This window comes from Salvia miltiorrhiza, chromosome 7 (genome assembly GCF_028751815.1).
Source record: "Salvia miltiorrhiza cultivar Shanhuang (shh) chromosome 7, IMPLAD_Smil_shh, whole genome shotgun sequence".
NCBI lineage: Eukaryota > Viridiplantae > Streptophyta > Magnoliopsida > Lamiales > Lamiaceae > Salvia > Salvia miltiorrhiza.
The window spans coordinates 41084258-41156346 of record NC_080393.1 but is presented as its reverse complement, the minus strand read 5'-3'; the positions used below and the strand labels follow the sequence as shown (position 1 = coordinate 41156346).

The 72089-nt window shown below is 39.9% G+C and overlaps 1 protein-coding gene and 1 long non-coding RNA gene across 3 annotated transcripts; both read right to left on the bottom strand.

Moving 5' to 3' along the window:
* Positions 1–35236: 35236 nt before the first annotated feature.
* On the bottom strand, positions 35237–40058 carry LOC130992962 (uncharacterized). Of its 2 annotated transcripts, XR_009091524.1 has the most exons (4): positions 39681–40058; positions 38358–38506; positions 35631–35895; positions 35237–35523 (listed from the first exon to the last, which is right to left on the bottom strand). XR_009091524.1 is itself a non-coding variant. In XM_057917679.1 (3 exons), the coding sequence occupies exons 1-3, from the start codon at positions 39864–39866 to the stop codon at positions 35757–35759; spliced, it is 474 nt and encodes a 157-aa protein (XP_057773662.1). In that variant the 5' UTR covers positions 39867–40058; the 3' UTR covers positions 35237–35756. The 2 variants fall into 2 exon arrangements, 1 of the variants encoding a protein (XP_057773662.1); XM_057917679.1 differs by having other exon boundaries at positions 35237–35895.
* Positions 40059–50567: 10509 nt separating this feature from the next.
* Positions 50568–62676, bottom strand: LOC130992961 (uncharacterized). The gene is made up of 3 exons (XR_009091523.1): positions 62507–62676; positions 52541–53558; positions 50568–50977 (listed from the first exon to the last, which is right to left on the bottom strand). It is a non-coding gene; the product is annotated as an uncharacterized LOC130992961 (long non-coding RNA).
* Positions 62677–72089: the final 9413 nt, after the last annotated feature.

Sequence of the window (72089 nt, the reverse complement as noted above, 5' to 3'; positions counted from 1 at the left end):
ATACTCCCCAAGAACTTATTCTCTGGAACATTTTATCATCTTTTATCATATTCTGACTTTTCCTGAGAGCTGTGAGACACGGAGCAAGAGCAAGACTGAAGAATCTCGACTTCTCTACGGTTTTTCATTGTTTAATGTTCATTAGTTTTATTGAGATTGAGATTGTTAGTCATATGTCTATGTGTGGCTAAATCCCTTTTCCCAGGGTTTAGGGAGTAAACATGATTCAATTTTCTGACTGTTGATTTAATTAATTGAGATTTATATTCCTTTCTATGTTCTTGTTATAATTGCTTGCTTTATTGCTTGATCACCAATTTAGCATTATCATAGATTTTAATTTGAGATCGGGAGATGATAATTAATACCTGAACTAAGAACATAGAACACATTTATTTTAATTCTAAAGGGAATTAATAATTGTGAAGGCTTTAATCCTAGGAACTTTTGGGAGTTACATGTTAGAAGTGTGATCCGGGGACGGTAGCCTTGCATGTAATCAACGGTTTGTATGCCACGGGAGTGGGTATAGACTAGTTTTGAGATTGCCTTAGGAATCATCTTATTAATTGAATCAATCATGTTAGTTAGGAGAATCTGTTGAAACCTTTACCTTGGGAAATTCTCTTTCTTCTGTTACTTCGCATTTTCACAGCTTGATTTCTTTTCAGTGTTTTTTTATTTTAATTTTGAATTTGTTTTCCAAAAATCAAACCTTTACAATTCGGTTTTCCAGATAGAGTAAAGTAATTAAGAATAGGCATTGATAACAATTAGTCCCTGTGGATTCGACCTTGTCACTGCTATACACAATTGCACCCGTACACTTGCGGCGTGTTAAAAGAAATTAGCGAACAAGTTTTTGGCGCCGTTGCCGGGGACTGATTTTTATCAGTACTATCTATTGATTGTTTGAGACTAATCTGGATTTTTTTTCTGTTTATTTAAATTCTGTTCTTTATTTTTTTCATGTGGTCCTGATTTTTGGTTCTGAAGTTTGCTAGGTAGTTCTATGGCTACCGTAGAAGAAGTTCGTGCTCTCAAGGAGCAACTGCAGCGTTTGATTGAGGCGCAGGAAAACCGCGAGGTTCAGAAGCAGCCTCCGATCAATGAGGCGTTCACTCCGCAGTATCAGTACTACGAGCCTCCAAGAGTCAACGCGAATAATTTCGAGCTAAAGACTGGTTTGATCACGATGGTGCAGCAAAACCAGTATGGAGGTAAAGCCGTGGAGGACCCAAATGCGCATCTGGCGCAATTCTTGGAGTTGTGCAGCACTGTCAAGATGAACGGAGTCCCAGATGACATCATACGACTCCGCCTTTTCCCATTCTCACTCCGGGATAAGGCAAAGTCATGGTATCAAACTTTGCAGCTGGGAGCTAATCCGGTATGGGGGGATGTGGCGGATCTTTTCCTGCGGAAGTTCCATCCTCCCGGGCTCACATTGAAGTTAAAGATGGAGATTCTCCAATTCCAACAGTTCGATGGAGAGACGCTAGCAGAGACATGGGAGAGATACCAGGAGAAGTTGAGAAAGTGCCCGTCCCATGGCTTTGATGAGGGGACTCTGGTGGTCATGTTTTATAACGCTTGTGGGGAGCGCACCAGGATGTTCATGGATACAGCTGCAGGGGGCTCATTGCTCAAGAAGGGGAGTTCTGAAGCTATGGAGATCATCGAGAGTATGGCCACCACGAGCTATCAATGGCCATCCGAGAGAGTTCACTTGAAGAAAGTTGCTGCTACCTCCAGTTCGGACCCTATGGCGTTGATTTTGACTCAGCTGGCAGAGATGAACTCGAAGATCAATGTTATGACTGTTGGAAATTCTGAGCCAGCTGTAGAGATCCCGACAGGCGTAGAAGACGCCAACTACATCAATGGGAGAAACTATGGGAACTTTCAGCATGGGCAGCAGGGTGGTTACAATAGTGGACAGCAGTTGCATTATGGAGGGCGTCCACATCCCAATTTGGCTTATGGAAATCCGAATAACGCGCTTCAGGCTCCACCAGGCTTCTCTGTCACCAATGGAGTCATCAATGAAGAGAAGAAGCCAAATATAGAGGAGCTGATGATGAAGTTCATCTCCAGGGCAGATGAGAGGATGGAAAAGCTAGAGTCCAATGCCGTTGCTGTGGGGACCCAAATGAAGATGTTCGAGACCCAATTGGGTCAAATATCCACCGCCGTCAACAAACTCCAACAGTCGGGTAACCTCTTAAACAATGCCAAGGTGAACCCAAAGGAGCAGTGCATGGCCATTGGGTTAAAGAGTGAAGTCACCTCAGATTGCAGCCATGGATCTCGTGAGATGGAGAGACCAGAGCTATCGTGGAGAGTCTGGGAGGAAGGCCGACGACTTCCACCTCATCTGCGTCCTCCTGGGTGGATGCCGTTTCCCCAGCGTCATTTTAAGATGGTTGATCTGCCGAGCGGGACTACAAAGGAAGGGGCTATGAAGGCAAAAGAGGAGAGCGCACGGCTAATTGAGGAAAAAGCTGAGGAGGTCACTGTTGAGGTTTCTGGCAGAAAGAAGGATGAAAAGCAGACAGCTACTTCGCCAGCAACTGTGACTATACCTTTCCCTCAGCGCTATAAAAAAGAGAGGGTGCAGGAGCAGTTCTCCAAGTTCTTAGAGATCTTCAGGAAAGTGCAAATTAATATTCCGTTGGTGGAAGCATTGCAGGAGATGCCGCAATATGCTAGATTCCTGAAGGACATTATCTCGAGGAAGAAGAAGTTGGTGGAGTTTGAGACGGTGAATCTCAATGAAGAATGCAGCGCAATCTTGCAGAGGAAGCTGCCGGCGAAGGTCAAAGATCCGGGCAGCTTCACACTTTCCTGCATTATTGGAGGCCAGCATTTCGGAAGGTCACTCTGCGACCTGGGGGCGAGCATCAATCTCATGCCGTTATCTGTTTTCAAGCAGCTGGCGATTGGGGAGTTAAAGCCGACATCTATGAGGCTGCAGATGGCAGACAGGTCGGTCACTTATCCTCGTGGAGTTGTGGAGAACGTGCTAGTGAAGGTGGGGGATTTTATTTTCCCTGCCGATTTTGTGGTTTTAGACATTGAGGATGACAATAAAATCCCGCTGATTTTGGGGCGCCCGTTCCTGGCAACGGGAAGAGCTTTAATTGATGTGGAGAAAGGAGAGCTCACGCTGCGAGTTCATGATGAAAACCAAACCTTCTATGTCTACGAACCATGCCACATCCACAAAGATGAAGCGCCAAAGAAAGCAAAAGATCCGGGCAAGGTAAGTGTTGATGTTTTTAATACATTTGATGCGGATCCTTTTTCTTGGCAGGACCCAGGTGATCGGAAGTTTAAAGGAGGAGTGTTGGTTGAGAAGCATGAAGCAGGGAGCAGCTGTTCGCAGCACTGCTTGCATCAGCCACCTTGAAGAGGTTGTTTTTCTGTCGAGCTAACGACGTTAAAAATAGCGCTTATTGGGAGGCAACCCAATTTCTGGTTAGTTTGTTCCTTTTCGTTTGTTAGTTTGTTTGTTTTCGAGCCCCACAAATCCTTTTCAAACTTATTCTCCTTAGTGGTGAATAAGTTTGGGGGGATGTGTCTTTGTGGGTGCACTTTTCTTTTTGTTTTTCTTGTTTGTTTTGTCGTTGAGTTTTCTTAGTCTTGCTTTGGTGGTTTCTCTGCGATGATACCTTGAAGATGATGCGAGTTGTGTAGAGTCTTGTTGGATAACTGACTTATGATGATTTCTGTTTAAAACTTGTGAAAGTGCGTGCGTTTGTGTCGGTATTGTTGTGATTGAGCATGATTGATGAATGATAAGCATGGTCTCTTTTGATGTTGCAATCAATGAAATAAGCTGTGAGATTTGAGCCTTGACTGTCACCATGTTTACAGTCCTATTTCTTATTCTTGAGTGATTGTTCGAGCATGCATGTTTCTCACTAGAACTTGTCTTGGTTTCTCCCTCGAGGTCACATAGTGTGCTTAATAACTTTGAGATGATAGAAGGCCATCTTTGCTAGCCTATTTATCCCATATTTGTCCTATATCTTTATATGATCCTAGTTCGCCCCCTTTGAGCCTTATTTTCTATTTTATTTGGTTTAGCTGTGGGTGGGAGCTTGGAGATTGTTGTTATGGGGTAGTTGGTTTGTGGAGATGCGTGATAATGGTTTATGAACTTTGATCTTGATTGAAAATAATCCTAGTACCCTACAAGTCGTTGAAAAAAAAAAAAAAAGAAAAAAAAAAGTGAGAAAAGTGGAAAAAATGGGTACATAGGATACATTAGAAAGACATAATATCATGAGAAATAATTGTTGTGTTGTGGTGGAGTATATTTTGAAAAATTTGGTTTTGTGGAAGGTGGAGGATAGAATTGAGTAAGAATGTTATAAGGTTGGTGATGATGTTACTTTGATTCGCATCTTTTAGTCACTTAGCCAAATATATCATACCTTACCAAAGAGCCTACATTACAACCCTCAATAAAGACCTTTTTGATCTTGGTTATAGGAGCACACATTTAGTGGTGGAGAGGTGAGACGATTGACAAGCTTATGGATGAGTACTTGTTTAGTTTGAACTGAGCGTATACACGTCCTTTTTGAATTGATACACTTGAGAGTTGAGAGTTCATATATTCTTTATCTTTTTGGTGAGGATTGCAATTCATTGAGATCATAATTTGAAGTTTGTCATGAGTGTGATATCTTGATAATAGGAGATACAAATGCATGTTGATAATTTTGTTGACAAATCTGAAGCCAAAATGTTATCTACTTTTCTCTACGCTCTTGTTGATTCATTATTGGTTCATCTTTGTTTTGTCCGAGGACGGACAATAGTTCAAGTTTGGGGGGTTGATAAACATGCATTTTTACCTCTTGGTGTGTCATTTTTGATGCTTAGTTGTGAGGATTTTGTGTGTTTGATGGTCTATCTGAGCTTATATTCGTTTATGGTCAAGAACTTGTTACTTGCTTGTGTTTGAACGAATTTTCAGAAATAATGAAGCAGAATTTGGAAGAATTGGCTGAAATAAAAGTTATAGTTCGTCTCGATAGGAGTTTGTGAGCGCAAACGGATCATAAATCGGAGTTCGGATGAGGGAGAACGAGCCAAAACAAAATCGCTGCGCAAAGCTGTCAGGAGTTCTGTTTCGTCGCGCGGTCCAAGCGCGCGGCCGCGCGACGTGGCCGCGCGAGTCTCCGTATTTCCGCCCAAAATTCGTTTTTTTAGCCATTTTGGGTATTTTTAAGAGCTACAAGACCTAGGGCATATAAATACTCCCCAAGAACTTATTCTCTGGAACCTTTTATCATCTTTTATCATATTCTGACTTTTCCTGAGAGCTGTGAGACACGGAGCAAGAGCAAGACTGAAGAATCTCGACTTCTCTACGGTTTTTCATTGTTTAATGTTCATTAGTTTTATTGAGATTGTGATTGTTAGTCATATGTCTATGTGTGGCTAAATCCCTTTTCCCAGGGTTTAGGGAGTAAACATGATTCAATTTTCTGACTGTTGATTTAATTAATTGAGATTTATATTCCTTTCTATGTTCTTGTTATAATTGCTTGCTTTATTGCTTGATCACCAATTTAGCATTATCATAGATTTTAATTTGAGATCGGGAGATGATAATTAATACCTGAACTAAGAACATAGAACACATTTATTTTAATTCTAAAGGGAATTAATAATTGTGAAGGCTTTAATCCTAGGAACTTTTGGGAGTTACATGTTAGAAGTGTAATCCGGGGACGGTAGCCTTGCATGTAATCAACGGTTTGTATGCCACGGGAGTGGGTATAGACTAGTTTTGAGATTGCCTTAGGAATCATCTTATTAATTGAATCAATCATGTTAGTTAGGAGAATCTGTTGAAACCTTTACCTTGGGAAATTCTCTTTCTTCTGTTACTTCGCATTTTCACAGCTTGATTTCTTTTCAGTGTTTCTTTATTTTAATTTTGAATTTGTTTTCCAAAACTCAAACCTTTACAATTCGGTTTTCCAGATAGAGTAAAGTAATTAAGAATAGGCATTGATAACAATTAGTCCATGTGAATTCGACCTTGTCACTGCTATACACAATTGCACCCGTACACTTGCGGCGTGTTAAAAGAAATTAGCGAACATTGACTCTTCTCTTACATCTCAAACTCAAATCTCAAAGAAAACGTCTCAAAGAACGCATCGTTTCAATTCTCATCTCATTTTCATGCTCAAAAGTACTCAATTACTCATATATGACCTCATACATCACATAACTCATTACACATACATAGATTCTCTTATATCATGCAAACTAATCTCGAAGAAAAACTCACGTATCAACGTAGACTCTTAATTAAAGCATGACAAACGTTCACATAATGATCGTAAAGCAATTAAACCTCATTAAACCAATCATTGACCTCTCAACATATGAGAACTCAAAAACTTATATAAACTAAACTAAGTCAAAATTTTATATAACTAACAATTGACCTAATCAAACATAATTAGACACTAATACCATGCTCAATTACAATTATCCTAAGCCAATTCACTTAATTAAAACATAGGCATGAAAGTCCTAATTTTTATTAAACTAAACTTTTTGAAATTCCACAAACACACATGAAACTTTAATCCAATCATAGATCTATCAATTTTAACCATTTAATCTCACATATAAACCATCAATTAACAATTTGGGGCATAGATACACATATCCCTAATTTTATCAAACTAACTCACATCAAAGTCATCAATTAACATCATATCCTCAATCTACTCCATCAATCATCATCATCAACAAACATATCATAGATCTCATTTCTCACCCCAATTCAAGGAAAGAACAAGAAAAACTTTGAAGGGTAAAATCCCCATAATTTTCGAAAACTTTAAAAAAAAGGAAAGGGGTGTTCTCTTGCTTCAATCTTCTACATATGCTCACATATAACATCATAGAAGCTAGATCTATGAAAATAAAGATCACTTACTCAATGATAACACCAAAACACAAACTTTCTCTTTCTAACTCTAAACTAGACTTCCATGGATTTCCTTGAATTCTAGGAGATAGAAGGTGTTTAGGTTAGATTTAGAGGGTGATTTGAGTTTTTGGTATGAATCCATGAAGCTTTCGAGGTCTTCAACAATGATGTTAATGGAGGAAAGAGGGAGACGAGGGAGAAAGTGAGAGTGGTCGAAAATGGGGGAGTGAGGGAGTGAGAGAGATTTTGCAAGATTTGCTTTGATTTGGAGATCTTAGAGGATATTTGCAAATCTTAGAAAATATTTGGCATTAAATGCCTTGATTCCCTAATCTCTACACCCTCAAATCCACTTGGCAAATTTTTGGTATTTAGGCACATGCTCAAGGGAATAAAATAATAATGTGAGAGAGTGTAGTAAATGAATAATAACAATAATAATCATGGAAATGTTACTCATTAATAAAATGTCATAGCATAATTATTCATGTGACCAAATTAAAATAAATATGGCACTAATATTAGTGCACTCAATCAATTATAATATTCCTCATCATGGGAAAAAATAATTTGAAAATATTATGCTTGGAAAAATTTCTATAAACCGGCATCCTTCGATTTCTCGGTAAAAATAAATCGCACTTGCTTTGGAAACTTAATTAAAATTCCAAGCGCTAAAGTTCTCAATAAAGAATCATAATAACTCACTCATAAAGGCACACGTAACAAAAATCACATAATCAAACAGTCACGTAATTTCACATAACATCACATTAAAGCAATCGGTAAACACGGACAAACTAAACATCTTTTGGACCGACTCTTTTCATCAAGGGTTCTCACTCTTCCTTTCTCGACTCTATTTCCAACTCATTATTCCTATTCTCTTAATAGGACAGTCAATCTCTCTGATAACTCGGTATCCGGTAACTCTATTCCCGATAGTTGGAAATAAAATAAAATCTCAACTCAATTCAGTCAGCATCTCTAATTCAACTCATTTCTCAAATTTCATCACTCTAATTCGATCATTGGTTTGTCCGCTCATATCTCTATTTAAAAGACAATCTGTCTTATCTGGTCATAAAAAAAATCTCACATCTCGACATCTCAGTACTCTCTATAGTGTTAAGACACTATTTCTAAATAAGGAAAAGTACGGGGTGTTACGTGGTCAAACCAAAAGGTTTTACCTCCCAAGGAAAACACATAGATCGAGGTTATTATTCTTTGTTCCGGTCAGCCTGGAAATCTGAAATCGTATAATCCAAAAAGGAACTAAACTGTCTAACTGGTAAACTATCCTTATTCTCTAGTCAGGGACTTGAAAATATAATTTACCACAGTTCAGTGTCCTTAACTAGGACTATAAAGATATCTTACAACCATGCTAACTGCATAGCAAATATAAGATCTCGTACACAGCAATCCATACATGAAGCTATCTACTGCGGAAACGTAGAATACTGCCATCATTTCCTCAACCTTAATAGGCATCTTAAGACATAGTCTTTAGATAAAGGAATGCCATATCTAAAAGGTAGCAATCCTTTCTTGGTGGTATTCATACTAAAACGAGCATTCACAGTATCAATGTAAGACACTCGAGATAAGTCCAACATCATTTTCTAGTGATCCCTTGTAACCTTGATCACAAAGATGTATATTGTACCTCCTTAGTCTTTCATCTGAAACTGTTCGGATAACCATTACTTTATGTCTTGACAATAGCTCCATATTGTCGCCAATTAGGAGGATATTATCTACATAAAATGCAAGATAAACCACATCACCGATGACACGAGAGCGATTGACACGAGATGCTTCTCTCCCTCCCTCACGTAACCTTCAGGTTGTTGCACATGGATATCCTTACCTTTTCCAAGGTAATATATATGACATCCATTTGCCAGACCTCGATAGTTTAAGTGAGCTGCTATGGGTAAAATGATCCGAATATTCTGAGCATGGCACTGGCGAAAATATCATCATAACCTATACCCTTACACTGGGCATAACCTTTCGCCACCAGTCTAGCTTCGAAAGCTACGACCTTGCTCATTCGGGCCTGTCATTATCTTGTATACTCACTTACAACCTAAGGCTTTACTGCCTCCTGGTAGCAAGATTTTCTAGTATACACCCATATTCTTAATGGATTGCTCCATTGAGGCATGCCAGGAATCTACATTCTCGTCTCCCACTAATTCCAAGCAGATATCTGGGTCGATTCTCTTATATTCACTACCAGGGACTGAATCCAAAGATCTTTCCAAGAATATAAATCGATCGGGTTGTCCCACAACCCTCCCACTACAATGGATCTGTAGTGGTTGTCGCAGCCCGACATCTAGCCAGTGATAGCGTAGATCGGGTATCGATACGACTAATAAAATGATAGGGTAAAATAAGGGAAACTAGAAGACTCGTCAAACGGAAGCTACTAATAATTCAAGTTAAAGCAAATAAAATATCATCAAACTTAATAGAAATATTGTCGGCTTCATACATTCAAATGTATCAGAGTTCTAGTCAACGAAAACAAAGGGAGTATAGCTAAATATTTACAATGATTCATATTGTCCAGGGTAGCACAGCAAAACGATGATCAGACTATATGTATGAGGACATATAGCTGAGAGTGACAATCCTAATTAAGTTCAAAGGACATAGTCTTCAACTATTCACACTACCGTATAGGAGCAGAATACGGTATCCAGAAGTCGTCTAGAAACAACAGCCCTCCAACGGTCCCCCAATCTCTCTCCTTGCTCATCCTGCATATTTAGAAATACATGCAGGGCTGAGTATAAAATACTCAGTGGACATAAGCCGAAAATAAACAATCTCGCTCTTAGAGCTATAAATTTAACTTGCCATCTATTCTTTACACAGGGGTTTTACTCAAAAGAACCTGTGTAAGAAACTGATGAATTATAAGCATCATAAAGTAAAGAAGAATAGACTGCAGTCACAAATACTTAGCTTCTACAACTCATCATCATCATGGTACTGAGAAGTAGGCCTCCTTCTTCAGCACCGTAACCGGCCGACCTGACAGTCGGCTCACAGTCATTTCTGACCGGCCAACCCGGTATACAGCTCACGGTTACCTCCGTGTACACAATCCCGCCTTTGGCAGTACCCGAAATCGTTTCATCCGTAGAGGGTAACGTACAGGCTCGTCGACATCAAAACTCGGCAAGTTAATTAGTTTAAACATCAATTTATCTCAAATCATCTTAAAAACTTATAAACATCATTATAATCATCATTTAGAAAGTCAGTAATAGGGGTATTAGAAAGTAATGCCCACCTGGAAATCTTAGCTTCGGTCCTCGTACTTCGGAGCAATCCTACTTATGCCCTTGACTCGTGTCTTTAGATATCATCATTGGCATAGTCGATCAGACAAATCCTCACTAGGTTTACTATTCTTATCTAAGTAATAGTCTTCCTTTCTCATTGTTTCCTTGTAACAAATCACTCTTATAATAATACTTCCTAAATATTCATCGTTTCCATCACCAAAATTTTAAGTCTAATCTGTTCATTAAGGAACAACTCCTAAATACTCAAACCCAGATAACATCTAACAATCACATACTAAAGTTATGATGTTATATCATATTCTTTAATATATTCTCGATAATTCACATAATGCTTAATGACATCATTATGTGGTTAAATATCTCAAGAGAACCAAATTTGGTTAAGTAAATTAAACTCGGAAAAAGTGTTATATCTATATATATATATATAAACATATATATACCCCATTAGCATTTTTATGAATTAATATGGTGTATAGTTATTGTCATTAACACATGAAATTATAATAAATCAAAAGTAGGTGTACTGTGAAAGACCATACTTGACCTCATACCCTTCTGTTTTAACTTCGAGGAATAAACTGTTTTACCTCGGAACTCTCCTGGGTTTGGGACTCATACCGTTTGAAACCTCTTGAAGTCTAGTTTCATTAAAAAAAATAGGTTGCAAAACTCTACGTGGTTTAGGAGATATGACCATTTTCCTACAGTCTACCATATTCGACAGTTTTGTGCCACTGGAAGTTTCGATTTTTGAAAAATAGTATATCTTGTCAAAAAGACTTGATATTTTGTGGGTAGCTAGATAACATGTTCATCTTGTTTATATAAAAATTTGGAAACCATAAACTCAGGGAAAGCTACTAGAAAGGTGACTCTTGTATCTGTTTCTTCCAAACTTTCGGCAGAAAGTAGCAGCTGGAGATTCATAATTTAAAAGGATATCAAACGATGTTCAAATGACTTCAAATTTTACATGAACGTTCCTAACACTTATATATACTTACCATAAAAATTTCAACATTTTTGGGTATCAATAACCCTGTCGAATTACATCAAGTCAGTAGCTCTTTCTCTTTTTTCTTTTTTTTTGGCTAGTCATATTAACTCATCAATTAGTCCACCCTAAACATATAGCTAAACATACTCTATTTTTTGTCAAATCAATTCATCATAATCGTTATCAATCATCTCTAATCATCATTTTAATCCATCAACTATCATAACTACAATCTCATAGGCTCATCTTTATACTCAAATCCTCACTTTCTTCACGAACTTCAACTTTCCAACATCACACAACCTAACACCTTTAATATTACATATCTCAAAATTAATTCATGCTTTTCATTCAAAAGATAAATAAATAACATCTTAATAGCATGTATATACTCTCCACTTAAAGTTAGAAGATGACAAAATTTTAGAAGACTTCAACCTAGCTTCTGTTCTATGGATTTAAGAGTGTTTTCAGCTTGATTTAATCGGTGGTTATGGCATACAAGTAGCTTGTGAAGCTTTTTACTATCTCATCAATGGTGTTGGGTGAAGACAGTCGAGAGAGGAGAGAGAGAAGAGAGAGGAAAGAGAGAGGAAATGGACGTCTGTTATGAGGGATGAAAGAGAAAGTTGTTGTTTTATTTAACCTCATTTACTTAGCCATCAAGTATTGGATAAATAACACATGCTTAATTATCCACTTGCATAAAATATCTTATCCCTTTGCTTAGTTATCCACTTGCTTTGAGTCCCCTCTCTAAAGTCAGTTCTGCACACTAAACAATCTTAGTGGCCAGAACTGCTTCGGCTTTGGTTCCGCTCTGGAAACAGAGCAGAGAAATGAATTCTCTGTTAGCACAGAGGAATGAATTCTCGGGTCAGAGCAAAGGAATGATTTCTCTGTCAGAGCAGAGGAATGATTTCTCGGGTCAGAGCAGAGGAATGATTTCTCTGTCAGAGCAGAGGAATAATTTCTCAGTTCAGAGCAGAGGAATGATTTCTCTGTCAGAACAGAGGAATGAATTCTCAGGTCAGAGCAGAGGAATGATTTCTCTGTCAGAGCAGAGGAATGATTTCTCGGGTCAGAGCAGAGGAATGATTTCTCTGTCAGAGCAGAGGAATGATTTCTCTGTTCAGAGCAGATCAATCGGCGCCAGCTCTGTCCAAAGCAAAGACCGCTCAAAACATAACTCACTTGGCATAGCAGAGCTCGCATACAGAGCAGAGCTCAAAACCAGAGCAGAGCTCCCAGGTCAGAGCAGAGCTTAAAGCCAGAGCAGAGCAGAGCTTTCAACTCTGTCGTCAGAGCATAGCACAGCTCAACTTCAACTCTGCTTCCAGAGCAGAGCTCGGCTACGCCAGAGCTCGGCTACAAACTATCGAAAGAAAAGAAATTTTTAACTTCATCATTGTTCAACCAACATCTCTATGCATCCTTATTTCCTCAAAGTATTTCATTCACTAGTTCTTCATCGAAAATATAATAGCTCAAACTATTGGAATATCTCATCTCATCATAAACTTATTTTTATATCTCCGTACTCTTAAAAATAAAACCCAAAATATTTATAATGAGGAAAAATGCGGGGTGTTACATCCTACCCCCCTTAAAAAAAAATTCGTCCCGAAATTTACGTTATTTACCTTCGGGGAAAAGCTTGGGGTACTTCTCCTTCATCTTCTTCTCAAGTTCCCAAGTTGCTTCTTCTTGGTCATGGTGTCTCCATTGGATCTTCATCAAAGCAATTGATTTGTTTCGTAACTGCTGTATTTTTCTATCCAGAATAACTTCTGGCCTCTCCTCATAGCTCAAGTCCGGTTCCAGGGATACTTCTTCTTGGTGAATGACGTGTTTTGGATCGAACACGTACTTCCTCAGTTGAGATACATGAAAAACGTCGTGGACGTTTGCGAAGTGTGGTGGCAACGCAAGTCTGTAAGCAACGGGGCCTACTTTCTCTAGTATATCATACGGTCCTATGTATCTCGGTTTGAGCTTTCCTTTCACTCCGAATCGATGCACTCCTCGAGACGGGGAAACTTTCAGAAAAACTTTATTTCCCACATCGAAATGAATCTCTGTTCTTCTGGTATCTGCGTAGGACTTTTGACGATCTTGGGCCTCCTTGATTCTCTGAGGAATCTGTCGCACGGTAGAAATCATTTCTTCTACCGCTTCAGGTCCAAGTACCTTTCTCTCTCCTACCTCATCCCAATAGAGCGGAGATCTACACTTCTTCCCATACAAGGCTTCATATGGAGCCATGTTAATAGTTGACTGGAAGCTATTATTATAAGCAAACTCAATTAAGGGCAAAACTTGTTCCCATTGGGTTCCTTTGTCTAGCACAACAGTTCGGATCATATCTTCCAGAACTTGTATAGTCCTTTCAGATTGTCTGTCTGTCTGAGGATAAAAAGCTGTACTAAAGTTCAATTTAGTACCCAACTCCTTCTGCATGCTTATCCAAAACCGTGAGGTAAATTTGGAATCTCTGTCGGGTGTAATCGTCATCGGTACTCCATGCAGTCGTACTATCTCTCGAACATAGATCTGAGCTAGCTTGTCAGATCCATAAGTAATTGAAATAGGTATAAAATGGGCACTCTTCGTCAATCTATCAACAACTACCCAAATGGCTGTGTTACCTCTTTTCGACTTCGGCAATCTAGTGACAAAGTCCATAGCTATGTGATCCCACTTCCACTCGGGAATCTCTAACGGGTGTAGTTTGCCATAGGGTCGTTGGTGTAGTGCTTTTACTTGTTGACATACCAAACATCTTTCTACGAAAGCTGCTATTTCTCTCTTCATTCCTTCCCACCAAAACCTAGTTTTCAGATCTTGGTACATCTTCGTGCTTCCTGGGTGTGCGGTGTAGGGAGTGTCATGAGCTTCACTCAAAATTTCATTCTTTAACTCATCTTTATCAGGCACACACAGTCTTCTTTCGTATAAGATGGCATTGTCTGCCGCTTCTTGATAACTTTCCATTTTCTCAGTTCGAATCTTCATACGCAATTTCTCCATTTTCTCATCTTCTCGGTGTGCCGCGATAATCCTTGATCGCAAATCAGGTGCAATACTCAATGTGGCCATAACAATCTCTGTCGTTTGTGGTGGTAATATAACTTCTATTTTCATCCTCTCAAATTCTTTGATCAAGTCCTTTTCTTGGGTAAGGAGAAATCCCAATTCTACTTGATTATTTCTACTCAAAGCGTCAGCTACAACATTAGCCCTTCCAGGGTGATAATTGATTCCACAATCATAATCTTTTACTAACTCGAGCCATCTTCTCTGTCGCATATTGAGATCCTTTTGCTTGAAGAAATATTTGAGACTCTTGTGATCGGTGTATATCTCGCACCGTACTCCATAAAGATGGTGTCTCCATATCTTCAATGCGTGTACCACTGCTGCTAATTCTAAATCATGCGTCGGGTAATTCATCTTGTGTGGTCTAAGTTGTCGTGATGCATAAGCTATCACTTTTCCGTCTTGCATAAGTACATATCCTAGACCATTCTTTGACGCATCCGTGTAGACAGCATACTCTTTATCTGCCTTTGGAACATCTAGCACTGGGGCAGTGGTGAGTCTCTTCTTCAATTCCTGGAAACTTCGCTCACATGCGTCAGTCCACTCATACTTGACATCCTTCTTTAGCAGGTGCGTTATTGGCTTAGCAATTTTTGAAAAGCCCTCAATGAACCTTCGGTAATAACCTGCTAACCCTAGAAAACTGCGTATTTCATGCGGCGTAGTTGGTGATCTCCATTCTTGTACAGCCTGTACTTTTGCTGGATCTACCTCAATTCCTCTTGCAGAAACGATATGGCCCAGAAAATTGACTTCCTTAAGCCAGAACTCGCATTTGCTAAACTTGGCGTAAAGTTTCTCACCTCGCAATTTCTCTAACACGATCCTTAGATGTTCTTCATGTTCCTGTTTACTTCTCGAGTAAATCAAGATATCATCGATGAAGACTACCACTAACTTATCTAAGTATTCGTGGAAAACTCGGTTCATGAGGTCCATGAATACAGCAGGGGCATTCGTTAGTCCAAAAGGCATCACTATAAACTCATAGTGTCCATATCTTGTACGAAATGGCGTTTTCAGAATATCCTCTGACCGTATTTTCAATTGATGGTATCCCGATCTTAAATCAATCTTCGAAAAAGTATTCGCTCCTTGTAGTTGGTCGAACAGGTCATCTATCCGGGGTAACGGATACTTGTTCTTCAGCGTCACCTTATTCAACTCACGATAATCGATGCATAACCTCAAGCTGCCATCTTTCTTCTTGACAAAAAGAACTGGTGCTCCCCACGGGGAAACACTGGGTCGAATGAAACCCATGTCCAACAATTCTTGCAGTTGCAGCTTCAACTCCTGTAACTCTGCCGGTGCCATTCTATAAGGTGCTTTTGATATCGGCGCGGCTCCGTGCTCAAGGTCGATCGTAAACTCGAGTTGTCGATCGGGTGGTAATCCTGGCAAAGCTTCAGGAAAAACATCTTGGTACTCCCGCACGACTGACACGTCGTCTATGTTTGCCTTGGATTCCTCATTTTGATTTAAGTGTACAACATAAGCAGTTGTATCATTCCTCTCCAAAAGCTTTTTGGCTCGTAGCGCTGAGATGATTGGCGTCTTTTTCCATTTTCTCTCAATGCCAATAAAAGAAGTAGACTCTTGGCCGGGAGGTTGAAATGATATTCGTCTCTCCTTGCATTGTATCGTCGCATGGTTTTCCTCTAACCAATTCATTCCCAATATGATGTCCAAATGCCACATAGGCATTACCCTCAGGTTTCTAGCCTTAAGCTTAATTGATCCTAACTTAAATTCTAAGTTAGGACACACATGTGAAACCGTAGTAGTTCTGCCTATGGGAGTGGTTACCCTTAGATGTTGTGGAGCAGGTTCTATGTTCAGTTCTAACGTATCCACACACGGAATGGAGATAAAAGAATGCGAGGCTCCAGTATCGAACAATATTACTATGGGTACTCCTTTTAACGCACCCATACCTGCTAAATTTCCTTGATTCCCATTCCTCGCTTTCTGATCAATGGCAAACACTCTCTGGTGATGTCTCTGATTCGCCTGCGGGGCTAGAGGTCGTCTTCCCGACTGATGTGGTCGGTAAGCTTGTTGTTGGTGTTGTGGCGGCGGTAATGGTAGATGTCATTCCATAGCCCTAAGCTGTGGCTGGAACTGTTTTGGTCGCCCTCCGCCTCCACTTTGCTGACGATTGGGACATTGATTCGAATAATGTCCAGCCTTTCCACAGGTATAGCAGTTGTTCGTTCCGATCTTGCATTCTCCCAGATGTAGCTTGTTACATTTCGGACAAGGTGGTATCCCTCGAGGTCCGTGTGGTGTTCCCGGAGGTCCAGCATAAGGTCGCTTATCTCTGTTTTGAAATTGTGGTGGTGCATTCTGATACTGCCATGGCTTTTTAAATTCTTGACTTCGGTCTTCCCATTTCCTTTTTCCTTTCTGTCCCTGTCCTGAAAAAGGTTGATTTCCCCTTTGAGGGTTCGGGTTCGACTGAGGCACAGGAATTTGACTCGTCTTTTCTGGCTGCATTGCCAGTTCCATATTCAGTGCTCGATTTAAGGCTTCAGCATATGACAGCGCACTCTGACTTGCCAAGACAACTCGTATCTCTTGTTTTAGTCCAGAGCAAAACAGCTCTGACATCTTCTCGTCCGTATCTACTCGATATGGTGCATATCGAGCCAAATCACAAAACAGACGATCGTACTCAGCTACTGTTTTGTTTCCCTGCCTCAGATTTACAAATTCCGTCTCCTTCTTCTTTTGATAACTTCGCGGTACATATTTTTCACACAGCGCTATCTTAAATTGCTCCCAAGTTAGAGCAGCCATCTGTTCTGGGGTCATAGTTTTCTGTTTCGCTTCCCACCAAAAATCTGCTGACCCCTTAAGCTGATACGACATACACATAAGACGCTCGAGATCATCACATCGCAGAAATCTAAAGATTCGCTCCATGCTTCTTATCCATTCTTCAGTTTCAGCAGGATCTCCAGACCCATTGAAGGTACGTGGATTTTGCCTCAAAAAGAGTTCTTCTATTCTTCTTTCTGGCTGTGGAGGGGGTGGTGGTGGCGTAGGTTCTCTTTGTTCCTCCTCTTCCTCTTCTTGATTTCTATATCTCCTTCTCGGCGGCATTCTTAAAAAAGAAAAACATACGTCAGCTCTTAAAACTAGTTCTTATAAATCACCAATCTTAGGGTTCTTACTCAACATCATACTACCTCTATAACATTCCATCTCTTAGTTAAAATCTTTATTCGTATTTAACATCATAATATGGAAGCATAAAACAAAACTCTTATTTATAAAAGACCCTCGGGTCATCATCATATATATATAGGAAAATTGCCTCTTACGAGGACTTTTACAAAATGGGATATATACAGCAAACAGTCCCCTAATACATACTATGACGCTCTATCAAAACGGTCGTCATACGTACTGGGCATCTATATATGTCAGATACTGATATACACACTATACTATGCATCTCTATCTATATACATCTATCTACATATAAGCATCAAAATCCCAGCATCATATGTAGCTACTCTCACTCAGATCCATCCAGTCCCACCGAAGTCGTCTCCTGATACTCTACTCTCTGCATCATCTACTGTCATATCCTCACTGGGCTCGGTCCCCTCATCCTCACTAGGCTCGGTCTCCTCACTATCATCATCATCCTCTGTCTCATCTTCAACATCTGTGTCTGCCATCGGGCCGCAAACAGGTGGCTCTGGAATAGGCTCCCATACATCGACTCCATCAGCAGTGGTCCGACGCCGTAGTGGTCGGGTCTGTCCATGCCCAACTGTCATCTCTGGTGTATCCTCGTCTGGGTCTTCATCATCACTATCAATCGGAATCGGACGAGACGGTCCCTCCTGTGCATCTCGGGATGGCGGGTATAGAATAGGATGCATATAAAGCTGAAACTCAAGTGTGCCGGGCTCAGGTAGAGGAGCAACCCTCGGGTAAGGATCAAAAGGCACATACTCAGTCCAAGGCATCGTAGATGGAATAGGTGGTATAATCTCTGAAGGAGGCAATGATAATGGCTCTGTCGCTGGGGCCGGCTCCCAGGGAGGCAGATCAGCACTGGGAAAGGGTATCAGTGTCAAGTAATGAAATGGATCAAAATCCATATATGGCGATCCAGTCTATAGAATGCCCGACTCCGGAACAGCAGAATCCGGGACAACGGGCTCAAAAGCAACGGCCTCATCAGGCACGAATGGCTCCGGAACATACGGAACCTCATCAGCAGGGGGTGCGGGTATAATCGGAAAAGGATCTGTTGGAGGAGGGGGTGCATCATATGGTGGTGGTGGGGGATCATCAAATACAAAGTAGCGGTGACTAATCATCGCTACAAAACCCCTAAAATCTGCACGCTCGAATCGTCCAAACTCATCCCTAACGACATACTGCGGCACCAGCGAAGCCGCCCAATCCTGCCATTCAGGTGGTAACTGTGGAATCAAAAGGGTGATAGCTGTTACTTCATCAATCCCATATGAGATAGTCTCTAGCCATCGTCTATGGTAGTGTGCTAAAAACTCACCAAGCGTGTCACCCTCCTGCGGCCTAATATCTCTGAACCATCAACGCATCATCTCTTCTAAATGTCGCTGTATCCTGAAATAAAATTCTAACTTCTATCACATCAAGGATAAAGAACTTACTTGATATATCTCAAACAATGACATACTCAATCTCGTTTGGTACGGTGGTGCATGGCTATTCTAGCCTCAATATTTCTCCATTTATTCCAAAACCACTGGCTCACATCATATTCCATCACCTCAAGCAGTTCCATCCATCAAAACATTACATATCTCGTTAGTACATCAAAATCACTATTCAACATAAACACAGTACAAAAGTAAAAACTCTTACCTCGTTGAGCCGGAGGAGATGGGGCGCTGAGGTGTTGTTTCCGACTTACTCTCAATCTTACTTTCACTCTAGCCTAAGGATTCAAGGTAGGCTAGACTCATTCTCAAGGTAGGATTTAGTCTCATGAGTAAATGAGATCAAAAGATTTACTCAACTCAAGGATAGTTGAAATCAATCATTTGGCTTAATCGTGGAATTTTAACTCAATTAAGGAGTTTGAACTTAATCAAGAATGAAACTCAGAGCAGACGACCGGCTCTGATACCGCTCTGTCGCAGCCCGACATCTAGCCAGTGATAGCGTAGATCGGGTATCGATACGACTAATAAAATGATAGGGTAAAACAAGGGAAACTAGAAGACTCGTCAAACGGAAGCTACTAATAATTCAAGTTAAAGCAAATAAAATATCATCAAACTTAATAGAAACATTGTCGGCTTCATACATTCAAATGTATCAGAGTTCTAGTCAACGAAAACAAAGGGATTATAGCTAAATATTTACAATGATTCATATTGTCCAGGGTAGCACAGCAAAACGATGATCAGACTATATGTATGAGGACATATAGCTGAGAGTGACAATCCTAATTAAGTTCAAAGGACATAGTCTTCAACTATTCACACTACCGTATAGGAGCAGAATACGGTATCCAGAAGTCGTCTAGAAACAACAGCCCTCCAACGGTCCCCCAATCTCTCTCCTTGCTCATCCTGCACATTTAGAAATACATGCAGGGCTGAGTATAAAATACTCAGTGGACATAAGCCGAAAATAAACAATCTCGCTCTTAGAACTATAAATTTAACTTGCCATCTATTCTTTACACAAGGGTTTTACTCAAAAGAACCTGTGTAAGAAACTGATGAATTATAAGCATCATAAAGTAAAGAAGAATAGACTGCAGTCACAAATACTTAGCATGTAGTACCGCTTCTACAACTCATCATCATCATGGTACTGAGAAGTAGGCCTCCTTCTTCAGCACCGTAACCGGCCGACCTGACAGTCGGCTCACAGTCATTTCTGATCGGCCAACCCGGTATACAGCTCACGGTTACCTCCGTGTACACAATCCCGCCTTTGGCAGGACCCGAAATCGTTTCATCCGTAGAGGGTAACGTACAGGCTCGTCGACATCAAAACTCGGCAAGTTAATTAGTTTAAACATCAATTTATCTCAAATCATCTTAAAAACTTATAAACATCATTATAATCATCATTTAGAAAGTCAGTAATAGGGGTATTAGAAAGTAATGCCCACCTGGAAATCTTAGCTTCGGTCCTCGTACTTCGGAGCAATCCTACTTATGCCCTTGACTCGTGTCTTTAGATATCATCATTGGCATAGTCGATCAGACAAATGCTCACTAGGTTTACTATTCTTATCTAAGTACTAGTCTTCCTTTCTCATTGTTTCCTTGTAACAAATCACTCTTATAATAATACTTCCTAAATATTCATCGTTTCCATCACCAAAATTTTAAGTCTAATCTGTTCATTAAGGAACAACTCCTAAATACTCAAACCCAGATAACATCTAACAATCACATACTAAAGTTATGATGTTATATCATATTCTTTAATATATTCTCGATAATTCACATAATGCTTAATGACATCATTATGTGGTTAAATATCTCAAGAGAACCAAATTTGGTTAAGTAAATTAAACTCGGAAAAAGTGTTATATCTATATATATATATATATAAACATATATATACCCCATTAGCATTTTTATGAATTAATATGGTGTATAGTTATTGTCATTAACACATGAAATTATAATAAATCATCTCTAATCATCATTTTAATCCATCAACTATCATAACTACAATCTCATAGGCTCATCTTTATACTCAAATCCTCACTTTCTTCACGAACTTCAACTTTCCAACATCACACAACCTAACACCTTTAATATTACATATCTCAAAATTAATTCATGCTTTTCATTCAAAAGACAAATAAATAACATCTTAATTGCATGTATATACTCTCCACTGAAAGTTAGAAGATGACAAAATTTTAGAAGACTTCCTACCCTAAATAATTTTCGAAAATTTTAAAGAAAAGATAAGGTGATGTTTTCATGCTTTGATCCTCCATTTACATGCTCATAAAGCTTAGATATAAGTAGATTCATGTGTTTAGAGAAAAGTATAATTCCACCTTCTTGATTCCTAGCTTGAACCTTCAACCTAGCTTTTGTTCTATGGATTTAAGAGTGTTTTCAACTTGATTTAATCGGTGGTTATGGCATACAAGTAGCTTGTGAAGCTTTTTACTATCTCATCAATGGTGTTGGGTGAAGACAGTCGAGAGAGGAGAGAGAGAAGAGAGAGGAAAGAGACGTCTGTTATGAGGGATGAAAGAGAAAGGTGTTGTTTTATTTAACCCCATTTACTTAGCCATCAAGTATTGGATAAATAACACATGCTTAATTATCCACTTGCATAAAATATCTTATCCCTTTGCTTAGTGACTCAACCCAAAACACCTAAGGGATTGACTCGCAATCGTACGAGGTCGTCCTAGTGTAATAAGCTAACCCAAGTCGTCTCTCAAGGAAGGCTAAGCAGGGCTCTGATCATGCTACGCACAGAAAACGGGAAATAAACCTAAACACTCTAATCGGGTAATTGGGTCTGGCACTCTCTCTTTAATCTAGGCGTAATTTAATAAAGCTTGTAGAATTATCTAGTGCAGAATCAACGGAAAGCATATAAATCTATCTAGGCGGGATGAAAAGGAAGCAGACTAAGAACGCAGGAAACTAGTAAACCTAGGGTTCTAACTAGCGATCTAGAAAGCAATAGTAAATCAACAATCATAAACACTAATTATCTAGGCGAGATAAACGAACAAGCAATTCATCAATTGAGATCGAAGCAACATTAATCTATGCAGAGGAAATAAACTACCATTCAATTCTAAAGAAAACATAAACAGAGTTCTTACAGCGAGAACGATCCGGAAATCCAATCCAACGTAATGCAAATCGACATTAGCTTTAATCTAACGAATCAAAGATGTTTAAGATGTTTCTAACTATTCTAAACTAAGGGAAAACAAGGGAAAAACGTCTAGGAGGCTGCTGGGGTCCGAGATGCTAAATAAAACCCTAAAAATCGGATTTTATAAGGTGAAACGTAACTGCCGGATTTCGCCAGGGACGGCGGCCGCCGTGGGACGGCGGCGCCGTCCCCCCCTTTCGGCCTTTTCTTGAATTGTGGGACGTTGGCTGGTAAAAGGCTGGCGGCGCCCGCCGTGAGACGGCGGCGCCGTGGACGGCGGCCGCCGTGGGGCGGCGCCGCCGTGGGAGCCTTTCGCTGATCTTCTCTTCAAGCAATGCACGGCCCGCGCCGTGGGGCCGCGGCCGCCGTCTCTACGGCGGCCGCCGCCTGGCGGCGGCGGCCGTGAGCCTGACTCCAATTATTGCTCGAAATGATGCCAAACCGCTCATCAACTCCCGAATCCTGCACACGACAGTAGAACACCCAAAAGGTCATCGAGCACGTGAAAAATAGAGCACAAAGGTACGAAGCGAGCTCGAATGCGCAGCAGGAAAACTCACAAAATCATCACAAAATAGGGCTAAACAACCCCCCCACACTTAATTCCTTGCTTGTCCTCAAGCAACAATCATAACATCGACAGAAAATTCACAAACGATTCTTCTCACCAAGCAAAGCACCAACCAATCCAAGTCTTTCAAGATATCAATGTCCCCAATCAAGTGTTCAAAGTTAAGGTTTAAAGATGCAACAACAAGGTGATACCACTCAATCCGATCAGACCCAATTCTCCGCTAGGGGTGAATTTCCTAATGCAATTTCCTTTACAATCATATCTCATTCCTTTTTCACATTCGTTCATTTTTCACATTTCACTTCTGTTTTTTGTTGGGGTCAAGTTATTTTCGCTCTTAATAGATGGGCCATAATTCACGAGATTGAACTTTTGGAGGTGATCCAAAATATTCTCGTGTGGTTTCCCATGCTCATAATGAAACCATTAGAGGAGCAGAGACCCAGAGCTATCAGAACTCAACAACCAACCAAACAATTCAGCACAGAGAAAGATATTAGGAAATTGCACTGAAAACACTCCCCCTAGCATCTACCGGACAAATCACGTCAAGAGTTGCTCAGCAGGGTGTTGCATCAAAACCTTAAGCTAATTACACCATGTTGGGAACAAATCAATCATGACAGACAAGGACAACAAACAACACAAACACAATCCAGAATCGCCAATGAATCACTATCAACATGCGATGCACTTAAAAACAAGCAAGAAGACAAGATAAGGGGACCATTCGCCCCAACACAAGAAAGCCCAGGAATACAACAAGAAAACACCCACAGGATTTTCAAATACCAACAAACACCCCCCCCCCACTTAAAATCCGGCACTGTCCTCAGTGCAAACAAAAAGAGGGGTGAAAGAGGAACTTCCCTAAATACTGATCCAGTGGTGAGTTTGTAGTGTCCCACGATGTGTGCCTGTCTCTATCCACACAAACTATCATACCCAAGCACCAACCTACACAAACACAAAAAACGATAGAAACACAACTCAAACAAAGCAAGAGAAAAACAAGAGCAAAGAATAAAGCAAGAAAAACATGGGTTGCCTCCCATGCAGCGCTAGTTTTAAAGTCGCCAGCCCGACTCAGATGGGTCCTTAACCAAAACCCCATTGGAGCTCCATCTGCCTTAGCATCTTTGTACACATATCTCTTTCGATCGCAGCTGCAGGCCCTCCAGGTGAGCGTTCAACGCTCATATCATAAGATGATCTCCTGTCCACACATTCTTGGGGACCGAGTGGAACTACCTCATCAAACTTCCCTTCCAGTGGCAGGGCAAGCAGAAAGCCCTGCTCTACATCCTCATCCTCTTGCAGCTTATCGATAAACTCCTGCTCAATGTCAGCCCCATCCTGCAGGTTAGCAAGGGATTCCTCCTCGATCTCGTGCTCCTTCTGCAACTGATTAAGGAATTCCTGCACAATATAATCCTCATCCAAAGCATCAAATGTTTCAACATAAGAGCAGATTTGAATTAAGGAAGTGGGGGTAGTGGGTTTTTTATCAAAGACAGAGAAAGTTACCGCTCTACCCGCCCCTACCATATTGACAGTTCCCGTACCCACATCGATGCGAGTACGGGTGGTAGCCATAAAGGGTCGGCCAAGTAGCACGAGATGCCCATTCTCGCCTCTAATCCCTTTTCCCACATCAAGGACGACAAAATCAACCAAGACTCTAATCCCCCTCACAACAACCTCAACATCCTCAACCAGGCCCCGTGGGCTACTAATAGAGCCGTCAGCTAGCTCTATCTTCATATTTGTGCATTTCAGCCTTTTATTACCCAATTTTTCAAAAATGTCAAACGGCATCAAATTGACTGCCGCGCCCAAATCAAGCATCCCAAACACCTCTTCAACCCCACCTAAGCTAATATCAAAAATGAAGCTACCTGGATCTCCTTGCTTGGGTGGCGGTTGGTCTAGTGCAACTGTGACGGGTGGCAGTGGCTCACTGGGGCATTGGGTAGCCTTGATTGCTTGCATGGCTTTGCTTCTCCATTTCCCCGTGGTTATTGGGGCATTCTCATTGATTACCGCCACAGCATGAGCTTGATGCGGCTGTTGGTCCTGGTTTGGGAACTTCCCAGTTGGCTGCTCTTGCTGCAGCTGATTCAGGGCTCCTGTAAGTTGCCCAACTGTAGTCTCGAGGCGCTTGATGGTAGCACTCTGAGCCTCCATCGCCTGTTTGCTAGCTTGCATCTGATCTTCAAATAAGGGGCCTGGAGGTTGGTGCTGCTGAGGTGGGTAGAACTGCTGTTGTTGCTGATATGGGTATTGCTGTGGAGGTCGGAGGAACTGATTGCCTTGGTTTGATCCCGACCCTTGGCCAGGACCTTGGTTTCTCCATCCCGAATTCTGCTCATTTCTCCACCCCGAGTTGGAGTTTTGTTGCCCTTGATTCAAGTTGGTTCTCTGCTCAAATTGAGGCCTCCCCGGATAGCCTTGAGCAGCATAGACCTCTGCTCCTCCTTCAGGTGTGCATTCCCCCATGCGATGGCACGCGTTGGTTCCATGACCAAAATCGCCACATATGCCACATCCTTCTGCTGGTGGCGCGTGAACTGGTGGAGCCTTCACCTGGTTCATCGTGAGGTGTTGTACTTGCCTCATCAGGTCCGCTACTTGCTTCTGAAGCTCATTGTTGGGAGCTACTGCATTGACCTCAACCCTCCTTCCTCTAACTGATTTCTGTTGAGAACTCGCTGCAAGTGTGTTGAAAATCTCCTTGAGCTCATCAGCTGTCTTCCGGGCAATGTTGCCCCCTGCTGTACTGTCCACCATAAACTGTGCCGTCTGAATCAATCCGTCATAGAAGAACTGCATCAACATGACGGGTGCTAACTGGTGCTGTGGGCACTGGCGGAGGAGTTCTTGAAATCTCTCCCAAGCCTCGTGGAGAGGCTCGTCAGCTCCTTGCATGAAGTTCATTATTTGGCTCCTAATCTCTTGAGTCTTGTGATTAGGATAGTACTTGAGCATGAACTTCTCACATGCCTCTCCCCATGTGGTGATGGAGTTCGGCGGCAAGGACAATAGCCACATTCTCGCTCGGTCCTTGAGTGCATAAGGTAAGCACTTGAGCCTCAACTGATCCTCGGTGAGCTCCAGTAGTGGGAAGGTCTGCACTTGAGTGCAGAAGTCACGGATGAACTGTAAGGCGTCCTCACTCGGCATCCCATAAAAGAACGGCAGCAGGTTTGAATCGTTGGGCTTCAGATTGTAATTCCAGACCGCAGTGGGAAGCACTATCGCTGAGGTGCTAGTGTTCCCAATAACCGGCCTAGAGAAATCTCCCATATATTGAACATTTTGCTCCGCCATGACTTCTTGATCAAGATTGGGCCGAGCTTCTTCTTCTTCTTCCGGATGCACTAGATGTGTACCCTCAACAGCTTCCAGTGTGGGGTTGGAAGCGATTCTCACTTCACGGTCTTCCTCTCGAGACTGTGATTCCACAAGGTTTCTCGAACTGGACTCGGACTCCTTCTCCAGGCTTCAAAGAACCTCACAAGGTCGATGAATGTTGTCAAAGTAGGGCGCTAGCTTTCTCTTCAAGCTGCGGCGACCTTGCATACACAACACTAGCAAACCAAATCAAACGCACCGGAGGGAGAAAATAACCGAGTCAAAAGAAATAAACAAAAGAAAACACGGAAAACAATGCAACACAATCAAATGCCTAAAGCCTTCCCCGGCAACGGCGCCAAAATTTGACTCAACCCAAAACACCTAAGGAATTGACTTGCAATCGTACGAGGTCGTCCTAGTGTAATAAGCTAACCCAAGTCGTCTCTCAAGGAAGGCTAAGCAGGGCTCTGATCATGCTACGCACAGAAAACGGGAAATAAACCTAAACACTCTAATCGGGTAATTGGGTCTGGTACTCTCTCTTTAATCTAGGCGTAATTTAATAAAGCTTGTAGAATTATCTAATGCAGAATCAACGGAAAGCATATAAATCTATCTAGGCGGGATGAAAAGGAAGCAGACTAAGAACGCAGGAAACTAGTAAACCTAGGGTTCTAACTAGCGATCTAGAAAGCAATAGTAAATCAACAATCATAAACACTAATTATCTAGGCGAGATAAACGAACAAGCAATTCATCAATTGAGATCGAAGCAACATTAATCTATGCAGAGGAAATAAACTACCATTCAATTCTAAAGAAAACATAAACAGAGTTCTTACAGCGAGAACGATCCGGAAATCCAATCCAACGTAATGCAAATCGACATTAGCTTTAATCTAACGAATCAAAGATGTTTAAGATGTTTCTAACTATTCTAAACTAAGGGAAAACAAGGGAAAAACGTCTAGGAGGCTGCTGGGGTCCGAGATGCTAAATAAAACCCTAAAAATCGGATTTTATAAGGTGAAACGTAACTGCCGGATTTCGCCAGGGACGGCGGCCGCCGTGGGACGGCGGCGCCGTCCCCCCCTTTCGGCCTTTTCTTGAATTGTGGGACGTTGGCTGGTAAAAGGCTGGCGGCGCCCGCCGTGAGACGGCGGCGCCGTGGACGGCGGCCGCCGTGGGGCGGCGCCGCCGTGGAAGCCTTTCGCTGATCTTCTCTTCAAGCAATGCACGGCCCGCGCCGTGGGGCCGCGGCCGCCGTCTCTACGGCGCCGCCGTCTCACGGCGGGCGCCGCCATCCTGACTCCAATTATTGCTCGAAATGATGCCAAACCGCTCATCAACTCCCGAATCCTGCACACGACAGTAGAACACCCAAAAGGTCATCGAGCACGTGAAAAATAGAGCACAAAGGTACGAAGCGAGCTCGAATGCGCAGCAGGAAAACTCACAAAATCATCACAAAATAGGGCTAAACACTTAGTTATCCACTTGCTTTGACTCCCCTCTCTAAAGTCAGTTCTGACACACTAAACAATCTTGGTGGCCAGAACTGCTTCGGCTTTGGTTCCGCTCTGGAAACAGAGCAGAGAAATGAATTCTCTGTTAGCACAGAGGAATGAATTCTCGGGTCAAAGCAGAGGAATGATTTCTCTGTCAGAGCAGAGGAAGGATTTCTCGGGTCAGAGCAGAGGAATGATTTCTCTGTCAGAGCAGAGGAATGATTTCTCAGTTCAGAGCAGAGGAATGAATTCTCTGTCAGAACAGAGGAATGAATTCTCAGGTCAGAGCAGAGGAATGATTTCTCCGTCAGAGCAGAGGAATGATTTCTCTGTCAGAGCAGAGGAATGATTTCTCAGTTCAGAGCAGATCAATCGGCGCCAGCTCTGTCCAAAGCAAAGACCGCTCAAAACATAACTCACTTGGCAGAGCAGAGCTCGCATCCAGAGCAGAGCTCAACTTCAGCTCTGCTTCCAGAGCAGAGCTCGGCTACGCCAGAGCTCGGCTACAAACTATCGAAAGAAAAGAAATTTTTAACTTCATCAATGTTCAACCAACATCTCTATACATCCTTATTTCCTCAAAGTATTTCATTCACTAGTTCTTCATCGAAAATATAATAGCTCAAACTATTGGAATATCTCATCTCATCATAAACTTATTTTTATATCTCCGTGCTCTTAAAAATAAAATCCAAAATATTTATAATGAGGAAAAATGTGGGGTGTTACAGTGGCACATGTGTGTCAACAGTGTGTGCAATGTCTTGTGGTACAAAACTCTTGCACACTTGGCTTGGGTGATGGAATCACCTGTCTAATGTCTTCAATTTCTTGAATCACACTATCTGACTTGGATTAGTGATTATTCTCATAGTCCTCTTCTAAGAATCTTGTGTCATTGCTAATAATAACTACCTTCTGATTCTTTAAGACTAATTGCAAAGATACATAACTCATCATCGGACATATTTTTCCAAGAGTGACCTATTTCTTTTCTCCACCACACCATCTTATATAGGGATTACACGGTGTAGTAAACTGGGTTGGAATCCCAAACACTGACAATGAATCAGAAAAGATCATTCCTAACACATTATTGGCCCTCTATCCCATTCGCCATCAATGACCCGGTCTCCATCTTTTCCTCTATACAGGATTCGCAGGTTCTAAATGGTACAACCTGGATTAAATCCAATGTATCATTTAGACACGAGCCTTTGGATCTTGTTAAGATAGATGTGACCTAATCTAGGGTATCAATATATGTGTAGGATCCTCATGAGAAATTAGCCTTAACTTTTCTCTTTCTTTTGTTCGATGATGTAAATGCAATACAAAGGTATTTTGTAGACAAGTTATAGTATGAAGAGAGATGTTCAAAAATACCAGAATAGACAATTTTGTCATTTCTTATGATAGAAACATCACTATCAAAAATGACATAAGATCCATCTATTCAAAATTTTGGAACATGATAAGGAACTCTCAAAAACTAAACTATGTCTCTAAGACTTAAAGACAAGTCTTCAATTGCAACAACTGCGACTCTAGTCACGTTGCCTATGAAGACAATCATCTCATCACTTTTCAGCTTCCTTGTCAGCTTAAAAAGCCATGCAAGGTGCAACAATCATTATCAATTTTTCTCGTTATCCACTACTCACTACTGAGTAGAAAACGAGCTGATATGTCTCAGTTACTATAGCAAGTGAAGTACCTTAACCCTTTGCCTTGAGTATTGAAATATAAAATCTCCAATACTCAATCTTATCACACCACTACTCTCACTATTTCCCTTGTCTTTCTTGCCCCTTGGACCCTTCTTCTTCCCGTCTTTCGACGAAGAAGATGGCTCTCCTTTGGCAATAACAAGTGCTTGCACATCTCTTTCCCACAACTTCCTTAGCCGTAGCTAGAGCATTCAACAACTCAAAAAGAGTATTATCCTTCTTGCTCATAACAGCGTTGAGGCGAAAGTTCTTGATTAAAAGACTCGGGAAGATAGTTCAGGATAATATCGACGGTATCGACTTTTGCCTCACCGTCGATACTCCCACTGAGCAAGTCAAGTCCATCAAACAAGTTTTCCATGTGCATGACATGCTCGTGCACTGAGCTATGCTCGCTCATAAAAATAACAAGATTACTCTCATCAGATTTAAACGAGTAGCCCAGTCCGACTCTCCGAACATTTTCTTGAGATTCAGCATGATGCTAAGAGCGTCGTCCATGCCCTGATATTAGAGTTGCAAGATTTGTGACATTATTCTCATAATATAGCATTTAGCCACATTATTCGTCACATGCCACCTTTTATGCAGTTCATTTTTCCCATCAGTTGTCTCATGTTCGAACAAATAGAATGTGGAGTAGTAAGCAACACAAAATTTGTGCTTGTTTGTGATGAAGATATACTCCAAATGACGTTTTCATATAAAAAGGACCGGTTAAAAGACTTTGTACAAGAATAAATAAACAGTAGGAGACATAGACATATCTGAAAGTAAACAATTAAACATGTAAGAACATGAAGCACATAATTCGTAATAATAATATTGTAACCTTTTGATAAAAAAATATTAATGAAACCTCCAACTGCCCAAGGAATCTCACGAGTAAGCCACGATCGTGTGGACATTTACACATGAACCCCTCAACCAGACTATTCACCTAGTCGTTTAATTTCCATCCATGTCAACTTAACCTTTTGACAAAGGAAATTAATAGTTGAACCTTAACTAGACCATATCATATTCAAGAAGGGACTCCGATGGGGAGTTGTACATTGTACTTGAAATGATATCTAAGCAGCGACCACAATTTAACCTCGATAATTAAATTCTCGAAATTAGTATACTCACAAGGACCATACCGCTTTCAATTTAACCTCTTGGTTATCTTATTTAAAATCCATCCTCTAAAGTACTTATGAAAATCATGCGAGTAAGCCACGATCGTGTGGACGTTTACCGCATAACTCCCACTACTTAAATGGATTTAAATATTTTTAATAGAAACCTCAACTTAACAAACTTGTGAAATCGAACATGAAATAAGCCACGATCGTGTAGACGTTTACTCACATCCTCAATCACTTTGTCTTGAGACTGCTTGTGGAGGTCTATATAATTTTAAGAATAAAAATTATTTAATAATAACCACAATCTAACTTTGAAATTAAATTCTCGAATTTGACATACACACTAGGACCATGCCGCATTCAATTTAATTTCTTAGTTATCTTATTTAATTCCATCCTCTAAAGTACTCGTGAAAAATTATACGAGTAAGCCACGATCGTGTGGACGTTTACCGCATAACTCCCACTACTTAAATGGATTTAAATATTTTAATAGAAACCTCAACTTGACAAGCTTGTGAAATCAAACATGAAGTAAGCCACGATCGTGTGGACGTTTACTCATATTGTCAATCACTTTATCTTGAGACGGTTTGTGGAAAAATTTAAATAATTTTTAATCAACTATAAAATTATTAATAGCTTAGTCTTTTTCTTTCAAAAGGTTTGATCATGCTCAAACACATAATCCTAAACATGCTCTTCTAGAACGCAACACGTAAAACATGCTCGCAGATTTCTAAAACATGCTTAAGAAAATGATAAACCTAGCATGCTTGTCTAAGCGCAGTTAATAAACACATATCAACAAAAAAAGACAAAGACAGCAGGTAAAGAGCATAAAGGATTACCACCACGACATGCAAAAAACAGAATAAAAGATAAAGTTCTTCGTGACCCATTCGTGGAATCCCAATACTAATCTATTACATTTTTAAAAACAAATGTAAAACTCGGCCCGAACAGCTCCATCAGGCCCGTATAGGGAATTAGAGTTTCGCCCCCTAGGGTTTGGGAAACATGTGCCACCTAGGGTTTGGGACCCCTAGGCGCTGCCGCCATCTTGCCTCGACAGCCGCCGGGTCAGCGCGGCAGCAATAGCCCGGCACGGCAGCAACAGCCCCGACGCGGGCAGCAGCAGCCCCGGCGCGAGCAGCAGCAGCCTCGGCACCTGGTCTTCGGCGATCTCGGCGCACAAACAGCAGCTCGGCAGCAGCGGCCTCGCGGCGCCTGATCGGGTGAATAGCGCACAACGCGCGCACGCGCAACCCTCGGCGCTCACAGCCCCTGCTTACCGCTTGTCCTATCTCGCCCCGCCTCGCCCAACCAGCCTCGGCAGTCCCCAGCAGCGAGAGCAACAGCAGCCGCACGGTGCCTGCCTGGGCGCACAGCGCACGGTGCGCAAGCACACACGCATGCGCAGCCCTCGGCGGCATCCACATCAGCGGCCCCGTCTGTCCCCGATCCGCCAGCAGCCATCCAGCTCGGGAGTTTGTGCGCGCGCCGTGGCGCACGGGGCTCGAGCAGTGCGCAGCCCTTCGTGCCCTCGACGCCCGCCGCCTCCCGGCTCTCCAACCTCCGTTCATTCGATGTTGATTCATCGTCGTCTTCGTCTCGATTTTCAACAATTACAGATTATAACGGAAAAACAAATACAATTTGAAATCCTAATCTAACCACGGTTTTTCTCGTGGTGAAAAACGATTACAACGTCAAAACGACGTACCCCACGAATCTAAAGACCACGAAGAACAGCAGCAGGAAAAACAACGCACATTATTAATCGTACGTAAATTAACTGACAGAGCCAAGAAAAGCAATCCAGGCTCTGATACCAATTGAAGGATTATTAGCCCCAACGGGATCGTTTCTTGGATATCTTAATTTACCATACAACGATTAATCCTAACATGCTCCTATGAATTTAAGTGTTGTACGTTGGAGTTCAGAAATACCTGAAGAATTCAGAAGAATTCGTCAAATTCACAGCTGAACAGACCAGTCATCTTCAAGCCTTCATTTGAAGCCTCAAACGTCCTCAAATCGTATTTTGCCCAGAAATACGACTTCTTCATCTTCAAGAGAGCTTTCCGTGGCCGCCTGTTTCACCTGAATCGGAGTTCTGTGGAGGAAGTTATGGCCGTTCTCCCAAAACTGCCAGAACTTGATTTCCTGCGAAAATCTAACTCCAGTTCAGATCTTCTGAACTGTATCCCGCTCAGCTTTCACCGTTGGATGGACAACGAGCTGTGAAAGTCCCAAGAGAGAATTCTGTTTCACGCTGGCGCCGCTCTGCTCTGCTCTCAAAACCCTAATATTTTGTGTGTATTTCCTGAGAGCAGACAGCTGTATTTAAATAAATAAATCACAGCTGTGGGGCGCCAGTTTTCTTGTGCTGCTCGAATTCTCCAGCTAGGGCAAGGAGACTTTGGGCCAGTCCAGGGACCAGATACAAGGAATAAAGATTGGCCTCCAATGAATTAATTTCTATGATCAGCACAGACCATAATTAATTCATTCCACTAGATAATCAATACTAACTTACCCCTTTATTGCCGGTGATGAGTCGGGGCTTGTATTTAGACTTATTAAATCTCCGTATTTAAAATATTCGACATCCATTAATTAATTAGAGCTTTGACAGCTTAAATTAATTAATCTCTTTGTAATCCCTAAGCAGTACCACTCAAACCTTATTATTACGCCTGAACTTAATCAACCTGCAGGGTTTAACGCAATAAACCTTATTGAGCTCCTTAAGGGGATGTCATTATCCTATACCGGATACGGGTACTAATACAGATAACCAAATATCATATATTGACCGCTATCACCCAAGATACAGAGTACTCAAGTTACTATATAACTCTCACCCATAGTAAGTCAAAGTGATATACGAATCAACATATATATTTGAAATCTTATTAGTATTAAGATTCTATTAAGTCACCGAGATCTTTGATTCTTCACTTAAGTCAGACAGAAGAATACATCTCACTGTGGTCCTATCAATACGTTATGACGTACCAGTATAGACAAGTAGTCAAGACAAACTACTTCCATCTATACCGCAGCCTAAACCAATGACTCATCCTAAAGTCATCTCAGCTGTGATCATTTTATATCTCTTAAGGTTATTCCAATTATATGGTCTTCTGTGATCTACAACACACCATATAATCTACTTATATAGAGACAAATGACATAAATATGCAATCATGAACACAATCATATAGGAGATTAAAATAGTGAACTTAGGAAACATTGTATACAAGCATAAAACGTTGTTGCTTTCAGTATACAAATCCAACAGCGACATTCTCTCACAACGGCAGAAACCTTGAAGACCATCTCTCCGACGGATCTATTCAAGACTTCGCCTATAAATAGAGCTCGAGGAGTAACTGCAAAAGCACCGATTCGAAGACATACGCTGAAGCTCTGCCGAATTAGAGAGCCAGCACTTTCATAGATAGATTTCGAATCGAAGAAGAGAGTAATCAACGTTGTAAAATCAGTCTAGTTGATTACCTAAACTCTCTTGTAAGTCTAGGCACTTCATGTTTTATCCTAAGCCTAGAATGGATTACTGGAGAGCCTATTCTCAGTAATCTTAGTTGGAAGAGTTCAAACTACTTTTTAACCGAGAGAAAAGTAAGTTTGAGTGGTTGTTGTTTAGTACCAAAAAACTAAGCTGTTGTTGGTTGTGGTTTAGTACCTATTCAAAACTAAACCGTTCGGTTTCCTTGGCACCCAAAAAGCCAAGATGGAGTTCAGCTTAAAGGTGTTGGCTCCAATTACCTTAGCATTAGCTGAGTGGGCACGACAGTGTCAGGGCGTGCTAAGTGTTAAATCCAATTCAGGGTAGATTGGTAGGTTTGTTGTGCACCTCTAAAGTATAAGCCCAGAATGTTTGTCAGACAAATAATCTGGCTGTGGATGTAGGAGAGATGTCTCCGAACCACGTTAAAAATCCTTGTGTTCTTTATTTGCTTTCAGTTATTTCCTTTATCTGTGCTTAATTGTTTTCAACTGAACTGGATTAACTGAAAAGTGAAACCAATGATTCTATAAATAACAAACATTTTCCAAAGGCTATTCGCACTAAGTTTAAATTCCGCTACTGAGTTGTTAATCCTACTGACGACTGATAGTCAGAGAGAGTAATAACTCTACTATGTTTTACAAACTAGACTGAAGCCTTACTTGCATATCAGCTAAGCCCAGTGCTCGACTGTTGTCAACTCACTGAAATATCTTCAGTATCAGTCTACAACCCTATTTCTAACTGAAAACTGATTAAGTTTGTTTTGATTGCGAAAAATAGCCCACAGGTGTATTCCCCCCATACACCTATTAGTCAACCCTCCGGGACCCCAACACCAATCACAATTGTCGACTACATATTCATGAAATCATAATATTCCACTCAGCAATCACAACAAATTATAGCGCATACTGATTTGAGTACAACATATAAGATACGAAATCAAAACTTGGAAACCATCAAGTTTTTTAGCTTGATAGGTACACATGTGAAACGTAGTAAAAAGAATCAAAATCTCAGTCATAACACCAACCACTACAACATCAGAATAAAACCATTTGTACAAAACCAATTCCCGATTCACCGAAAACAAGCACATAACGTATTTTCTTTCCTTACTCAACAATCCATGATTATTCTAAAAAAATGTATATAATACCTCCGTTACAGAGTGTAATTTCAAAACTAAGAATGTTATCTGAGACAAGTAGGACCCTGAAAAACTTTAGCGGAAACCAAAGTCTATACAACCACAATTTCTAAACAACAATTGTCCCTACTGACTAAATACAATCCCAAAAATTAATGGAAACATTCAATCAACTCAACACCGCACTAGTGATCCTTTTGTCTCCACAAAATATGGCACTTAAGCATCTGCATTTATGATATAAAAGTAAAATAAAAATGTGTGGTGAAATGCAAACTTTAGTACTTAATAAAAGAGTTCCATATAGAGAGTATCCAGCTTCTGAGGGGTTTACCAATAGCTACTCAACTGACATCCTCTTCGGTTCCCAAGCTGCACAACTTCAGTAATCTCTAAACGGGATCATAAAGATGTAGGAGTTAAAGCTGAACCTTCACACAGATACTTAATAGACACAAGTTCATTGATCGGCGTTTATTCCAAAGATGCGAACTTTATGCATATGTGGGAACTTTGCAACAACCAGAACAAAAACTGCTAGAGTGTTGAAGAAGAGCATTGGATGTTGATAGTCAGTTGTATGGGAGGCTATCAAGTACCTGATAAAACAAAGAATGCACCAAAAACACGAATAAATTTCCACATCTAGATATAAGTTTAGACTTCAAGTTAATCCAAAAACGCACCAAGATATACTACTACTAAACAGTTGTTTGTCTAGCTAAAGAAGGGACTATTTATTATAAAAAGTTTTCCCATTTTAAGTTTCATTTGCCCTCAAGAGCGGAAGCCCCTGCATAATGTAAAATTAGAGACCAGTGTAGTCTTGTAGAGAAGGATAAAGTATCACACACAATAACACAAAAAGAAATGCAATCTTCCAAGTCAATGCACATGAAAAGTCAAACAACTCCTAAAACTGAAAGTACTTCCATAAATATAAGAAAGAAATATCATGCCAAGTGGTCGGATCCAATGTAAGAGATAAAACCTAAAGCGAGATGCCGAAAATAAAAGAAACTGAATATCATATACAGACATAAGAATGATTGTTATGTCATGACTTCAGCTGTTCAGCAGATCTTGAAAGCATAAATTGCACTTTCAATATTACCATTCCGGAACTGGAAATGTACCAGGTCAGCCCAGTTATATCAATGTAATACTTTTTCAACAATAACAAGCCAATTGTCCAATAGCTAAAATAATCTTTTACAACATCATGAGATTTTTTTTAAAAAATATCATAATTTAAGATACAATTTACATTGAAAAATTTCACCTTTTAATAAGTTGGCATCAATGCATACAGATCATTTATAAGTTAACTCATTTTTTAAGCTATAGAAAAACTTCAGAAACCTTCCAGACAATGGAGGCTATGGGATTAAGTTGATTGGTCAATTATCAACCATATATCGATTTGTAAGAACTAAAAAGTTGATCCCTAAAATTGTTGTAATTAAAAGTTCATCATCATGATATATTAGGACTTTTATCACTGGATCGTACATTTCAAATAACGCATGAAAACAAATAACAAGCTAAGATAATACACCTGGCATAGTCTTACTATTCCATGTTAATACTATTAGCAAAAAAATGGTTTTGCAAACATGTAAAGATATATAATAGATGTAGACTCAATGTCAAATGATAAGGCATAATGCAAACTTAAAAAGGGTTTTAGAATATAACAGAGGCAGGCTGTTGCAGTTCAGACTGTACAAGTATATGACTTCTAAGAAGGCCACCCAAGATAGAGAGACAATAATGAAAATAGAAGCCACAAAACGGCTAATAAAGTCTACAACAATAGACCTTAAAGAAAAAAGGAAAACTGAAACAAGCATAAACTTTCCCCAAACTCTACTAAATTATGTAAAAAAAAAAAAAAAAATTGTACTTGCACGTCATAACAAAAGTATCCAAAACGCATAAGGCTTGCTGCCTACTTATAAATATTTAGCTTGAAAAGGAGAAATTTGCTAAGAAATCTTCAATTAAATTACTCCCTCCGTTCACGAAATGAGTACCCATTTGTGGACGGCACGGGTTTTAAGAAATGTATGGAGTGTAGTGTAAATAGTTTAAGGGTCCCACTTTTTGAGTGTATTAATTAAAGAGATGTGTGGGGTACACTTGCCAAAAAGGGAAATGGGTACTCATTTCGTGGACGGACGAAAAAGGAAATATGGGTACTCATTTCGTGGACGGAGGGAGTATATGATATTTGAACATTAGAATTACAGTGATGATTAATGATAACCACCAAATTCCTGCAATAGTTATCATAAACAAGCAGCTAATATCGTTTACATTTGGTTTTTTAGAGTCCTAAATTCCTAACACCGAATACTTAATTCTCAGTGACTCAACCAAGTCACAGGCCTTAAAGACCACTGCAAAGAAAATCTTAAAATTAACATGGCCAACAAAATCATTGTTGATTGCAAGACATACACTCTAAGAGGATACACATTATTCATGTATATTTGGCATCACAGGGGGGGAGGACAGGAGGAAGGAGGTAAGCCTTCCCAAGACAGAAAACTGAACATTTCTTTTATGGCTAATGTAGAGGACAAGTAGAATAAAACAACCTTAATAAGAATTATGCATTATCAAAATGTGTAACTTAGGAAAAGGAAAACATAGTTACAGTATCCTCAGGAAAAAAGTTATCAAGGTTAATTAATCTAATTTAATTATATCCCTTCTTGCACTGTATCAGAAGATAATGGATATGGTGCTTTAGTATCCCTTCCCAATTCTTAACTTTCTCATACTCTCAACCTTCATTTCTATCTTTCTGGTGACAGAAGGGTTCAGCTTAGAAGACACTAATATATCGTGAATATAACCATCAGGATTGTTTCTTAGAGAGAAGATGTGCTTACAAGATTTGCATATTCACACTAATATAAAACACGAAAACTGATTCATATATAGCAAAAAGATACAACAAAGCACTCTATAAGAAAAATATGGTATGAAAAATTAGCAAGTAGCAACAGACAAAAATGTAAGGGGGAAAATAGGAAATAAAAAGAAGGCTTACAAAACTAGAGGAACGATTGTCAAGAACTTCCTATTACGAGTAAGTTGTTTGCCACTGTCTATTTGTTCCCACCAAGTCAACCTATTGTAGATACCCTGATCTTCTGCAAATGGAGTCCCCTTCTTCCAGTGAAAAAAGTGATACGTGACCTGAACACGATTTCAAAATATAAAAAAATAAAAAATTGTGACTATCAAATAAATGCAAATATCCGTTACATGGTAACATTGTATCAGTAAAACAAACAACATCAACAAGGCTCAACTGTGGAAAGATGGAATGCAAATCCTACTATTTCAACCAATTAATGGAACATTTCCCATCAGAAACTGATAAAATAAGCCCTCCAGATAAACTTCATGTTTACAAGAAGCACATATGCCTTTAATAGAAAATGGACGCCACTACAATGCTTTTTTAACGGTCATAAATAACATTGGATTGGATACACTTTTATGTGCTAAGCTTCAGGCTTTATATCCAGTGCAGACAAATAATAGAAATAATTATTGGAAGTTATGGGATGACCAATTACAGATGAAACTACGTAAGAGCTTCAGTGTCGGGCAGAACTTAGATAGGTATATGTTAATTATTGAACTCTTATATTAATGAAAATGAGGTTCCCACGGATTATTCCATTTAAAGTTTTGACTTGGTTTCCACAAATATGAAGGGAGTAAGTTTTTGTAAACAGAAAGAAGGTGAACTTTAGTGGAGAACCTCAACACTTGGCATTATTGACACTAAGAGACCTTCCAAGAATTGGTGATTAACTCAATCTCTTCTATCAAAACGGCATGTGAATATGAGATTATAATTAATATGCATATTAACTATCAAAATATCAACTGCATCATACTCAAGTTTTAAAGAATCCCTCTGAATGTATTCTTCCAATACCTTTCCAAAGATTATAGAAATCCCCATTGTTAAAATATCACAAAGATTAAAAAGAAGTCAATTAAAAACTGAACTCCTCATTTATCTTGTGTGGCGAAATTGGATCAGCAGCAAAAATCAAATCATTGCAATGTTTTCAGGATCTCAGAATTCTCGCATGGAAGGAAGAAAATCGAATTACACAACTTATTCCATGTAATAAAACAAATTCGCAATCAGTATCCCTAAGCCTGCTCAACAAACAATAATCCAAACAAAACAAGAGTAAAATTTATACAGAAATTCCCCTAAAAATAATTAAACGGAAAAAAAAATCAAATTACCTATCACACTCAGAATTGATAAATCAGAAAATCATTCCAATAAATCTAACTAAAAATGGAATCACCACACAGTGCATGAAGATGGAGGAAAACGTACAAGGAAATGAGAGAGATGAACGACGGTCCATGCCATGCCGGGAGAGCAAGCGAAGACGGAGAGGACCATAAGCCATGAGAAGAACAATATAAGGATGTAGGTGCTCCAGACACCGGGGTAGGTAAACCATTCTGTGTTCCGGTTCAGATCCGTCGTCGGCGCCGCCCGAACGTACAAATTCGCCATAACCCCCTCCTAATTCCACTCAACCCAACTCAACACTTTCATTTCTTTCTTTCTATTAATTGATGTTAGGATTTTACAAATTATGATAAAACTCGTTCAATGCAATGGTATTGTATTCTATTTCCCCTTTTTCTTTTTTCTTTTTGGGGAAATAATTAGGCTTTTTTGAGGAGGCGATTGGCGATGGCAAATCTTTTTTTTTTTTTTTATGAAATTATATTATAAATAATACAAACCACACACACACCCCACCTAGTGATTATTGTGGCCGAGAGTACTCGAACCTGTGACCTCTTGGACAACAGGCAACCACCCCAACCACTAGGCCATCCCAAGGGGACTTGGCGATGGCAAATTTGATTAGGAAGAAGTGGGTCCAATCAGGGATCCGGCCGATGCCAAGAAGAGTTGTTACAGCATCTCCAACAATGGGTTGCGTTGGGGATGCATTCCAAAAATGATTATTGGGGGGTTTTAATTAGAGGAGGTGATTGGAGGAGAGAGGAGAGGGGAGAGACGAGAGGTAACCACCTCTGACACGCAGAGAGAGAGAGAGAAAGATGAGATTATTTTTGTTTTATTTTAGGGTTAATTCTTTCTAAATCCTTAAACTATAGTCTTTTTTCGTTTTTTCCCTCAATCTTTGAACTTTCCACAAAAAACCCTCAACTTTCAATTTTTCCTAATTTTCCCATGACGGGTTTTCCGGCCAAATCCGAAGTTGGAATTTTCCTATGTGGCGTTATTCATGCCAAATCACCCTATACGTAGCAAATCACACCCTCACACGTCACTCTCCCCCTCCCGCATCACTCTCTTTCTCTCTTCCCCCATCCCCCTTCCCCCTCTCCCCCCGTCTGGCTCCCCCCCTCTCTCTCACTGCCACAACCGCCCAGATTCTGGGGACGACGGTTTCCAGGAGACGACACAAGCCGAAGAGCGGCGTCGACTCTGCCGGAATTTCAGAGGCGGCGAGCGAGCTCAGGCGGCGCCGTCTTGAGGGCCGACGTTTTCTGGGACCTCCGTCGACTCTCCCCCTTCCCCCATCCCTCACCGCCGCCACTTCCTCATCCCTCTCTCCTCCACTCGATTCCCGGCGCCGATTGAAAACTCACGTTTGAAAACCCACTTCCTCCCCCTCCTCCACTCAGATACCAAATTTCAGATACCAAATTTGAAGAGGCTCGGGGTGTTAGGCGGCGTGACTGGGAGACAGAGGCTCACCGGAGGAAGCAAGTCAGGGCGACGCTGCTATTTACGGCGCAAACTCTAGGCGGCGCGAAAAGGGGGCAAAACCCTAGCTGCAACTCTGAAAACGTGGGTCAGAGAGAAGGGTTCTGAGGTCGGATCTGTAACAGACAGGGATGAAGGCGGTAGCCTGCCGGTTTTTTGGAAGAGATGAGCGGCGGCGATCGGACTTTAAGAAGAAGGTGGTGGACGTGGCAGAACGACGACAAATTGAAGAATAACAAGCACGAAACGACGTCGTTTATGTATAATAGATACTACGTCGTTTTATTAACAATCCGGCGTGTCCACGTCACTTAATTCCGATTCCACGTGTGATCGAATTTGGCCGGAAAAATCCGTCATGGGAAAATTAGGAAAAATTGAAAGTTGGGGGTTTTTTGTGGGAAGTTCAAAGATTGAGGGAAAAAACGGAAAATGACTATAGTTTAAGGATTTTTAGAGAATTAACCCTTTATTTTATTTTCTTTTGTTTTTGTTTTTTAAGTTTTTTAATTTTTCATTTATATTCATTTTTTATCTTCTCTTTTTTAAATGATATTTTTAATTTTATTTTTATTGTGTTGTCAATTTATTGTATTTAATTTCATAATTAAATTGGCTTTTGTGTTTTATGTTTTGATTTAAAAAAAATATATATTTATTATTTGCTATATATTTATAAAATAATTAATTTATATACATTATAGAGAATAAATATGAATTTTAAATTAAATGTGAATAAGTATTAAATGAGTTAAAAATTGATGAAATGTGGGTCCAAAATGATGTAAGCAAAAGCATGAGTTTAAGTAGTTATTGTTGGGGGTGAAAATAAAGAAGGACGAATATGGTGATGTGTCTTCGATGATGTCAGCAAAAACTTCTAAATGAGAATGTATTATTGGAGATGGTCTTATATACTATTCTCTCCGTCTCTCAAAAGTTTGTCCGAAGGGGCACGTCACGAATTTTAATAAAAGTTGATAAAAAGTTATTTGATGGTGGAGTAATGTACAAAAATACTCCCTCCGTCCCATTAATAAAGACATAGGTCTTTTGGTCACGGAGATTAAGGAGAGGTAGATTAGTTGTTAAAGTGTTGTGGCCCACCACTATTAGTGTAGTTGATTAGTTTTAATTTAGTGTATTTATTTATTTTTATTTAATGTTTTAGTTGAAATTCAACCCCCAATTCATACCTCCGACAACCACCACCGCCACCTCAGAAATTCAACCCCCAATTCATACCCAAAATCGACACTACCGCCGCCTACGACAACCACCACCACCTCAGAAATTCAACCCCCAAATCAAACCCAAAATCGAACCTGCAAAATCGAACCCAAAAATCGAATCGCGGCAAACCTTAGCCCCTAACCCAAAAATCGAATCGCGGCAGACACAGAGTCTAGGGAGAGAGAGATGAGGGAGAACCGAGTGGAGAAGAGAGAGGAGTCGGACAGAGAGAGATGCGGGGGGAAGAAGGAAGGCGGTCGCGACGCGGCCCCAGAGCCGCCGTCGGCCGGAGAAGGAGAAGCAGACGGCGGCGGAGAAGGAGAAGAGAAGGGGAGGGGCGCTGCGCTGTTCGGCGGGGCTAGGGCTAGGTCTCGGCCCACTGCCCCCGTCAGTGTACTGTGCGCGAGCGATCGAAGGCTCACCGGAGGGGCGAGGGGCGTTCGATGGTCGGAGAGACGAGGGGTGCTCGGCGGTGGTCGGAGGCTCGCCGGAGAAGCTGGATTGAGAAAGAGAAACGAGAGAGTGAGAGAGGCGGAGAGGACGAAATTTGGCAGAAATAAGATTAGGGTTTTTTTGTCTCTTATTTATACCTTAATTAAGGTGCAATTAATTAGTGTATCTTATGCCCTAATTATTTTGTTTTTTGGAAATGTGTCTTTATTATTGGGACAACCCAAAAAAGAAAGTGTGTCTTCATTAGTGGGACGGATGGAGTAATGTTTATAGAGTTGTAATTGTAAAATTGAAAATGAGAGTCTTCATTAGTGGGTTCGGGCCCGGAACCGGCGGTTCCTGAACCGGCGGCAACACTACATATATCTACACACTGTAAAATTTTGAAAAGTTTTGGACGAGGGAAACCTCGTCGACTCATCAGTCCAGAACGTAAGAAAAATTCTCAAAATGGTTGAAATTACAACATTTATACATATCACTTTAGATCTATAATTTCACCATTATTCTCATGCGTTTTCTCACTAATATCTCATCATGCTTCAATTGTCATAACATATAACCCTCTCAAGGGTTTTCAAGAAGTATCTCTTTCTTTCTCATGCATCTAACATGTAGACGTGTGTATGAGCATATGAGAAGTAGTGGAAAGTTTGAAGGAGTTCATATGCTTTCTTTCACCAACATTATCGAAAAACATAAGAGTAGAGAGGGGACTATCATGCTTCAATATGCTTCAATACACATGCGTATACATCATGAAAATATATATATACGTAACATAAGAGGAGGATTGAGGTTGCTACCAACAAGATCAATGGAGGTGGAGTAGAAGATGATACGTAGGATGCTTGGAGCTTGTGCTTGAAGATTGGAGCACACTTGATGACTTTAGTGTGAAGGTAGAACACTTTTGGCTTCCTTAACTCTTTCCAAAAATGGTGAAACAAGGAGAGAAGTGTGGTGGAGTGAGGAGTGGAGGCTGCCGAAAATAAGGGGGGAGAAAAAGAAGAGGAGAGCTTGCTTTGATGAGGTGATGTGATGGTGTGATTTGCTTCATTAATGAGTATCTTGCAATAACTAGGATAATAAATGGTGAAGATGTCATCCTCTTAATGGTGCAGGAGAATGATAAGAGAGAGATCGAGCAAGGGGGGAGGGAGAGAAGCTCGTGCATGTGCATGTGTGAGCTTAAAAATGGGGATTGTGTTGGCTAGATAGGTTAGCCTTTTTAGGGGAGTGGTTAATGATGCAGGTGAGTCTCATTTAAGGAGGAGAAAGAGAAGAGTGTGAGGGAGAGGTAGAGACCGAGAGAGAGTGATAGGAGAAGAGAGATCGAGTGAGAGAGAGAGGGGGAAGAGAGATCGAGAAGAGCAGAGAGATCGAGAGGAGCAGAGAGGTCGAGAAGAGCAGAGAAGTCGAGAAGAGCAGAGAAGTCGAGAAGAGCAGAGAGATCGAGAGAGACAGAGAGATCGAGAGAGACAGAGAGATCGAGAGGAGCAGAGAGATCGAGAGGAGTGAGGGGAAGAGGAATCGAGGGGAGTGAGGGGAAGAGGAATCGAGAGGCATATATATATATATATATATATATGCTTGAATAATTAACTCTTATTTAGTGTGTAGGAATATATCCAAGAAAATATATCTCAATTATGATATTACTAATATCATAATAACAATGCATCAATAAATCATATGTGAATATTCTACCACGTAAAATATTAATCTCACATAGATATTTAAATCTAGGGCGAAGATATGTCTCTCAAATAATAGGATTTATAAGGCCCGCGAAAATAATATCGCCTCCTATTAAACCCTCAAAATAATTATTATCTCATTTATTCGCCCACGTGCATAATTCCTCTAGCTACTATTTAAAAAAAAATCAATTTAAATACGAGCTAGGGCACAATTAGCTTCTCAAAATACGGGGTGTTACACCCGATTAACCCGCTATCCGAGAGGGTTAGGGTTGAATATTTTCAACCCGATAAAAGTTACAACCCGATTAGCCTGTAACCGAATAGCCCGGCACTCGACAGGGTCGGCCCGACTAACCCGATGGGCTAGCCCGAAACCCGAATACTTAATATTGAATATTTAGATAAAAAAAAGACAAAATATTATAAAGTCTCATCATTTCACTTTTCTGTATTTTGAGATATTTTGATTCTATGAATTCAAACCATTGTTGGATATTTTATTATTTTTTCGTTAGCAAAGTTGAACATTTTATTGTTACCAACTTATTTTATATATTATGTAATCTTGATGTTTTTTTCAATATCTTATATTTTTGCATTTCATGTTTTCTATATAATTTATATCTTTGATTTCTATGTATATTTTATACATTATACATTAGATCATTAAAAATAACAAAATAAAAATAATTATTTTATTTTTACGCATTTAAGCTGACTAGTCCGATGGGCTAGCTCGAAACCCGAACGTTTAGGGTTAGGATTGAAAATTTATAACCCGATAAAATCTTCAACCCAATTAGCCCGCACCAGATTAACCCAAAACCCGATAGGGCTAGCCCGAAATCCGGTGGTGTCATGGCCCAAAACCGTTTATTTCCTTTGCAATTTGTATTTGAAAATTATTAAAGTTTCGAATTATTAATATATATATATATATATATATATATATATATCTATGAGTCGAGTTTGTGATTTATATAGTCGCACCTCTAGTTAGATAAATAAATTTAAATTATAATTTTAAATGTGAAAGTTTTGGGCTCAAAGACTGAACTATGAACAAGTACATACATTATTGGGCTTTGATTTTTATGTAGATTAAATTCTCTTGGGCCATAAAAGAATATTTCTATAATTTTTCAAAATTGAGCCTTATTCATTCACTTTTGTTGGGCTAAAATATGAGTCCATCATTCTACTTCATCTTTATCTTTACTGATTCTAAATTGCTACTCAGCCACAAAGTTTAATTCTTCTTAGAGCATCCGCAATGAGCTTACTTGATAGCCTACTTGATAGTGGTTGTGTTATTGAGTAGGTAGTGCTGCATTAGGGTTACTTGACAGCCTACTTGATAACATTAGTTTTGATTTTTATATTTTTCATTTAAATTTAATTGCATAATTTAAATAACATATTTTTCTAATAGTTAAATACGCCATTAAACATAAAATTTAAAAACACCTAAAACATTAAAAAAAAAATTACATAAAAATTAACAACACCTAAAACATCATATTACCCCATCATTAAAATGACATAATTAAAATCCTAGTCTAGACCACGATGCCTGAGCATGTCGGCGACCATGGACGCGTGCAATGCCCTTTGTGCATCCGTCATGTGCGTTGTATCCGCGTTCAAGAGCTACATATCGAGCTCCCTCTCCTTGATATCGTTCCTCCGCTGGTACTGGGCGGTGAATGCCCTCATCTGCTGGTCGGACCTGTCCAACCTCTCCACTATTTTCGGTGGAGGCTCCGAGCTCGTATGCGACGCTGATGCCTTCCCTTTCTCCTTTGCCGCCTTCGCCGCCTTGTTGCCAATGGGCCGGGAAGAAGAGATCTCCTCGCCCGACGCCGAGGTGGTGAAGCCGCCCTATTCCGTAGTCTTTGTCCTCTTGGAGGCATGCACGTCTCCAACGAGGTACATCGACTTGAACTTGGGATTGTTCCGGAGAACTTTCCACGCGTTCCAAAAATTGAATGCGGCCTTTTGTGGGCTTCGAGCCTTGAAGAGTTTTTGGGCCTTGTCACGAAGCATATAATCCGAATGACCAGAGGTCCAATTGTTGCGCGTCTCCACCCAAATAGCTTCCCAGAGACGCACATCCGCGCTCACTCGGGCCCAGTGGCCTTGAAGTTGCCGGATCTTAAGGTCGACGCCAATGATAGGGTTCACACGTGCGCGGATCCGGCCCCAATACGCCTCCCCCTTTTGATCCGTCCCACGGATGGCGTCGTTGGTCTCCTCCGCCCAAACTTGGACGATGAGATCCGTATGCTTGGGAAGGTAAGTATGACGGATCCTTACTTCCTTGTCGTGCTTGATTTTGGTGGCCATTTCCTTCTTCCAGCCGCCCTTCTTTGGTTTGGAGGCACTCTGCTCTGCACTGACCGGTTCCTCCTCGGGTGAGGTCTCCTCCAAGTTGATTCCTCCCATATCGGGGTGATAATCGGAGGAGAGATCGGGACACCAATTAGGATCATAGAAAGGGTTGTGTGAATCCATGAAGGAAGAAAATTCTTGAAGAGAATGGAGGAGAAGAAAATTGGAGAAGAAGAGATGTGAAGAAGAATGAAGGAAGAAAATTCTTGAAGAGAATGGAGGAGAAGAAAATTGGAGAAGAAGAGATGTGAAGAAAAATGGAGAAGATGGAGTTTTTTAAAGAGAAGAAGAAGGAAAAAAAAATTGAAAACGGTCGGTCAAAGCACGCATATCGAGGAAAATCAGTCAAAATTCAAATTTCTCTATTTTTTTAATTAAAGAGCGTGCATTGCACGCGCCTTCTCTCTCCACCCGATCGAGCATATTCGAAGGCTCGAGTAATGCTCGAGTACCGCACTTCTGCAACGCCTTACACGAAGGCAAAACCTTACTCGAGTAGGCACTCGAGTAAGGCGTTGCTGATGCTCTTAATTACGATTCCCTCCTCAGCCATTCAATATTTTAGGAATTTATTACACCACATATTTTAACTTGTTCAGCACGATAATTCAACCCAGTATATATATATATATATATATATATATATATATATATATATATATATATATATATCTCATCTTCTTCATCGCAATTACCCAGCAAATCCAATAAAAACCAGATCTCTATTTCTACTCCACTCACTGCATAACTTATCCTATTTCTTTCCACTGCAAAACTTCCATCGGTAATTTTATAAATTTCTGTAAACTTATATAATTTCGTTTTCATATGCAAAAATATTTACCTTTCTTTCAGTTTGTCTTGATCAGAAAACAAACATTTCTAAATTACATAGAAACAGGAAAAGAGTAGGAGAAGAAATTAGAAAGGGGAGTTATGGCTTAGAACAGGGGGAAGGGGCGGTTGGACGGCACTGCCGTGCGCTTCATGCGCCAAGGCGGCGGTGGAGAGAAGCTGGGGTGGCGGCCGGTGGTGGAGAAGAAGCACGGCAGCAGCGGCGCCGAATCTGGAGAGGGGGAGGCCGCCTGACCGACTGTTGCTGTCGAAGCACGATAAGGAATTTGGGCTGTGGGGTGGGCTAAAGCTTTAATTTATTATTGGGCTTGAAGTGTGGGCTAATGTTATTAATTAAAGGGTAATTATAAAAATTATAAAATTAATTATAAATTTACTATTATACCCTTATAGCTTTTATTTTAAATTTGTAATAAATCAATAAATTTCTGAAGATTAATTTGAAAGAAGAATAATACGTACAATCTCTTAACAGATAAATCACGTATAACCCTAATAACTCCATCAGTATAGCCCCAACTCAAAATTTTAATTAAAGACGCAGGAAAAATAAAACGCAGGAAGAAGCAAGAAGAAAAACGCAGGAAGAAGAAGAACATCAACATAAGAAAGAACAAAGTTTAACATCATCTTCAATTTATTTATCTTGGAGTTTGAAGATATTTTGCTTTTAAGATGCAAAATTTAAATGAGAGTTATGAAAAAGAAAAAAGTCATACGTTGGAGGTACGTGTAAAAATTTTCTTTCCCGATGAATTTAGTATATAGTTTTTGTAAGTTTAAATCAGAGACGCATTTTGAATTTGGATTTCTAGTTAATAAGATAAAATATATATATATATATATATATATATATATATAGAAGTGATGCGTGATTTTTTCTGTAGCAGGGACGTTTTCTCCTAAATTTTATGATGTATTATTTTCTCATAACCTGTTGCTCCTTTACCTCTCCATAGTTTGAAAGGAAATCCCTGAATTCATGTGGCACACCAAGAAGAAGAAGCAATACACGACAAAATTACCATTTATCTGTAATCCTCTCACAGCTCCAATAACACCAAGAAGAAGCAATCATGCATCAAGCATTTTTAAATACAACAATTCAAATTACCATTATCTACAGTAGTAATGCCACCAACAAAAATCTTCCTAGTCTTAAAATATGTAGAATGCGGTCCTCTTGGTATAATTTTCTTTATCTCCCTATGCAATGTCACAGTAAATAAACTTAACATCTAATGAGTTCCAAATAATCACAAGACTAATTACACTAGCATTTTTCTCGACCAAATGAAGTAAGATCATGGTGACATATGAGACAAATGCAATGATGCATTATTAAAAGCATATTTATACATTGCAGAATTTGTTGTTGTCTGTGTTGTTTTTCTATGTTTTTTTTATTGCTTATAAATTATTAAAACATTGCAGAATTCGTTGTTGTATGTCAAAGAGTTTTGATACTTATGTTTTCAATGTATAATATAATGTATTGATTTTTTAAAGAATATGTTTGCACGAGAATATAGTATAGTATAAATTATTTTTGTTAATATTTTTTGTTATGAGTTTCAGGCACTCATTTGAAGATAAAAAAAAGCCTTTGGATCCCGCTAGTGTTTTTCTACTGTACGGTAAGTTAAAATTTTAGTTAGAAAATAAATATGTTTGATCTACTAGTATATGTATAACAAATAAATTAATTTTATATTACAGGTTTTCAACAGTAAAGAAGAGTTAATTGCATAGGCAAGAGAAATTGGAAAGAAATTAGAATATGTTATCATAATCTTATCTTCTCAATCTCAAAATGGTGGAAGGAAAGCTAGATTAAGACTTGGTTGTGAGCGTAGTGGGATATATAAGCTTCCTAAGAATATGAGCGAGATAGAGGGTATGTCTCGTACTGGGACTGATACAAAAAAGATTGGTTGCCCATTTATGTTGCAAGGAGTGAAATTAAAAAAGAACGATGATTGGGGTGTGAAAGTTATTGTGGATCTCATAATCATCCACCTGCAGAACAACTTGAGGGTCACTCATTTGCGGGAAGATTAAGTAAAGAAGAAGAGACTATGTTGATTGACATGACGAAGAATATGATACGGCCAAGAAACATACTTCTAGCCATAAAGGAAAAAAATAAAGAAAATGTGTCTACAATGAGGACGATATACAATGCTCGTCATAGACATAAAATTGTTGAAAAAGCAGGCAAATCACAAATGCAACAACTTATGAAAAAGTTGTATGAGTGCAAATATGTGGAATGGCACAGGAGTAATTATTTGACTGACTCTATTAGAGACTTGTTTTGGGCACATCCTTCGTCCGTGGATGTATTGCATGCATTTCCATCGGTGTTGGTTATGGATTGTACTTATAAAACTAATAGATACAGTCTCCCATTGTTAGAGATAGTTGGTGTAACGTGTACAGATCTCACTTTTACCGTAGCATTTGTCTACATGGAGGCAGAGTGTGAAGAGAACTATACATGGGCTATGGAGAAGTTGAAAGGTCTAATGCCATCAAATATATTGCCTAAGGTAATTCTAACTGACAGAGATTTGGCGTTGATGAATTCTATTAGAAGAGTGTTTCCAGAAGCAACGAATCTTTTATGTAGATGGCATATCATGAAAAATGTGCTTGCTAATTCAAGGAAAATGTTTCGACGCAAAAAAAAAGTATGAGGCTTTTATGTCAGCTTGGGGTGAATTGTTTTAATACTCTTTATGGTTAATTAAATTATATATCTATTGTTTCAATACTCTTTATGGTTAATGAATTATAACTACAAGGTTTGCAGTTATATAACATATGATTTTGTGAATTCACCAAATGATATTCTACATATATAAGGTTTGTAGTTATAACAGGTTGACCATCAAGCAATGTTCTAAAGAGTATATTGTCAAATGCAAAACTAATTCAGATTTTTAGCCACAAACTGTGCACATAAGAGAATGAACTTTTTGCATTGTTTCCGGTTCTCGAAAACTGTTGAAGAAGCAGCTGATTTTGGCTTCTTTTGGATCTGCTCAGCTGGACCTTCTCCACAATATGAGATTCCATAGTATCTTTGGTTTCTTTCGACCTGCTCAGCTGAACCATGTCCACAATATGAGATTTGATAGCATCTTCAGCCGCATAAGTTGCATCTGCGATACGCAACTCCAGTGAATCAGCTTCATCTCCAACAGCAACAGGGGATTTATAACCTTCAAGAAATTCCTTCAAGAACATATAACAGTTTCTATGAGAGATTAAACTTGCTATTTGTTTAGAGAAATGGATGGGAAGGATGATGCTCGATATCATCGATGATATGCATAAGATAAACTAAGGCTGCATAGGCCGCCATGATTGAAGGGAAAACACTGTATATTTTTCAGAGAATTTCGGACAAGAATTTGATAGAATCTTAGTTCAGCTTCAGCAAAAACTATGTGTAAGTTACAATGGCTATATCTCCTCAATTATTATCACAAACATTATGCACGGGGCTAGCCTTATTTTAATTTTCACAATCACATTATTGCCAACAATTAAGATAAAATATGCTAGTTGGCTCTACAATTTACTAGTCATTGATGTCGCCTAGTTACTCTTTTTAATCGAACAGTTAAATAATAAAGCTGCTAAAACTTTAATATCATTTTAAAAGATATCAAGTTTGAATTTTCACAAGAACGACTTGATGTTATCTAACTTGAGGCAGATTATATGCACCAAACATGTATATTACTGGTTGTGGTAAAATATTGGTTATACCAAGATAATCATAAGTGTTATAGACCTATACAGAATAAAAACTCATAACTGAATCTAAATATGTGGACTAGTGAATATGACCTATAACAATCAATGCATGTGAATACTATCATATCTTCCAACCGTATTTGCTTCGATCTTAATTTCCTTCACATCTAGATCTGAAAATGTAACAGAAACATAGACCTTATAGAAGCAAGTTTGACTATTTGGCTGAATAGAGATTTTTTTTAAAATCAAAATTATTTAAGGTATCTCAGATCATAGAGCTGTTATATTACTTTTCACCTCCATAAACTCTAAAACATACATAATTAATACAAAACATGCTCCTAAACATCTTCAAGAAACATACTGCATAAGAGTAGGCGAGACTGATCTTATACAATCTACTAGTTTCTTAAAGATAAAAATCCCTTAACTGAAACTAGTTCAAATATCAAGACCTTAAATTCAAAGTATTTTAAAATCAATGTATATAGGGCTCCCATTCAAAGTTCAAATTATAATAACGCAAAGTGTACAGATTTACAATTAACTGCACAAACTAAAATGTATATAATTTGATATTGTGTTGCTTATTCTAAACAAGTTGCCAATAATAAAAGTTCCTAAAGACATTATAGAAGTCAAGCACAAAAGATTGAGATGGAGAAAGAACTTGATTCACCAAAACACATATTCAGTGGATTAAAAACAAGATGAAAAACATCTTGCACGAATTTGACACCGATGAAATGACAACTTCTCATACTTCACTATCCCATGATGGTAAAGTTCACTACTAACGTGCATATCAAATCATCTCATGTAACGACATCGCTTACTGACTTGAGTCCAAATAACAACAACAAACTTATTGCCTCGACTCCTTAACAATGGTAACTAATGGAAGCACTGAATAGTGAGAAAGATCATCAACAGATATACCAATCCAATAAAATGAAGATCATTAAAAGTGGAAAAGATTTACTAAATCAATACAAATATTTATTTACTTTTGCAGAACTCAATTAGACAAACCTCATGATTGCAATCCACAAGATGCTGCTCGCTGAGGCTCAAGAGCTCCCCTGTTTCCAGATAGTGTGCTCCTTCCAGCGCACCAATCGTACTAAACGACCCACGCTGATTTTCATATTAGCTGTCATTTTCAAGGCAGTAGGTTGGGGAGCCGAACACGGTCCCTTAGTCGCAATCTTATGTTTTTTTTTCTTTGATCAGGAAAAAGGAGATATATTGAAACTGAAAATATATAAAACGGTACCAGAGGTACCCACAACAAACAAACAAGATCAGAGAAGGAAAAGGGAAACCAAGCAGGGGAGGAAGAAAACGATGCTGCCAGAGTTAACCATGGAGTTTCACAGCTCCAAACCAGCTTCTAAAGTTTGGAGAAGTAATCTGCAGATTGAACGCCAGCTTCCAGCTCCAAAGCCTCGTTTTTACCTCAGTCAACAATTTATCTTTGCTCCAGCTTCCAAGATTAAACTTGCTGTTATTTCTCCCTCTCCAAATGCACCAAATCGTGCACATCCAGAGAAACACCAAATCGTCCCTTAGTAGCAATCTTATGTACAAGCTATAAAGTTGTAGCTGGGCATCATTCGACACCTTCATCGTCGCCTTGTCGGCAGCTATGGCTGCAACAAACGCAGTGGCGGCACTGAAGATCTCATCCAATTCGGTGCTCTCAACACCCTTCCAATCATCATCACTATCACTATGATCACTCATCACCACGCTTTCATTCCCCGATACCACACCTCCGCGGATCAACGACTCATTCTCATCCGAATTCCGAGCCGAAGAATCAGCTGCTCTCACTTCAACTTCAGGTTCGGGGGAATCAGCGCGCTTGATCCTCAGATTCTCGTCGCGGAAGGTGAATATAACCCAGAATAGCTTCGCTAGCAAGTACGAGAAGATGACTCCCAACAAGAATAGCTTCGCTAGCAGATACGAGAAGATGACTCCCTACAACACCGATTGAAGGAAGTGGTGCCACTCCGCCGCCATCAATTCCCGATCAACCGCCCAACTGAAGAGAAAATTATCAAATTAAAGCAGTGACAAATTGACTATGGATGAATATTATAGCTTTCGTGAATGGAGGATCTGCGAGAAAATGATAAACCCTAGAAACAAGGGAAGTGGAATTTTTGAGATTTGTTGTAGTGACCCGCTCTTTTATCAGTATTTTAATTTCAGTTTTTGCATGTTTATTTTTCAATCTGCCAGTACATGAAGCACTTTATGTTTTCAACTATGTTTCTGAATTTATGAATCTTGGTGACAAAGTCACTTAGCTAACAGTATGCTTTATTTATCTTCGCGTGTTTAAGACCGCGATGAGAATTCTTGAGTCGATGAATTTTTATTATTCAAAGTTATAACCAACTTAGCTAAGTTGTGTTATTTATCAAGATGGAGTTTATCTTCGCATGATTTATCAAGTCGTGAATTAATTCCGACTTTGAGGATAATTAAATCCACAGATTTAATTTAAGTATTAGAATGACGAACGGATTGAATCTACGGATTTAATTTAGCTTTATCGATGTTAGCAAGCACGAAACCAGTATTTTTAATACTGAGAGTGACCGACACTGAAGGATTTTATTTAGATCTTCTCTTAGATCACTTCACCACTCACGCCACCCAATCCCAACACTTGCCAACGCTACAAGTAAAAGAAAAGAAGGAAAAATGGAGAAAAGGAAAAGTGGAAAAGGTGCGGCAGCAGCCCCCATTGGCTGGGCAGTCGAAGGGCCGCCTGCTGCACCCCTCTCCCACGCCACGCCAGACCAGAGCAGCCACGACAGCAGCCTCCATTGGACGAGCAGCCGAAAGGCCACACTCTATCTCCACGCCGGCAGAGCAGCAGCAGCCCTCCCCACGCAACACCACAGCAGAGCTCAGCACGCCTGCTGCACCCCTTTTCCACGCTGTGCAGAGCTACAGCCGAAGCTCTCCCCCTTAAGCACTCAAGTGCACCTACCAAGCTCCTATATAAACTCCCCTTCAACCCCCTTGTGCCACTCCTTTCCCCTTTCGGCACACTGAATATTCAGCAGCAACAGCAAGAGCTTCACCTCTCTCGACGCCTTGCACCTCGACGATCAAAAATGCGGAAGGGAAACCATCGTTTTTACCCGACCAAAGCACACGACATCAAGGTAACTCTCGACCTCTGTTGCCACTCCTTTCAAGCATGAATCACACGCTCGTAAAGCATGTTTTAGGCTCGAGATACGCACGAACACAAGAAGCATGTTAAGCCACTTTTCCGGTAGAACCCACGACTTGAAAATTGGATTAAACGACGAGAACTTTAGCTTTAAGCGTAGATGAACTTGAACAAGCACAGCATGCTCACCTAGGTATAGATTTAGGCCGGTGTACGAGTGAGAATCGAGGCAAGAACGGGCGAAGAACTCTGGTTTTGGATACTGGAAGTCCTCGTCGTTCTGCCCAGAAATACCAGAGCAGAGCAGGAAATACCAGAGCAGAGCTGGAAATACTAGAGCAGAGCTGGAAATTCCAAAGCAGAGCTGGAAATTCCAGAGCAGAGCTGGAAATACCAGAGCAGAGCTGGAACGCCAGAGCAGAGCTGGAAATTCCAGAGCAGAACTGGAATCGCCAGAGCAGAGCTGGAAATTCTAGAGTAGAGCTGGAATTGCCAGAGCAGAGCTGGAAATTCCAGAGCAGAGCTGGAATTGCCAGAGCAGAGCTGGAATTCCAGAGCAGAGCTGGAATACCAGAGCAGAGCTGGAATTGCCAGAGCAGAGCTGGAATTCCAGAGCAGAGCTGGAATACCAGAGCAGAGCTGGAAAACGCCAGAGCAGAGCTGACCAGAGCAGAGCCGAACATCCAGAGCTGACCTTCGGAGGACAGAGCTGACTTTCCAGAGCTAAGTCGCCAGAGCTGACTTTCGGAGGCCAGAGCTGACTTTTCAGAGCTAAGTCGCCAGAGCTGACTTTCGGAGGCCAGAGCTGACTTTTCAGAGCTACTCAGCCAGAGCTGACTTAGAAGCCAGAGCTGATTTCCAGAGCAGAGAGCGAAGAGACAGAGCCGATCGCGAGAGAAAGAGAGAGATAAGAACTTAGGGTGTTTGAGTTTTTTTCCCTTTGCCTACACGAAGGGGGAATTATGTTTAAGTGGCAGTTTAGAACACCCTAATGAGAACGAATCAATATAGTTAATTACTTAACTTCATGAGACGAAACCTAGTTGGTTTAAATTGTTTTTAATAACAAGGACTAGTGATAAAGTTTCCCTAAGTATTATCTCGGTAATAAAAAGGGAATATGAGTCATGCATATTCATTATACGCATTCTCATTTATTTGAGAATTTTCATCGAGCTAAGGTTTGACCTTATGTTCTCGCATTAAAGGTTAAGCGCAAGAGTAAGAGCTAGTCAGGAGTCACTAAGTTATGACAAAGGTTTGCTTATCAGGTGGGCATTACTTTCATATATATCAAATGAGTTTAAATGTTACGTTCAAGCAAGTTATTTTTATGACAAAATCTTTGAGTTAAAGTTATTTCAAGTATTGTCTTGCCATAAAATGTTTCAATTTTAGGATGATATCTATCTGCTTTGGCTTTGCCAATGATGTAATCGAATTCGGGTCTTGAGCAGTTGATAGCTATCCTGCCTTGACTAGTGTACACGAGGGACCGTGAGTCATCTAGCGGGTTGGCCGGTCAAGTGTCCGTGAGAGGTGGCCACCTCTCCGGCACAGAGTTCCAGATATGATAGATTACGAGAGAACTTAGTCTGATCAGACGAGCTTTAAGTATCACGAAAGAATTTAGTAAGCTTAGGCCTTTTTCACGAAAACTCCCTTGCTGTACTGTTTATGATGGCATGACAATTTACAGTTTTATGAAGCATGTATTTTATACTTAGGCATACGTGCCCACTGAGTACTCTCGTACTCAGCCCTGCATATATTTCTAAATGTGCAGGTTGAGCAGCGGCTGATGAAGATGAAGTGACGAGCGGAGCTTTTGTCATAAGTTTATTAAATGAACTCTTGGATACATGTCTCCATACATGTAGTTCAGATTTGTTAATCCGCTGCGTACTCCCGAGTTTTATGTCTTTTAAGTCAAGTCGGATTCATCTGAGTGTACAAGTTATTCGAGCCCTTATGATTAAACAACAATTCTTTATAAATTTCCGCTGCGTATTCTTCAGTAATAAGCCCTTTTGAATTAAGTCGGATCCATCCGAACTTACTAGTTATTTGAATCGTCGTGGCTAAACGTAAGTTATATTATAAATGTTTCCCCTTCACTGTCAATGATTGAGTCCGACCCTTCATTAATCATTCACGCCCCTTTCTAACCCCGCTTCTAATCTCCTTTCCTTGGTCACGGTTTCCCGGCTTAGTTATCCTTAATTAGGTCCGGTCGCGACAGAGTGGTATCAGAGCAGTTCGTTTGCTCTGAATCCAAGAGTTACCCAGTTAGTCCTAAATTTTATATTAGTTTGGAAGAGTCAGTCGACAAGAGCTCAGCACTTCATCACATCGTCATGCTCAACGAGAAAGAAAATGGTAATGATTTTCAAACGTTGAAAAGTTCACGTTTCATGCGAATGTACTGATGCTTACATTCAAGGTTTATGCTTTATTAATTGATTTGATATCTCAATGAACTTAGATGCGTTAAGAATGCATGATCACTGTTACGAGAAGAACAGTAGAAACTAGAAACTCAGTTATCTTTCACTATAGCCATAGTGAAGAGCCAAGAAAGAGGAAGAAAATCAAATGTCACTTGAAGAGACACGAGAATCCAATGAGAAGGTATGCAATAAGATGAAAAGAAGAGTGTCACACACGAGTAAGTGACACGGGCATAGTTCATTATTCGGGCTGTTCACACGTGACAGAATACCGAACCAACTATTGTTTTACCCGACCAGAACTTAGTTGAGACATTGCTCATAGCGATGAGAGTGACTTATGCAATTAGCTAGCAGTGGTGTGATGAGTTAATACTCATTTCAAACCCCTCAATTATCACCAGTTATGACATGAAGAGAACCTTCATGATTTATGTTCTAATTTCAGAGCTAGGCTCACAAGGGGTTATAATGCTTTGTGTATGATGTCATAATATTGCGATTAGAACTATTAGCTTACAGTTTTAGATACTCGAAACCTTTCTGATTAAAGTTACCTATTACGTTACACGTGAGCTTGTTTTAGAACCCATGTTGATTACGATCACCTACTACGAATCGAAGGACGAGATGCGAGGGGAATGAGTTCCCGAAGATGGTTAAGAGTTCAATAAGAGTTAGAAGCATCGACAACGGATCGATATTGAAGTTAAGGAATTGGGATTCTAATGAGACACTGCGAGTATACTCAAGTTAAGTATACATACCTTAGACTATCAGAGACATCGCCCTTGTTAGAACGTATTGGATTAGACATTTAGTTTAGTAAGAAGAGTGAAAGTATTGACTAAGATCATTACATACCTTAGCATTACGTATGGTGACACATACCCTGTAAAGATGCTCAGAGAAACAAAATCCACTTCTTGATGGAAGGTACGATGATTAAGAAGGTCTTTAGCAAAGGCATGGGAGAGCGCTTCAAATTATATGGTTGCATTTCAAGCGCTATGAGAAGGAACACAAAGTACTAGAAGTACTACATTAAGATCATGTAGAGAAAAATTGTTGAGTAAGGTTGAGCCTACCTTATTTCGCCTATAGAAAATGTTTAGGGATTGCATTAAATTAGGAGGCAAATTCCAAGTTTGAGAAGCTCTAGAATATTCTCAAGGACATGTTTAAGATGTTAAGGAGAAGTGGTGATTTTAGATCAAATATATCTTTTGCAGCCAATGAACAAGAGTTACCAAGTTCGGGAAAGTATTTTCGAGTGACTGAGAAGTAGTTGTGTCGGACCTGGCCAGTCCACATAGCCAAAATCTCAGTAGTCGTCATATATGGGTCTTTAAACCCATATATTTTAAACCTTCATCTGAAAAGCCAAACGAGTTCAGACTATTAGGTCATTTCGTTTCGACCTTTCAGTCAATTCATTTCTACCCTATGGTTATTTATTTTCAATTGTTTGGCAAATTATTGGAACACTTTGCCTAATTGCCAATTGTGATTTGAATCATTGCGATCCACTAGCTGTTGGTAGATTTTCTGTAACCCAAGGACAAACAGGTACTCATCAGATTAAATCAGTCAGACACGAATGCCTCGACCCAAGGGTCAAGCACGTCATGCTTTTAGACCATCCCGTATGTTTTTAGTAGGATGTTATTCGTGTTTTTCGAAAACGATGATTGTTCCGATGCGTTTGTATGCCCCTATGTTGGCTTAATTGTTTTGACTAGTACTAAAACGCTGGTCCACCGGACGTAACGTGACTGAGTTCTTTTGTGATGATTTTTGCTAGACCGCCAGTCCATCACGTGTAGTACCTGGATAGATCAGTAGATCCAGATTCGAATATTGATGTAAAAGTCCTCATCAAGGCAATTTTCCATAACTATTTAGTAACCTCATCGATCTTTTACGGCAAGCTACTTCCGCCAAGTTTTGGAAACATCCACAACGTTTTCACGTATCACCACTCATGAAGTACGTTCACGATCCAAAGCATGTGATCCACTAAGAAGAGATGATCCTTAGCTCAGACTTGAACTATGAAGAAAAACCCTAAGCTTTTTTTTAGCCGAGATATGCAAATTTCGGGACGAAATTTTTGATAAGAGGGGTAGGATGTAGTGACCCGCTCTTTTATCAGTATTTTAATTTCAGTTTTTGCATGTTGATTTTTCAATCTGCCAGTACATGAAGCACTTTATGTTTTCAACTATGTTTCTGAATTTATGAATCTTGGTGACAAAGTCACTTAGCTAACAGTATGCTTTATTTATCTTCGCGTGTTTAAGACCGCGATGAGAATTCTTGAGTCGATGAATTTTTATTATTCAAAGTTATAACCAACTTAGCTAAGTTGTATTATTTATCAAGATGGAGTTTATCTTCGCATGATTTATCAAGTTGTGAATTAATTCCGACTTTGAGGATAATTAAATCCACGGATTTAATTTAAGTATTAGAATGACGAACGGATTGAATCTACGGATTTAATTTAGCTTTATCGATGTTAGCAAGCACGAAACCAGTATTTTTAATACTGAGAGTGACCGACACTGAAGGATTTTATTTAGATCTTCTCTTAGATCACTTCACCACTCACGCCACCCAATCCCAACACTTGCCAACGCTACAAGTAAAAGAAAAGAAGGAAAAATGGAGAAAAGGAAAAGTGGAAAAGGTGCGGCAGCAGCCCCCATTGGCTGGGCAGCCGAAGGGCCGCCTGCTGCACCCCTCTCCCACGCCACGCCACACTCCACGCCAGACCAGAGCAGCCACGGCAGCAGCCTCCATTGGACGAGCAGCCGAAAGGCCACACTCCATCTCCACGCCGGCAGAGCAGCAGCAGCCCTCCCCACGCAACACCACAACAGAGCTCAGCACGCCTGCTGCACCCCTTTTCCACGCTGTGCAGAGCTATAGCCGAAGCTCTCCCCCTTAGGCACTCAAGTGCACCTACCAAGCTCCTATATAAACTCCCCTTCAACCCCCTTGTGCCACTCCTTTCCCCTTTCGGCACACTGAATATTCAGCAGCAACAGCAAGAGCTTCACCTCTCTCGACGCCTTGCACCTCGACGATCGAAAATACGGAAGGAAAACCATCGTTTTTACCCGACCAAAGCACGCGACATCAAGGTAACTCTCGACCTCTGTTGCCACTCCTTTCAAGCATGAATCACACGCTCGTAAAGCATGTTTTAGGCTCGAGATACGCACGAACACAAGAAGCATGTTATGCCACTTTTCTGGTAGAACCCACGACTTGAAAACTGGATTAAACGACGAGAACTTTAGCTTTAAGCGTAGATGAACTTGAACAAGCACAGCATGCTCACCTAGGTATAGATTTAGGCCGGTGAACAAGCAGAGCTGGAACGCCAGAGCAGAGCTGGAAATTCCAGAGCAGAACTGGAATCGCCAGAGCAGAGCTGGAAATTCTAGAGTAGAGCTGGAATTGCCAGAGCAGAGCTGGAAATTCCAGAGCAGAGCTGGAAATTCCAGAGCAGAGCTGGAATTGCCAGAGCAGAGCTGGAATTCCAGAGCAGAGCTGGAAAACGCCAGAGTAGAGCTGACCAGAGCAGAGCCGAACATCCAGAGCTGACCTTCGGAGGACAGAGCTGACTTTCCAGAGCTAAGTCGCCAGAGCTGACTTTCGGAGGCCAGAGCTGACTTTCCAGAGCTAAGTCGCCAGAGCTGACTTTCGGAGGCCAGAGCTGACTTTCCAGAGCTAATTCGCCAGAGCTGACTTTCGGAGGCCAGAGCTGACTTTCGTAGGCCAGAGCTGACTTTTCAGAGCTAAGTCGCCAGAGCTAACTTTCGGAGGCCAGAGCTGACTTTTCAGAGCTACTCAGCCAGAGCTGACTTAGAAGCCAGAGCTGATTTCCAGAGCAGAGAGCGAATAGACAGAGCAGATCGCGAGAGAAAGAGAGAGATAAGAACTTAGGGTGTTTGAGTTTTTTTCCCTTCGCCTACACGAAGGGGGAATTATGTTTAAGTGGCAGTTTAGAACACCCTAATGAGAACGAATCAATATAGTTAATTACTTAACTTCATGAGACGAAACCTAGTTGGTTTAAATTGTTTTTAATAACAAGGACTAGTGATAAAGTTTCCCTAAGTATTATCTCGGTAATAAAAAGGGAATATGAGTCATGCATATTCATTATACGCATTCTCATTTATTTGAGAATTTTCATCGAGCTAAGGTTTGACCTTATGTTCTCGCATTAAAGGTTAAGCACAAGAGTAAGAGCTAGTCAGGAGTCACTAAGTTATGACAAAGGTTTGCTTATCAGGTGGGCATTACTTTCATATATATCAAATGAGTTTAAATGTTACGTTCAAGCAAGTTATTTTTATGACAAAATCTTTGAGTTAAAGTTATTTCAAGTATTGTCTTGCCATAAAATGTTTCAATTTTAGGATGATATCTATCTGCTTTGGCTTTGCCAATGATGTAATCGAATTCGGGTCTTGAGCAGTTGATAGCTATCCTGCCTTGACTAGTGTACACGAGGGACCGTGAGTCATCTAGCGGGTTGGCCGGTCAAGTGTCCGTGAGAGGTGGCCACCTCTCCGGCATAGAGTTCCAGATATGATAGATTACGAGAGAACTTAGTCTGATCAGACGAGCTTTAAGTATCACGAAAGAATTTAGTAAGCTTGGGCATTTTTCACGAAAACTCCCTTGCTGTACTGTTTATGATGGCATGACAATTTACAGTTTTATGAAGCATGTATTTTATACTTAGGCATACGTGCCCACTGAGTACTCTCGTACTCAGCCCTGCATATATTTCTAAATGTGCAGGTTGAGCAGTGGCTGATGAAGATGAAGTGACGAGCGGAGCTTTTGTCATAAGTTTATTAAATGAACTCTTGGATACATGTCTCCATACATGTAGTTCAGATTTGTTAATCCGCTGCGTACTCCCGAGTTTTATGTCTTTTAAGTCAAGTCGGATTCATCCGAGTGTACAAGTTATTCGAGCCCTTATGATTAAACAACAATTCTTTATAAATTTCCGCTGCGTATTCTTCAGTAATAAGCCCTTTTGAATTAAGTTGGATCCATCCGAACTTACTAGTTATTTGAATCGTCGTGGCTAAACGTAAGTTATATTATAAATGTTTCCCCTTCACTGTCAATGATTGAGTCCGACCCTTCATTAATCATTCACGCCCCTTTCTAACCCCGCTTCTAATCTCCCTTCCTTGGTCACGGTTTCCCGACTTAGTTATCCTTAATTAGGTCCGGTCCGTGACATTTGTGCTCTATTTCCACAGCTAAAACTGCGCGATAACCTCTGCAAGACCCGAGAAACACAGAGCATACCTCATTCGAGAAGCTGCTGGTGCTGGGAAATCGAATGCTTCTCGACACCGACAGTTATAATTGGGATGGATAATATTGGGGATTTTCAGAATTTCAACATGGTAGAAATTTGATCTTCATAACATGATGAAAAAATAGTACCGGAAAAGAAAATAATCCAGATCTGTTAGTGTCACACCCCAATTCTTGAAGGAATAAATATAATCGAGGTGTGAAATAATTCATAGAAATAAATAAGGGAAATACCTCATTAAAACCCAAAATAGGATAGAAAGTCGGGCTATGCCCCTTTGGGTCACAAGTTTTGTTTCATGCTTCTGACAACCGACATTCATTGGCATAAATTTAGTAGTGAAGAGTCTAAACTCGGTCAAATATATATTTTGAAATTTAACATGAAGATCTTAAGTTGGAAAAACAAAAGACTGAAATGAGTAATTGCTACAGCGGAAGTCTAACATAGGGATTTAACTCTAGCCTCAGCTCCGTCCCGTCAGCACCGGCCAGCCAACCTGAAAACATTTGAAAGTATTTTTGGGCTAAGTACTAATGTACTTAGTGGGCATGCATTTTCTGAAACATTTTATATTTTAATAAAGACAGTTTATCCAATCATACTTGACATGACTTAGAAGGTTTTAAATTGAAAGAAGTACTTCTAAGCATGTTAAAACATTTTCTTTCATTTGTGCGCACATGTCACACTCCCTTTCTGTTACTCGCTGTGATCCCGGACCTTTTAGCCACCGACGGATCCATTTCTCCCATTGCACTTGCCCTGAGGACGTAACTCAGACAAGTTGAATTGACCTCGGGACGCTACCCAGGCAGGCCTTACATGATACATGCTCCGGAACACATCCAGCCAAGCACCCTTATAACGCCTCTTACATGAATTAGTGCCCGATGGAGATCAACCCACCGAAACAACTAACAAGTGTACACAATTCTCAAATAACGTGTTAGGCCATAAGAGAACCTCGATCGATCCATAAATTGCGAGCCTTAAACAGAGCAGAGTGCACATAAACATTTTATTGGATAAACAGTTTTCATTTCATTAAATAAACAATTTGCATTTCATTGAAACATTTAGAGCTTAATAACTCAATCATACTTTGTATATTTGGAAAGTAAGCCCACCTGGTTAGGCAAAGCCTGAAGATCATAATCACATATAAACCTGTCTTGGGAAAGCAGCGCTAATCCCCCTGGTCACAAAGCCTACAAGAAATTCTATTCTTAATAGGTCTCGTGAAGCTAATCTTAATTCATGGTGAAGTGCTTAATATTCTATGATTCACTTAGCCGGGTTTTCAAAATTTAATGAATAAATAATTGAAAACATTTCTCTTGAGTTAAGAACACCAACAATATTCTTACTCATCTTTCTTTAATAATTGGAATTATAAATAAAACCAATTAAATCATAAATATTCTTTTTGCAAAATATAATGCAAATCATGTCATGCTTAGCATATAATAAGAAATTACTTAAAATATGCTTATAATAATAATTTAATATTATTATGAAAATTATCCTTTAAATAAATTAATCAAACTAATAATAGTTCAATTAATTAAAAAAAATAAGAAAGCTCAATTTAAATAAATTTGAAGGCAGTCCAAAGTCCTTAAATAAAATAAGGCCCAACAAATTTTAATTAAAAGCCCAACTGAAACAAAAATAAATAAAATCTCGGCCCAAAAACTCATAAAAATCGGCCCATGACTCGAGCTCACTACTAAATAAAATCGGCCCACTCTCAACCAAGCCCAACCCCAAACCAAGCCCAACTCTCACCAAGCCCAAAGCCCAACCCTACACTCTCTTATCTCCCTCAGCCGCACACACACACACACACATATAACAGAAACATACTCACACACACACGTAAAAACACTCAGCAGCAGAACTCTCTCGGCTCCCTCTCTCGGCTCCCTCTTCCCTCATCTCTCGCTCTTTTCCGATGGCGGTAGCAGCGCCGACTCCACCACCCGACCGCCGTCCCCTGACTCTCTCTTTCTTCCTCACCTCCCTCGACTGCTCTCTCGCCCTCGACTGCTCTCTCGCCCTCAACTGCTCTCTCGCCGCGGACGCTCACCGGAGGCGCAGCAGCGACGAGCTGCCGCCACCAACCGCCGCTGAGCCCTCCACCTCCATCGTCTCTCTCTCAAATCTCATGGAATCAGCCCGGCGAGCAACCATGAAGGCCACCGCCTCCACGACACACCACTCTCTCTCATTCCCTTTCCAAACTCAGTCCGACGAACAGAAATGAAGCTGCCGCCGACCGTACCTTACTGAAACCGGCAGAAAACAGCCTCCAAGGCTGCCTCCGCCTCTCTCTCTCTCCTGTCTCCGGCAGCCGTCGCCCGTAGATCAGGTGACACCGCCTTCGACTCTCGCTCAACACAACCCTCTCCTTGACTCGACTCAGCAAGAAACACAACACTCACTCAACAAGCTAGAAGCAAGAACTGAGACATGAAGAAACCAAGCTTCAAAAAGTCGTCCTCCTCTACTTCTTCTTTTATAAATCATGCTCTGATGTATGAATATATATATATATATACAGATTGTATGCTTATGATTATGAATGTCATTTTAATGAAATGCTTGAAATGCGTTGCTGGGTATATATCAAATTGCATATAGCTTTGAACAAGCTTGCAGCTTGAAGTTCGATTTATGAGCAGAGGTAAAGGAAATCAAATGGCTACCTTGTGAGAAATTTCAGTGAGTGTTGATCCTGTTTGTTTGCTGGAAAAGAAGGTTCATAGATATGAATACCATTTAAATGAAGGCTCTTATTCATAGGGACGAATGTAAAGAAACTGATTTAAAAATCTTACTTGTGTGCTGGATTCTGTCGAAATGATCTTGGTGAGCAAATGAAAATTTTCAGAATGAGTGAAGTGATAGGGATGTCCGTGTGGTATAGCTGAACTTCTGTGGGTGTAGCTCTGCACTTAGTTCCTTGGTATGTAGGAGAAATAGTGAGTGGAAGGGAATGAGTATTATGGCTAAAGTTTATTTTGGTGGGGGGCAAAGTATCGTGTGAAGTGTGAGTGGGATGTTAGGTGGGTGTGGGTGTAATGATGTTAATCATGGAGGTGGAAAAGGATGTGTAAAGGAAGGCTTTTGATGGTGATGTTAATCATGGAGGTGGAAAAGATGGAAGATGAAAGCTAAAAAAAATGGGTGGGAGTAGTGGGAGTAAAATAAAATAAAATAAAAATCTTCCGGGTTGTACTATGAAAACTGTAATAATTCTTCAGGGTTTGCTGACTAAAAGCTCGTGAAAATGTTTTGAATGCTAAAATAAATATGCGACGCACATAAATTTAATAACTAAATTTACAAATGTTTTTTTTTTTTTTTTAAATCACTTTTGTTGGAATTAAAATAAATTCATTTTCTTTATATCCGGCGTGAATCATCCTGACTTCTAAGTTCAAAATAATTCTAAATTTAGCTAAGAAATAACGGGGTGTTACATCCCTCCCTCCTTATAAAAATTTCGTCCTCGAAATTGCATACTTGGGAAATCTAGTTTGGAGTACTAGACATTCACTATCAGTGCACCTACATAGCTTGATGCTTATCACATTTTCTAATCGTGAGAATGCTACGTCTCATGTCTCGAGAACTGTTGACAAACAAACTCATTCTAATCATACTATGCTTATCGTGATCAAAGAAGATCTTATTGGGACAACTATATAGTACGAGTTTATACATTGGGATGACTAAATTGACAATCACCGAGATCATAGTCATGTGGGCTGGCCAGACCCAACAAAACGAATCACTCAGTCAAATGGGAGCTCCGCCCCCAATCATGTCAACTTCTTATTCATGTAAGGCTCTGGTCAAACTTCTAACTTTAAAACACTTACTAACAAGTACTTCATCATAAGTCACTGGTACCATGAAAGTCCATTCTATGCCGTTCTAGCAAAGCTGTCACGACTAATCATAATCATAGGCAACATAAGTTTTTATATGAAAAACTTAATCTCACTGCTATTGAAATAGCTCAAATGAATCCTTAGTCTTAAGGCATTGCCTCTATGTTGTAACATCTCTATGTTAAACATTTCTATCTTACCAGTCTTTACTTAAATCGATCAAGCAGTACTATCACGACTAACATTCGTAAGGCATTCTTGGGTGGTTCTCTTACGGTTTGTAAAAGAACTCATCATTCTAATCATATAGGCAGTGAACCTAAAAATGATAACATAAAACTTTCTCATCATTCATTCATACATACATACATACATATATTTGCTTTCTTTGAAATTTTGAGTCAAATGGACATTAAATGTCCCTTTCATGAAAAACTTTGCTTATGCCGGAAAGATTCAAGGAATCTAACTCGACCATACATACATACATACATTGATTCGTTAAGGGCTCGGGTTGTCCCAAACACGAAATACATTCATTGAGTCGTTATGGGTTCGGGTAGTCCCAAACACGACAAAAAGCATTCACATAGCATCGTAAACATAAGGCGCACATTTTCTTGAAAACTTTCATAACATCTGAAATACATATATGTATATTTTTGAAACTATTATCGTACCTTGGTTGCGGCAGTGTGACGGTGAGCTGAGGGCTACTGACATTCTTAGAAGTCTAGAGATACTATTCTAGACTTAACATCAAAAGCTTATGGTTATCAGAGTCATGAAAGAAAACTCATGCTCTGATACCATTCTGTCACACCCCAATTCTTGAAGGAATAAATATAATCGAGGTGTGAAATAATTCATAGAAATAAATAAGGGAAATACCTCATTAAAACCCAAAATAGGATAGAAAGTCGGGCTATGCCCCTTTGGATCACAAGTTTTGTTTCATGCTTCTGACAACCGACATTCATTGGCATAAATTTAGTAGTGAAGAGTCTAAACTCGGTCAAATATATATTTTGAAATTTAACATGAAGATCTTAAGTTGGGAAAACAAAAGATTGAAATGAGTAATTGCTACAGCGGAAGTCTAACATAGGGATTTAACTCTAGCCTCAGCTCCGTCCCGTCAGCACCGGCCAGCCAACCTGAAAACATTTGAAAGTATTTTTGGGCTAAGTACTAATGTACTTAGTGGGCATGCATTTTCTGAAACATTTTATATTTTAATAAAGACAGTTTATCCAATCATACTTGACATGACTTAGAAGGTTTTAAATTGAAAGAAGTACTTCTAAGCATGTTAAAACATTTTCTTTCATTTGTGCGCACATGTCACACTCCCTTTCTGTTACTCGCTGTGATCCCGGACCTTTTAGCCACCGACGGATCCATTTCTCCCATTGCACTTGCCCTGAGGACGTAACTCAGACAAGTTAAATTGACCTCGGGACGCTACCCAGGCAGGCCTTACATGATACATGCTCCGGAACACATCCAGCCAAGCACCCTTATAACGCCTCTTACATGAATTAGTGCCCGATGGAGATCAACCCACCGAAACAACTAACAAGTGTACACAATTCTCAAATAACGTGTTAGGCCATAAGAGAACCTCGATCGATCCATGAATTGCGAGCCTTAAACAGAGCAGAGTGCACATAAACATTTTATTGGATAAACAGTTTTCATTTCATTAAATAAACAATTTGCATTTCATTGAAACATTTAGAGCTTAATAACTCAATCATACTTTGTATATTTGGAAAGTAAGCCCACCTGGTTAGGCAAAGCCTGAAGATCATAATCACATATAAACCTGTCTTGGGAAAGCAGCGCTAATCCCCCTGGTCACAAAGCCTACAAGAAATTCTATTCTTAATAGGTCTCGTGAAGCTAATCTTAATTCATGGTGAAGTGCTTAATATTCTATGATTCACTTAGCCGGGTTTTCAAAATTTAATGAATAAATAATTGAAAACATTTCTCTTGAGTTAAGAACACCAACAACATTCTTACTCATCTTTCTTTAATAATTGGAATTATAAATAAAACCAATTAAATCATAAATATTCTTTTTGCAAAATATAATGCAAATCATGTCATGCTTAGCATATAATAAGAAATTACTTAAAATATGCTTATAATAATAATTTAATATTATTATGAAAATTATCCTTTAAATAAATTAATCAAACTAATAATAGTTCAATTAATTAAAAAAAATAAGAAAGCTCAATTTAAATAAATTTGAAGGCAGTCCAAAGTCCTTAAATAAAATAAGGCCCAACAAATTTTAATTAAAAGCCCAACTGAAACAAAAATAAATAAAATCTCGGCCCAAAAACTCATAAAAATCGGCCCATGACTCGAGCTCACTACTAAATAAAATCGGCCCACTCTCAACCAAGCCCAACCCCAAACCAAGCCCAACTCTCACCAAGCCCAAAGCCCAACCCTACACTCTCTTATCTCCCTCAGCCGCACACACACACACACATATAACAGAAACATACTCACACACACACGTAAAAACACTCAGCAGCAGAACTCTCTCGGCTCCCTCTCTCGGCTCCCTCTTCCCTCATCTCTCGCTCTTTTCCGGCGGCGGTAGCAGCGCCGACTCCACCACCCGACCGCCGTCCCCTGACTCTCTCTTTCTTCCTCACCTCCCTCGACTGCTCTCTCGCCCTCGACTGCTCTCTCGCCCTCAACTGCTCTCTCGCCGCGGACGCTCACCGGAGGCGCAGCAGCGACGAGCTGCCGCCACCAACCGCCGCTGAGCCCTCCACCTCCATCGTCTCTCTCTCAAATCTCATGGAATCAGCCCGGCGAGCAACCATGAAGGCCACCGCCTCCACGACACACCACTCTCTCTCATTCCCTTTCCAAACTCAGTCCGACGAACAGAAATGAAGCTGCCGCCGACCGTACCTTACTGAAACCGGCAGAAAACAGCCTCCAAGGCTGCCTCCGCCTCTCTCTCTCTCCTGTCTCCGGCAGCCGTCGCCCGTAGATCAGGTGACACCGCCTTCGACTCTCGCTCAACACAACCCTCTCCTTGACTCGACTCAGCAAGAAACACAACACTCACTCAACAAGCTAGAAGCAAGAACCGAGACATGAAGAAACCAAGCTTCAAAAAGTCGTCCTCCTCTACTTCTTCTTTTATAAATCATGCTCTGATGTATGAATATATATATATATACAGATTGTATGCTTATGATTATGAATGTCATTTTAATGAAATGCTTGAAATGCGTTGCTGGGTATATATCAAATTGTATATAGCTTTGAACAAGCTTGCAGCTTGAAGTTCGATTTATGAGCAGAGGTAAAGGAAATCAAATGGCTACCTTGTGAGAAATTTCAGTGAGTGTTGATCCTGTTTGTTTGCTGGAAAAGAAGGTTCATAGATATGAATACCATTTAAATGAAGGCTCTTATTCATAGGGACGAATGTAAAGAAACTGATTTAAAAATCTTACTTGTGTGCTGGATTCTGTCGAAATGATCTTGGTGAGCAAATGAAAATTTTCAGAATGAGTGAAGTGATAGGGATGTCCGTGTGGTATAGCTGAACTTCTGTGGGTGTAGCTCTGCACTTAGTTCCTTGGTATGTAGGAGAAATAGTGAGTGGAAGGGAATGAGTATTATGGCTAAAGTTTATTTTGGTGGGGGGCAAAGTATCGTGTGAAGTGTGAGTGGGATGTTAGGTGGGTGTGGGTGTAATGATGTTAATCATGGAGGTGGAAAAGGATGTGTAAAGGAAGGCTTTTGATGGTGATGTTAATCATGGAGGTGGAAAAGATGGAAGATGAAAGCTAAAAAAAATGGGTGGGAGTAGTGGGAGTAAAATAAAATAAAATAAAAATCTTCCGGGTTGTACTATGAAAACTGTAATAATTCTTCAGGGTTTGCTGACTAAAAGCTCGTGAAAATGTTTTGAATGCTAAAATAAATATGCGACGCACATAAATTTAATAACTAAATTTACAAATGTTTTTTTTTTTTTTAAATCACTTTTGTTGGAATTAAAATAAATTCATTTTCTTTATATCCGGCGTGAATCATCCTGACTTCTAAGTTCAAAATAATTCTAAATTTAGCTAAGAAATAACGGGGTGTTACAGTTAGACAAAGAGAAAGAGAGAAAAGAGATTTTGTGGCCTAACGGAAGAAGAAGAAGAGATTAATCTCTGTTGGGTGAAATGAAGACCAATGGATGGTAGTTGGTACTCTGGAAAAAAGAAAAAGCATTCATGTTCGTTGATGTTCTTAAATGAGTTGGGGGCTATATGAATGAATTATTTACTTAGTATTTGAGTTGGGTTATATAAATAATGATTATATGTGATATATTTTTAAATTAATTTTTATTTATAATTTATTATAAATTTAAAATAAAAGCTATAAGGGTATAATAGTAAATTTATAATTAATTTAATTATTTTTATAAATAAGGGGCTATGGTGAGAAAATTAGGGGCTGTGTTTAAAATCACCCTTAATTAAATTGGGTTTGATTTTAAATTGAGATTTGAACTATAAGATCATGCCTTTGAATATTTTATAAGATCAATGATATTAAAGGTTTTATGAAATTTTCTTAATTTTAAATATTTTTCAAGTACATTTAGGCCCTTATATGTTATTATTTGAATTTATCTGACTAGGTGCGGCGCGACTAGGACGTGAACTTTAAATTCTTGCAGTTAATCTTCAAAGCTCAAGTTACAGGTGTGGAATTTATTTCAGTACATGCTGTGGTTAATCTTTATCCATTTTAATATTATGTGTTTGTCATATGTGTTGTAAATTAAATTATATCGTTAGGGGCCCGTTGAATGGGTCCAGGATGGGAAGATCCTTGGTACGCCACAATGCGATTCATTGTAAAAGTTATGGTTGCAGCCAGTCGCCAGGGGCCGGCTGAATCGGTCCAAGACGGAAAGGTCCTTGGTATGCCACCGTGCGACTTACAGTTATGAATGTTATGATCATATGTGTTACCATTTTATTAACGTGGACAATGATTGCATGTTCCCACACTGAGTGTACCCTATATGCTCATCCCATATTTAACATTTTCAGGTTTCTCAAATCGGAGGCGCGTGGAAGGTCGAATGGTGAAACAAATTATTTTAAGAAAATGATATTTTATTTGTAATGTATTTTATAATTAAAATATTTATATCTTTATTTTCACATTAAATATCTATTTATAGTCATGATTTTCCGCGTGCGTTCTCATTTTAAATTAAATTGGATTTGGGTGTCACAGGTGGGCTAGCCCGATTGATATCCATATATATATATATATATATATATATAGAGAGAGAGAGAGAGAGAGAGAGAGGGAGAGATGGGCTGAAATAAAAACAGATTTTAAAAAGAATAAAATACTTGGATCAAAAGATCTTAAGGGCCATATTTCACCCATATATTCACTTTTAAAACACACGTATGCTATTAAATAGGCCAAATTTTGAGTTATATATCTTCTTTGTGTCATGTTGAGATTTTTCTGCTTAAAGAAGTATTCATGACTGTTGTCATAGGTAAAAAAATCTCACACCTAAATCCATGTAGGTGATGTCTCAAAATTTTCAGGGCATGCACTACTGTAGCTAATTCCAGATTATGGGTCAGATGATTCA

Excerpts from the sequence above, each read along its gene's own strand:
- LOC130992962 (XM_057917679.1), bottom strand. The coding sequence starts at position 39,866 with ATGGCGAATTTGTACGTTCGGGCGGCGCCGACGACGGATCTGAACCGG. Across the intron at positions 38,507-39,680 it reads TTCATCTCTCTCATTTCCTT|GTCACGTATCACTTTTTTCA; the intron begins GTACGTTTTCCT and ends AATCGTGTTCAG. Across the intron at positions 35,896-38,357 it reads ACAATCGTTCCTCTAGTTTT|GTACTTGATAGCCTCCCATA; the intron begins GTAAGCCTTCTT and ends TTGTTTTATCAG.